Genomic DNA, 71,545 nt, shown 5'->3' with positions numbered 1-71,545 from the left:
GTTTGATTTCGTTTGATTTATGAGATTTAGCATGTTGAAGATTTAGTTTGTTTTTATTGGTATTTGTTCAGTATCTATGCAGTTTGAATGTTCATAATATCGCAATTGTGTATTAGTACCGTGTTTCTGTTATGAATTTTTACAATATGAGATTATGTATTTTCTGTTACGCAATTATGAATTTTGATACTCTGTTCATGCATGTGGTATGAATGTTCATAATGTAACATTACTATGTTCATAACATATTAACTGGTATGTTACACTGTTTGCATATACTCAGTGAATGAAGATTTTGTTGGTGATTCAATAAGCACTGATAAAGCAGAGTTAAACATTGACATTGCTGGCCCGTCTTCAAGTCCATGTTCTTTTATTAGCTTGTGTATCATGAATGTGGTTTCTGGTAGTTGTAAGTACTGATTCATGGTGATTATATGCAATTTGAATATCAGTAATGTTGTGATTGGTATTAATACTTAGTTTCTGTTATGAATTCACAGTTTTGAGGTTATGAATTTTCTGTTATGTTATTATGAATTTTCTATATGATATTATGAATTTTATGTTATGAGATTATGAATTTTATGCTATGAGTATATGAATTATGTGTATCTGCTATTGATGGACAATATGTTCTTCTTATGTAGAGCATGACTGGATTTATTCGGCATTCCCCGTCCCCCCTCTACTTAAATGAAGAATATATTTCCATCAAACTTATTTCTGTTATGATATTATTTACTATCTATGCGGCTTTGAATGTCCATAATGTCACAACTAATATTCATACTCTGTCTCTGTTATGAACTTTCTGATATGATATTATGAATTTTATTCTATGTGATTATGAATTTTCTCATATGAGATTATGAATTTTCTATTGTAGCATATTATATTCATTATAGGTGAACTGCACATTCATATTTTAGTAGTTGGTATAGGTGTGGTTATATTTTTGTTGCAATTGCAGTTGATGAAGACTTGGTTGGTGTTGTAGTAAGCAATGGTGATGAAGCTTTTGAGTTATATAATGGATATGCATACAGAGTTAGTTTTAGTGTGAGGAAAGGCCAACAACGTTATAAGGCATCTACTAAGTCAATTCAGATGAAGAGGTTCTTCTGTGCTAAGGCTGGGTACAAGGAGAAACCAAATAGTGGTGTTAAGCTTTATTTAAAAATTGATATAAGGAATGGTTGTGGTGCACTTGTTCAGTTTGGTGTGGGGGGTGATGAGATGTGGACAGTTATAAAACATGTGAAAGAGCACAATCATGAGTTATGTTCATTTGGCAAGAGTCATCTGCTCCGTTCGCATAGAAGAGTGGGAAATAATCATCTTGAATATTTAAAAGATATGAAGAATAGTGGTGTTGCATTGGCGGATGGTATGAGGTTTTTGAAACGTCAGTCAGGGGGTTCTCCATTGGTTGGCTTTACCAACCGCGATGCTTACAATTTGATGACTTCTGAGAGTTTGAAGTGTTTGGATGGAACTGATTCCAATTCTTTGATTGAAATATTCAAGAGGAGGCAATCTAATGAGGTTGATTTCTTTTTTGATTTTGAAGTTGATTTGGATGGAAGATTGTGTAGTTTTTTTTTGGAGAGATGGTCAAATGAGAAGGGATTATGAGGTGTTTGGTGATTTGTTAGTGCACGATACAACATATCGCACTAACAAATATGATATGATTTGTGGTCCTTTTGTAGGGATGAACCATCATTGCATGAATGTAATGTTTGGATGTGGGTTTTTGATGAATGAGAGGATAGAGTCATTTGCGTGGTTGTTTAGAGCGTTTTTAAGATCCATGGATGGCAAGTGTCCACAAACTATCATGACAGATCAATGTTCAGCTATGGCTGCTGGCATTTCTATGGTGTTTCCTACATCACGTCACCGTCTTTGCATATGGCATATTGGTGAGAATTCGAAGAAGCATATCAAGGCATTAAGGAATCATAAGGATTTTCTGGATATGTTCAATTGTGTGTTGAAATACACCGAGACTGAAGCTGAGTTTGAAGTTTATCGGACAAGGTATGTTATTATTTACTTTGTTCAGTACCATATTTTGGTATTTTTAGTCATTTATTCCGTGTATTCAACAGGGGATAAAAATTTTGAATTTACATTATACAATTCTGAATTTTCTGTTATGTCATTATGTATTTTCTGTTACATGATTATGAACTTTCTAATATGAGATTATGAATTCACAGTTATACAATTCTGAATTTTCTGTTATGTCATTATGTATTTTCTGTTATATGATTATGAACTTTCTAATATGAGATTATGAATTTTCAGAATAATCTTAGTAAACATGTGTTTTAACTTTACAAAATATAAGTGTCATAAGAATACCTGGCTAGAGAAGCTTTATGACTGTAGGGAGAAGTAGTGTCCAGCATTCAACAAGGATTATTTCTCCGGGGGTACTTTATCTTCTCAAAGGAGTGAAACTACAAATCATTCAATTTCTAGAAGGTTGTCCAAGACTGCGGGTTTATGTGATTTTTATTCATCCTTTGTGAGTGTTATTTCTGAATGGAGAAGTAAGGAAAATGGTGAGGATTTCCGGTGTTCTCAAGGAGTACCTGCCATGATGATGGATCATGTGAAACTCCTTTCACATGCTAGAGAGGTTTATACGATTGAGATATATTTTTTGTTCGAGGAACAATTTATGAAAGGTAGCTCTTGTTATCAAGAAATGGTGGTGAATGATGGATGTAAGTGCAAGTATCACGTGTGGCGACCAGACATAGACATCATAAGGCATGAAGTAACTTTTAAGCCAATCAATTTGGATATATGTTGTAGTTGCAAGCTGTTTTCAGAATTGGGAATACTTTGCTGCCATTGCTTACGTATACTTCATGTGCACTGTGTTTCTAGTATTCCCAATAAATACATTCTAAAAAGATGGACTAAAAAGGTTGTTGAGGGTAGAAATGTGGACATTGCATCCGTGTTTTATAATGGTGGTGTCCCTTCTTCAATTTGGGCTGTTGAGATTAGTATGAAATTTCAAAGGCTTATTGTTTGTAGTCAAGATAACAATGTTGCTAGACAATTCTGTGATGAAGCTGTTGAGAATGCAAGGAAAAACATTGAAGCTGAGATTGGGGATGTGAATATTGAGGAGGGTGCTGTGTCTTCGTCAAGTGGTATTGTCCAAGACCCTTCAAGCCGGAGGAGTAAAGGTGTGGGAAATAAAAGGAGTAGTAGTGTTATTGAGAAGAAGTACAATGCAACAAGGGGGAGAAAGAGTGCTGCAAACAAGCTTGCTTCAATTACAAAGGGTCCTGTTCAATCATTGGTCTTGGAAAATATTTCAGAGATTGCTCGTGATGGATATCTCGTACATCCAAGCTCTGGGGGTTCACAATTTGTTCATTTTAATAAGAATGTAGATATAGATTGAGATTGTGTTAATAGAACTTCATATGTTTAGCAGTCATGGCCGTATTTTAAGTTTTTGTGGCCCTGTTCTGGTAAATAAATGTGGCCCTACCAAAATAACAATTTTTAAAACCAATACATGCAAGTTTCGAACCATTGACCTCAAGTTAAAATACAATAAATACACATTCTTACCATCACTTCATGGAACCTTTTTAATTCAATTGAAAAATTTTAATTTTTATTTATAAACTAGCTAGGTAAAAATTAAATATTGGACATTTAAAATTTGGGGCCCCTCTAAAATAGGGGGCCCTGTGCGGTAGCCTAGCTTGCACAGCCTAAAATTCGGCCCTGTTAGCAGTGATGTGATGAATACTATGCAAAATATTTAGATTTGAACTATATAGTTGCAATATGTTTGATGTGTACATCTGCAATTTTGCATTATATGTGTCAGATTATAAATTTTCATTTATGTGATTATGGATTTTCCTTTATGTCATTATGAATTTTTTCCTTTATGTCATTATGAACTTACAGTATGTACTTATGAATTTTATGATATTTAGATTGTGAATTATATGTGTCAGATTATGAATTTTCCTTTATGAGTTTATGAATTTTCCTTTATGTGATTATGAATTTTCCTCTATGTGATTATGAATTTACAGTATGTACTTATGAATTTTATGCTATTTAGATTATGAGAATTATGTGTCAGATTATGAATTTTCCTTTATTTGATTATGAATGTTCCTTTATGTGATTATGAATTTTCCTTTTTGTCATTATGAATGTTCCTTTAATGTTATGTAATAATGAATTTACAGTTATAATTGACAACTATACATTCATAATCTCATAATAGAAAGTTCATAATTGCATAACAGAAAATTCATAATATGGTAGTTGAAAATTCATAAATCAATATGATCCATATGTAACCTGAATTAAGAGTAATAGATTTTATATTCACAGGTGCAAAATATCTGTGCACATTACAAAATGAGAGATTCTTAATCTAGGGTACCAACAGTCAAAATTTCAAAATGAAGTATTGAAAAAATTAATGCTTCATGTTCACAACATTTTCAAACACCAAAAACAGTATAGTTTCATTTCTTCTTTGAGAGCTCCTTTCCTGCCTTCATAACCCGTGATCTTTCAGTGTTCCTACCACATGTGATAATGTTTGACGCATATTTAGCTCTTAGTTCCCAAATGAAGTCAGCCTTAAAAAAAACATTAAAATAATCAGTTTAATGGGATGTTAAAAAACAAAAAAAAAGTAAATCTAAGTTGAAATTAATATATGTTATACTCTTACATTTACACGGGTGTTTCTCCTGAACCCACTATTCCAATCTTGAACATCCCCCTTGTACGATTCCATGTGTCGCATGACATATATGCCACAGTCAATGACATTGTCAAGCTCCTTCCAGTGAAGGGCCAAGTGTGATACAGGAAGCTTTTGTATCTTGGATAGTAGAGGTGATTTCTCTGCAGTCAAGTACTCCTTTAGAGCAGTCATCTGGACAAAAATCAAACTAGTGTCATAATGATTCATAGGAAATGTGTAACAAATGATTAGAAGTTCAAGTTTAATGTTAAGTTACCAGTAGATTGGGGAAATCTTGATATTTGTCAATTTTTGTAACACCAGGAAGCAGGGTCTTGTTGTCTATGATTTCAACACTTTTTGTGATGGTGTTAATGCACATAATAAAGTAGTGTCCGTGTCGAAGCACGGGGAAAAATATCTAATGTCAAAAGAAGAAGAAGTTAGAATAGAGAAGAAAAATGTCATTACTAAATAAAAGTTGAAAGTGGGTAATTATAAATTACCAGATCAGCATCATTGATGTCAAGATTTCCAAATTTGGAAATTTCATATTGTAACCGCTCGTTGAAATTTTCCTTCCGCTTTTGAAGCGGAAGATCCTTCATCCACTGTTCAGTCGGGTCAAATTGTAGCTAAGAGGAAAAAAATACGTATTAATGATAAGTTGTGCAATATGTAATTAGTTACAAATTGTAAAATTTTCTGGTCTAAACTTACATGTACCAACGTGCTAAAATATATGCATTTTGGCTTCCCCAATGCACGTTTTGTGTTGAGGAATGTAAGCCTCAACGCCCATACATCAATGAAGGTGTTAAAAATTTCACCGCTGCTTAGTGTGGAAATCTCTCCGTGTCATAGAGAATTCATCAAAGCTAAATAGAGTTTCACTACAACACCAAAAAAGTTAGATAAATAAGTAAATAAATTAATACATGTTTATAAATGTTAAATATTCATGGAAATAAAAGTTTATTAAATAGTCATATTCAAACATACTCGATTGGATGATTTGCAGAAGCATCCATGAAGGCATAGTTTGATACAACCTTCTCTGTGGCACTAGCATTATGGACAAATGGTGCATTCTTTGTCCAAAAAGGTGATATCAAATTTAGCGGGATGTTTTTGTACTTTCGGATTGGTCTCTTTCGGACAGTGACATCTTCAACATCTGATTCGCTCTCCAGAAAATTCATATCAGAAAATTCATAATTGGATAACTGTAAATTCATAATGGCATAACAGAAAATACATAATTGCATAACAGAAAATTCATAATCTCAAAACTGTAATTTCATAAACTCAGAATAGAAAATTCATAATCTCATAGAAGAAAATTCATAATATAATATCAGAAAGTTAATAAGAGAAACATAGTATCAATAACAGGCATGACATTATGGACATTCAAAGCTGCATAGATAGTGAATAATATCATAACAGAAATAAGTTTGATGGAAATATATTATTTATTTAAGTAGAGGGGGGATGGGGAATGCCGAATAAATCCAGTCATGCTCTACATAATAAGAATATATTGTCCATCAATAACAGTTGCACATAATTCATAAACTCATAGCATAAAATTCATAATCCCATAACATAAAATTCATAATCTCATATAGAAAATTCATAATAACATAACAGAAAATTCATAACCTCAAAACTGTGAATTCATAATATCATATAAGAACATTCATAATTCATAATGACATAACATAAAATTCACAATTTCGTAACTTCATTAGTTTACCTATCAATATCATCAAGGTTAGCAGCAAGTGTAACAGCAGGTGTAGCAGCAGCAGCATCACCAGGGAGATCTTTGGGGAATGGCACCCTAATCAATGGAGTTATTTCTTGGGGTTCAGATGATGAAGCATCAGGGATAGCAGTAGGGGTAGCAGCATGTGTAACAGCAGGTGTAGTAGCAGGGGTAGCAGTAAGGGTAGCAGCATGTGTAACAGCAGGTGTAGCAGCATCAGCAGCACCAGGAGCATCTTTCACAATGTCTTGAACGAGGGTATCCAATTGCTGTTCATCCAACGTGCTTTGCTCTTGTGGTTCTTCAACCAATGGTGCCGGGGTATAAGAAATTCCCAAATCAAATGATGGAGGTTCAAACTCCATTTGCTTGGTGGTCTTTTGAAAAGCTTCAACCAAAGCATCAACGGCATTTGTGAAAGACTCCTGGCCGAAGAAGATGTCATCAAGTTGAGAGGAGGTTGGGGTTGGTGGTCTGTCTATCGTACTTGCCACGGTGATCATGGTAGAAATTCCAGAAAAGGCGGTCTTCATAACATCCACAGGGGCATTTTGTTTGCCAACTTCAGCCATTGCCTCTCCAAACTCCAAGACATCAGCAGTAAGCCGCCGTAGCACTTGTGTGACTCTATCAACACTGGATGGCGGCACAGAGACTCTTGGGACCGTCTGATGAGCATCAGGAACAGCAGGTTGGTTTGAAGTAGAAGCAATAGCATCAGGAGCATCAGGAGCAGTAGGCTTTGCAACACGCGGGATAACTTTCCCTTTACCATATCCACCCGACCTTCTTTCTGCAGAAACTCTTTGTCTTACATGCTTTTTTATCCATGCAGTTATGCTTGGATATGTTCTCTCAACTCTCATCCCTTTGAATTGGACCCGATCAAAGTAGAATAGCTACAATTTTCAAGAAAAAGGGAAAAAAAGTTATAATCATAATTCTATAACTGTAAATTCATAATCTCCTAACACAAAATTTATAATCAAATAACAGAAAATTCATAATACCATAGTAGAAAATTCATAATCCATATGAACAGTATATTTATAATATCATAACTGAAAATTCATAAATCTATAAATGCAAATTCATAATAGCATGATAGAAAATTCATAATCTGATAACAGAAAATTTATAATTGCTTAAATGAAAATTCATAATCTATTAACAGAAAATTCATAATCAAATAACAGAAAACTCATAATACCATAGTAGAAAATTCATAATCCATATGAACAGTATATTTATAATATCATAACTAAAAATTCATAATATCATAACTGAAAATTCATAAATCTATAAATGCAAATTCATAATAGCATGATAGAAAATTCATAATCTGATAACAGAAAATTTATAATTGCTTAACAGAAAATTCATAATCTATTAACAAAAAATGCATAATCTCATAAGCTCAGATAATCACACTAAGACAATGAATGCAATAAAGACATTTGATGTGTAACTAGAATTTACCAGTATGAATGTCAACGGTCCAGTAAAAAAGCCTTTACTTTTTTTCTTGTACTTCTCAATGGATTTGATAAGAGAGTTGTAGGTGTAGCTACACCAGTTGTATTCCTTTATTTCATCAACATTTACCAAAGAGTTGAGTATTCTATGGTTGCAGTCGCGTGTTTGAAATGCTCGCATCATGCACGAAACAGTCAAGACCATGAAGTCCCTTTTAAACTCTTCACCATAATCCCCTCTGATAACAATCACATCCCCCATTTTGGTTGTGATTGGGGAACCAATTTTAATATTCCATCGTGTCCTCCAACTTTGTAACAAAGCTCTGTACTCTGGTCTTCCTTGTTCATCATACTTTGGGCCCTCAACAACCACCTTTTCTCCCCGTGGAATGCCAAGAGTGTACTCTATGTCCTCTTCCTCAACAGTGAGCTTATCATTCTCCAATTTGAAATGTGTTTGGTAAAGCTCAAAGTTGTCAAGCAAATACTAAACTAACTGTGAATCACTTGTGCATATCTGAAGGTTCAACAGGGTTCCAAAACCAATATCACGCACAGATTGTTTTTGTTCTGGCGTTAGTTTCTGTACAAAGTTGAACATGGTCTTTCGCCCCATTCGCGTGCTGAAGTAGGCAGTAGCACTCCCTTCTGCATCATTATCTGCCTGTTCCCCTTCCCCAATGGCTGCTTTGCCCTTATGCCTATCATTTATTTGTTTTGACCTTTTTTCTCTTATTACTTCATGCTCCGCAAGCTGCTGCTGGGATGGTTCATCAGATTGCGAATCGAGTACGGCCCTTGTTGTTCTTTGTCTCTTGGCTTTTGTTTTAGATTTGACCACGGTGTTCTGTTCCTCTGCAGCTTGAGAGGGTTGTGATGCCTCTGCAGCTTGAGAACTCAAAATTGCCCTTGTTTGTGAACATGTTCTTTTACGCGTAGCAGAGTCCATTGCTTTTATTAAAAACATTAGAAAGCAATTAATTCATATACAACATATAATATAACACAAAACTGACATGAGTTTGATGGAAATATATTCTTTATTTCAGTAGAGGGGGATGGGGAATGCCGAATAAATTCAGCCATGCTCTACCGAAAAGAATATATTGTCCATCAATAACAGTCACACATAATTCATAATATCATAACATAAAATTCATAATATCACAAAGAAAATACATAACTGCAGAACAGAAAATTCATAATCTCAAAAATTGTAATTTCATAAACTCACAATAGAAAATTCATAATCTCATATGAGAAAATTCATAATCTCACACAGAAAATACATAATCTCATATCAGAAAATTCATAATATCAAAACCGTAATTTCATAAACTCACAATAGAAAATTCATAATTTCATATGAGAAAATTCATAATCTCACACAGAAAATACATATTTGCATAACATAAAATACATAATTGTTCAACAGAAAATTCATAAGAGAACAGAGTATCAATAACAGTTGTGACATTATGGACATTCAAAGCTTGCATAGATAGTGAATAAACAGCAGTAAAAACAATCTAAGAATCAATTCATAATGGTTAATCTACACATACATAATGTTACAGATATACATTCATAAGTTCATAACATTACATTCAAAACCCCATTTATAAATTTCAAAATCTGTACACAGAATACAAAAACCCTAAATTATAAACTCATCAGGTACAAAATACATGTAAGACAAGTGAAGCAACGTTGAGAATGAGCGATGGAGAGGTTGTCTCTTTTGATAACTACGGGAGGACGCGAAGTTTTGTTCAAGAAATGCGAGAATAGGGAAATGGAGCACGAGAGTAGAGGGAATGGATGTGGAACAGAGAGTTCGAGAATGATCGCAGGAAATAGCGTTTGGCATGTGCATCCCTTGGAAAATAACTTCCCAAAAAAAAAAAAAGAGGAAGTCATTTTCCCCCCAAAACATACCTATTTTCCTTTGACTAATGCATCATTTTCCATTGACCTCATTTTCCACCTTTTTGCCAAACACTGAAAACTCGGAAAACATTTTCCGGAAGTAATTTTCCATATTTTCAAACGCACCCTAAATGATATTATTTGACTATATTTTATGAATCAAAAGATATTGAGGCAAATGTGAAAAACAATGAATTGAAGTAGTAGGTGATTTTTGAAGAATTTATTAAGCTCGCTTTGAATGAGAGAATGCCTATAACCAGAAGACTATATGTTGTACCGCGTGGACATGCAAGATTATTATTTATAGCAACTCAATATTTCCAATTGTATTAGTTACAAATACCAAGGGTCTCCCCTATCTTAAATGAATGAATCTACACACTTTTTGGATCCAATTAGCATATGAGGGATACTTTATTACCTTCTATATCATTATAATATTTAGAACTGGGTCATATTTACTTCTTCTTCTTGTGTCATAGTACATAATGTTCACCGAGTTACCCGTATCTACAAGCACATGGTCGATGGACGATTACATAATTGATCTCTACTTTGATCACCAGGGCATCCCGGTGGGGGAGGGGGCCGTCTAGTAGGTCGTCTTCGGTGAAGGTGATGGGTTCCCTCCTTAGCCTCTTCTCGTGCAGGGGTTGCACAACCTCGTCTACGTAGAGGCTTATCGCCCACTTCTTCCTCTCCGCTGGCACGTCTCCCCCCTTTGGTCCCCCAAAGATGACATGAATGGCCTGCTTATTTTGGGGGTGGGGGTCGTTTAGCCCATTATCTTCCTCATCGGTATGTTGGCCGAGCTCTCTCTTGCGTGGTGCTGAGGTGGATGGCCCGGAGCCACCGCCCTTCTTCCACACATTGCTCAGACCTTGGCCCTGCCCCGACCTCTTCAAGAACTACTCGAGGTAGCCCCGCTGTGGATGCGCTCCTCTATTTGGCGCTTAAGGAGTATACACTAGTCTGTATCATAGGGTATACCTTTGGTCCCCCAAAAATGACATGAATGGCCTGCTTATTTTGGGGGTGGGGGTCGTTTAGCTCATTATCTTCCTCATCGGTATGTTGGCCGAGCTCTCTCTTGCGTGGTGCTGAGGTGGATGGCCCAGAGCCACCGCCCTTCTTCCACACATTGCTCGGACCTTGGCCCTGCCCCGGCCTCTTCAAGAACTACCCGAGGTAGCCCCGCTGTGGATGCGCTCCTCTATTTGGCGCTTAAGGAGTATACACTAGTCTGTATCATAGGGTCTACCTTTGAGGATATCTTCATGCACTCCCCCGGGTATTCCATGATCCCCTTGTCGTGCACATGGTCTAGAATGGTGTTAACGGGCTACGTCAGCAATGTGAGGAAACACAAGGGGGTCAGCCTAGGCCCCTTAGCGTGCTCGCAGTATGGCATTCCTCCTGGGGTGCTTTGTCTTTTCGACCCCTCCCCTCCTCGTCCTCCTCATTCTTCCTCCTCTCTGCCACATCCGCGTATGCAAATCATAATGCCCAGTCCATCAGTTCAATGTAAGTCTTGGGAGGGTACTGGATGAGGTCGCGGTGGAACGTGCCAGACCTTACATTTTTTTGTGAAAATTGTTATGGCTAACTTATCATCAAAATTTTCGACCCCCATCGCCTTTTTTTTCCAATTGCTAAGGATTTCAACCAGGGTCTCCGTGCTCCTCTGCTTAAGGTAACACAGGTCTGCAAACTGGTTCTTCTTTTGCATGTTGCTTGCGAAATATAACAGGAAACGTTTAGTGAGGGCGGAAAATGTGAAAATAGACCCCTCTGGTAGAGACCCGAATAAGTCTTGGGCTTGACCGTCCAAAGTCGTGAAGAAACCCCGGCACATAATGGCAGTGTTGGCCCCGATCATCAGCATGGCAGCCCAATACCTAGTGAGATGAGCCCGCGGGTCTGTCGTCACCGAGTACGCCTTGATTGTTGGAAATTGGATGTCCTTGCCGAAGAGCTATTCCATGATGGCCTTTGTGAATGGGGTGGACAACATATCTTGGGGCTCTGGGGACTTATCCCTCTCGTCAATATTCCTTTGAAGTTCATCCATCCGTCTCTAGAGCAAATCAACCTCGTCACGATGGGACATCGGGGCTCGGCTATTGGTTTCACCCCCAACAGTTCGACCCGAGAGGCATGCTTTTGTCGCGGTTGGGCTCGACGGCCTTCGTGAGAATGACTCCTCCACCGAGGGTCCGTTTGCAGTTAGCTTCGACATTAGTCTATCTTGGGCCGTTATTGCAAGTGGCCAACCGCTCCAGGGCGGACCTGGCTTGGATTGGTTGATCCCTACTTACTTCTCAATGCCTTTGTCGATCTTGGCTAGCACCACCTCCACCTCATCTGTCTGAATGTCGTGGTGAGTTAACCTCCCCCTTGGCTTGAGTCCTTAGGGCTCATGGTGGTCGGGTGGTCGGCCCAACGCACTCCTTACCCTCAAGGTGGGTGGAGTGGAGGCCGACGCCCCTTGGGAGGCCTCAGGGCCGAGTAGGAGGGGGGGGGGGGGCTTGAACACCTCCTTGGAGCCCCTCCACGAGGCAGGTTAGTGAGGTAGCGACTTATCGGATGGCGACCAACCCCTCTTGGAAGCCCAGGGCCGGAGGGGGGAGGGGGGAATCGACCCGTCGTTGCGGTTGTTGTTGAGACGATTGTGAGATCTAAACATGATCTAACTATACAGAGAATAATCTACGAGAAACTTAACTCGTAGTAGCGGAAGCGGAAGCACTCTAGATCTCTAGCCATGGTTGATATCCTGTTTGTATTGCCTCTTGAACAGTAGATCTGCAGAATAGGGTTAGCCGTTTTGTCTCATACTTGACTCAGAACCCTAGATGGTGTATTGGTATTTTCTGAGCAGTATGAGTACCATATAATGAATCATGTATCTTGTATCCCATCAATACAAGCTTTATATAGGTACATTGGTGGAATAAGACTTAAACCTAAATGTCCAGTCCAACCAATTACTTAATGGGCCTAGTCCACTTGCACTACATAAGTAAGATCCATAATATATAATATATATATTATACGGGAAAGTCTTATAGTATCCCACTTGGTGCAAGTACTAGCAAATTCTCATCAAAGAACAAAACACACGAACCATATTAATATGTCCTCTACTGAATAATTGAGTAATATCTCCTATGATCACATGCATTTTTGATTCCCCAACTTGAATCCTTTATGAACAAACCCAATGTTTATTCTTGGTACCTTAAGGGATGCTTCTCAAAATAAAATATATATGCGCAACTTAAGAGAAAATCGTCCAAATTGTACAAAAGAGTACACTATATGATCTCTAATATCCTTAAAAGCATGCCTTAAGTAGAGATCTCTAAATGTTAGCATAATGCTAACTATATTCTATGACTTCTTTATAAGTTAACATAAGCACTACCTCTAACGGCTAAGAGCTTGGAGTTGACACGTCTGTCACTCCCACTCATCAAAATAGTCAAAAGATAGTCAAGTCACAGAAGCATTCCAATAACTTAGACAATAAACCAAAAACTCTAAGTCCATAAATTTGGAATCTTAAACATACACCATAACTTCCCAAATAATCTTAAGGTCCACCTCAAAATGAACTGAACATTATGAGTCTTACTTTTATGTTTCTCAAAATTGTCTTGAGCCTTACAAACCAAAATGGCCCAGGATCAATTTTGAAGAAACTAAAGACTATTAAATGCTGAAGAATTTATTACTTAACAGTGCACCACAAGTTATATGTTTTGTTCTAATAAACTCCTCAATATTGTTACAACATTTTCATAAATATGTTGCTAAACCAATATGAATTTATATGAACGAATACAATATTAATACTTGTGGAATCTTTTGGACTTATTGTTTGGCATACAATCCAATATGGAATGTATAAAGCCAATTAAATCCAAAATATTTAGTGGAGTATCTTAATGATCATTTTTCTAATTGATCACTCCCACTGATTAAGATATTCTTCTGCGAAATTAATGATATACGTACTCATAATTGATTTGACCAACTAATTGATGAAGATATAATTCCCCACCATTAGTTGGGCGTACTAAATAATCAATTTTTTTGTTCCAATTAAAGTCCAACTAAATAATGAAGATATTAATTCCCCACCATTAGTTGGACATACTGAAGTAACAAAATACACTTTCTAAAACCATTTTTTGAATTTGGCTTGAAAGATACATTTTTATTATTATTGGAATTCAAAAGAGGTATGTCGTCAAATCACGTAACTTACTACTGTTAGTCCGAAGAACCGAGCAAGAATCGTGGATCAATTAATAAAAGTGGCTAAATTTTGGGAAGTGACTGAATACATGTTTTGCCAATGCAAATCATGAAACTTAGAATTATAATTGAACTAAATTTATAAATTCTAAGAAATTGTGATAAAATTATTATCTAATGGGTTAAAGGATTTGTTGACATAAAACTTGCATGTGGGCTAAAGTTTTAATTCTATTAAATCCAATTAAAACCCTTACGATAATATTTTATCTCAATTGCTAAATGGACAGAAGAATCTAGTGACATAAAACTTGCCTGTGGGCTAAAGTTTTACTCAATTAGATCCAACTGAAATTTTATGATGAAACATTATCAAATAAGTTGAAGAATCAAGCGACATAAAACTTGCATGTAGGCTAAAGTTTTACTCAATAAGATTCATTACAACTATTATGATAAATGCTTAAGGAATCATGTTCCTTTCCTTAATCCCTGTGGGTAAATTAAGAAATATGATTAAAAATTTACATCTTAAAATTAAACTTTATGATAGAGATGTGAATTATTACAAATAACCATAAAGTAAATAAAATTGATTTATTTCTATCATCACTGATAAAACTACTAAACTACATTCCGATACATAATTGCCTGTGGGCTAAATTATGATTGTAGTCCAGTATTTCATACTGATTAACTATACAAATTTAACGAAATTGCCTGTGGGCTAAATTCCATCATATTGTTACATACAATTAATCACAAATGATATGTCCAAAACTGTATGTGATCAAGATAAACTGCTTAATATATAATTTTAACTGATTAAGGATGTTGTTGCTACTCCCCGACTCATTAAAATTATAAGATCACTAGACAATTATCACTGCCATCTTTATGTAATTTAAACCTTAGACAATTTTAGTAAATTAAAGATGATATGGCTACTCTTTAATTAATCTAAAATTGTAATCACTTGGCAAAAGGGGAATTTAAAGCCTAACAAACAAATTAAACCAACACATGATAGACAATTATTAGGTATACTCCCAGGAAAGTTGGTCGAGACGAAGCTCGGTTAAATACCAACTCCTTAGACAGAGTAGCGTCGCAAGGGGACTAGTAGCAACAAGGCTTTTAAGCCAGGGCCATAGAACTAGTATTCCTCCCCAAGAAACTTCCCTAAGTCATGCGTTTTCATGTTTGAAGTAAAATCGTTAGGAAGATCTAAAGATTGTAGATTCACATATGGATAAGGCTTTAAATTGATGAACTAAATTAACGGATTAAACGTGCTTAAATTCAGGCACTACCGCAACTAAAGTTTATGCATTAGTCTAACTTAAGTATGAACTAATATAATTCCATTCTAAATTTATGCATTTCTAAAGGCATAATAAGACAAAATTGCCTAATTTAAAACATAATATTATGCTTAGGACAAATATGCATAAAAATAAACATTAAACTCATATATTCCAGACAAATTGCATAACCTAAAGCAATTTACAATATGAGATTTCAATAATTTTGAAATTTTAAATTGTAAGCCCATGACAATATGTTTTAATGCATAAAGATCAAATTTATGAGAAATAACTGAATTCACAAATTATAACAATATCAAACAAAAAAGGATATGTTGTCATTTGTAAATCAAAATCTCACAAAACAATTGCATAATTAAACTCAATATTATGCACTTAATGTGATCAAATGCATAAAACAATCTAAATAGTATGAAATCACACCAAATATTAATTTATTCATACTTAATCAAATATGGGCAAAAAAGCATTAATCATAATTCAAAGACTGAATGAATTATGGAATAAATGTACAGTAATGGCAATAGTCAGTTGCCTAAAAAAAATTTCTTATCTGAAGCATTGCCACATAAACATAATTGAAAACAAATTCAGGATTCCTAAATAAACCATAATAATAATGTTATCATTAAAATATTAATGGTAATAAATAACCTTATAATCACCATTAATATTTGGTAATAACAATCATAGTATGGTAATATACCTTCTTTAATATTTCCATTTTCCTTAAGGAAATAAAATGTGGCAATTTCAAAATTATAGCAATCAAACTATAACTATAGCACTAATTACCAATAAATAATGATAAAAACTTAATGACTAACCTTAATGATGCAAACCGCATCGCCCATAGTGCTAAAATTCTCCCATCTTCACCGTCAGTAACCTCAATGCAACGTCCAATTGTACGTAACAATAACCACCAAATAGGTAATCTTTCCAAACATAATAGATTACCAAGCAATAATAATTATTATGAAAGGTAATAAACGAGATTACCCCCTCAACTTAATAACAGTTATTAATAATGCCAATTATTAACTATAATAAAAGGCAAAACTGTAACTAAGGGAATAACGAATGCTGATCTCATATTCCCACATAATAATTAATCAAGACTATAATGTCTTTTAGGGAGACTGAAGTTATGGTAATAATCAAATTACCGGCAATATACCAACTATATTGCTTACTATATTATTTAAAGGAATTAATATTATTGTTAAGGCCTTGAAAACTATTGATAGATTAAAAATATATATATAATAACTTTAACAATAATTGTAATTCTTAATGGCCAAAATAACAATTATAATCCTTAAATTCTTAATGGCTCATAAACAGATCCAAAATAATAATTATAGCACTTAATTACTCAAATTAGACCCATAAACTCAATGGTCCAAGTGAGTTATGACATGGATATAAAATGGTCTAGTACTGAAATATATCCAAACTTAATATTATTACCAACAATAAATACCATTAACAAAATATGGTAGTCCGTAATAATTAGGACTTAGTGAACATGTTATGCATAATAATTAATATTATTACCATAATAAACATGTTATAAGTCAAACTAAAATGGCTATAATTAACATTAAATATCACTCAATAATGGTGGGATCCAAACTTTAATGACCCAATATAGGTCACAAATAGCTTGTTCAAAATAGATATTGGTTTTAAAGTCCCAAGTGAAATATAGGATTAAAATATGCCCAAAATTAAATGGGTAACCAAAACAAGCTATCTTAATAGGCTATAATATCCAAAATTAGCCTAAGGATCCAAAATTGAATAATATTAATATAGAGACTATAAATTAATAATATGCTATATCCAACCTTAATATATGCTTTTCTAAATGTACAATTATAATAGAATAATTTATGAATATACAAAGCATGCTTGGATTTTGCATATTAATATAATATTAACTCATAAATATCCTAAACAAATTGCAATACTTCAAGGCAATTTAATATAACTTCAATATTAAATTAAAATTCACATAGCAATTCAATACTTAATATTTGCTCAAAAATTGAATAATAATTTAATTATAGATTAATGCCAAAATTAAGAGCAACTAAAGGGCATTAATTTTTTTAAAAAATTATGCAATTACTTTATATTTACCATTTGCCAAAATAATATACAATATTAATTAGGTAATATTAATATGGAAATAATAAACTTAATAATTACCACTTACCAAAATTAATATGTAATTACTAAATGATGGCAAATAAAATATATGGTAAAAATAATATAAGTAAATTGCATTTTTAATAAGGAAATTAGCCTTATTAGTTTACGGCTTACCATCCAGTTGTCCGTCTCTTCCAACACATCATCGGGAAACTTGCGCCATCACCGGCGAGGAGCAGGGAAGAAGCAGCGACAACTGGACCGGGATGCAACCATGGAAGCCGGCTAACAGCATCGTGCTTCCGTGCCTGACCATCGCCAACCAAAAGAAAGCCGGTGCGCAGCTTTCTAGATCCGGTTGCCATTCCACAGGGTCTCTCACGGTACTGCTGCTGCGAATGGAGGTGGAGGAGACGCCGCTGGAGTCTGAAGCTGCACAGTGGTGGAGCACCTTCGCCGAAACCCAGCCCGCATCCTTCGTCTCGCCTCACCGCAGCACCAAGCCGCAACGCCCATGAACCAGTCGCGGAGTAAGCTACGCCTGAAGGAGGAGAGGAAGCCAGGCGTCGCTTCACCGCTGGAAACCAAATCGCCGTCGTTCCTCCGGTGCAACGCTAGCTTTGCCGCCGTCGCCCTCTCATTGCAGCGCCAAGCTCCTCGCTGTAACGCCATCCACCGCCGTTGTCCACCGTCCGCGACTCCAAATCGCATCCTCGACAGCGACCGGAGGGGAAAGCCACCGGAAAAAAAAGGAGGCCACGTATCTCTCGTTTGCCGGCAGAAAAACCAAAAAAAATTCGAAATTAGAAAAATAAGAAATTAAATTTCTTAATGCCAAAATAATAATAATATTTTAGCAATCCAAAAATCATATACAAAATCTTAATGTATATGAAAAATAAATATTGTTTTTAGGCAAGACAATCAACCAGGTAGAGATTGATAGAGGCTCTTGATACCAAATGTGAGATCTAAACATGATCTAACTATATAGAGAATAATCTACGAGAAACTTAACTCGTAGTATCGGAAGCGGAAGCACTGTAGATCTCCAGCCATGGTTGATATCCTGTTTGTATTGCCTCTTGAACAGTAGATCTGCAGAATAGGGTTAGCCGTTTTGTCTCATACTTGACTAAGAACCCTAGATGGTATATTGGTATTTTCTGAGCAGTATGAGTACCATATAATGAATCATGTATCTTGTATCTCATCAATACAAGCTTTATATAGGCACATTCGTGGAATAAGACTTAAACCTAAATGTCCAGTCCAACCAATTACTTAATGGGCCTAGTCCACTTTCACCACATAAGTAAGACCCATAATATATAATATATATTATACGGGAAAGTCTTACAACGATCGCTTAGGTTCCCGCTCAACCTCACGGAAACGGCTTGTTGTCTATTAGCGGTCTCGTTGAGGCCGTTTTCGCTCAGGGTGACACGAGTGTTGTGAGAATCGTTTGAATTACGTGAGTTGGATCTCGACCTTGCCATAATTAGGGAATAGCACGTTCGAACTTGTATGTCGAGCTCTCAATGAAAGAACCAATGATGGATTTAATTAATGCGGGTGGTATGAATTATTAAACCCGATCGGCTTGAGCCACATCCGGCTTAGGGTTCGACCGTAGTGCGAAACCCCGTAAAAATTTAATTGAAAAACTATTTTGTATACTTATTTTCTACTATAAATTTATTTTCAACTAAACATATTTTCAAAACAAAGGATATTTAATGACTTTGAACGACGACACATCTGTTGTTCGTTATCATTATTATGAAGAGTTGGATGATTTTCTACTCGATTTGATGATTCAACCTTTTGCCTCTACACACACATATATAATGAAAAAAAATTAGCAAGGCCGAGCTGATTGGGTTAACTCAACCGAAATGGACGAGTTAACTTGACTAAGTTAGACGCTAGGCGGCCAAGTAAGCCGAGTTAGGCGCTAGGCGAACGCTTAGATGGCCGGTAGGGATGACAACGGAGCGGGGCGGGACGGCTCCCCGTCCCCGTCCTCGAAACCCTGACCCCGTCCTCGTCCCCGAAACCCTGACCCCGTCCCCGCCCCGTCCCCATCTCCAGTGGGAAATTAAAAATAGTCCTCATCCTCGTTCCCACGGAGAATTTGTCGGGGACGGGGGATCAACTCTTAGTCAAAATCTAAATTTAGTGTAACTTTTATTTTTAGAAAATAAAAACTTAAGTCTTAATATATATATATATATATATATATATATATATATATATATATAGGGTTGCATTCCAATACAAACCCCCTTAAAATACAAACGTGCGGACATACTCTAGCCACAAGATGTGATTAGATCAATGGACTAGATGAAGGCTGATTACTACCACACGGATTAACAATTACTGAAGATAAGGTTAATATAGGGAATGCACCAACCTCTTAAACGAAAGCATATTAATCATAAAAGGAATAGAATGCACTGGTATGCTATGCTACGAACAAGGAAGTTCAAAGTGCGTAGGATTTGAAGACATCCCATCACTGCCACCGAAAACTTGTGTACGAACGGACAAAATTACGACGCCATACCGGACGAAACTAAAATCAATTACGAACAGTCAAAATTGCAACCGACCGTGGACGACAGAATAGAACCCATTCAATTCGACGCCATACCGGAATCCATGGAGGCTCTGAACCCAGGTACGTACACCGTATATCGTTTGAATAGGGCCATGCTCAAGATTCAATTTTTTGAGCGAACTCTGTTGAATGGAGTGCTAATTAATGGGTGTTATAATAAATGATAATCCACATGATCACGCAATCCTATGGTAGGCATATCATTTTGTGAACTAAATTTTGGGGAAAAACAATACGGGGCAGCATGATGTGGTGAGGTCTGCACGGCCGTATCTGGGCTACACGATGCACACAGAACTAGGTTTTAATGCACACAGGACGCCATAGTTTGGTCACACGTGCTTACACTTATTTTTTTCTTATACTGTACATAGCGTTAACAGTGCTGACATCGGCATACAAGTGTTCTATTATTTGACCAAAAATCCCTTCTCTGACTTATAGGATCACAACACAATAGAGACGAAGCAACGGAGTGCAACATGGTAGTATTACCCGATGGAACGAAGCAATGGTTACCGAACTGCAAAAGCGAAAACACCCCATACATTGGGCAAGAATTTGCATCACTAGAAAACGGAGTAGACTTCTATGGGGCATACGCAGCCATCGCCAGATACGATATCCGACACGGGACGAAGCGATGGAACAGGGCAGGGGCAGTCCATATAAAATATATTTTATGCTCACGGGAAGGATACAAGCCCAAAAAGATGAGTAGTAGCAACAAAGGAACCACCACCTCACCGAAGAAAAGGCGCCGGCTATCAACTCGTGTTGGTTGTAATGCCCGAATCGGGTTCACAAGGCACAAAAGCGGTAGCTACACAATCCATGCACTTGAGCTATGGCACACACACTACCTATGCTCTGACATTGGGAGGCCATTTCTTAAAATAAATAGGAAGCTAGATATTGGACACAAAATATTCGTAGCAAACTGTGCAAGGGCAAACATTGGTTCCACAAAATCATGGAGGCTATACAAGGAAATGGTTGGAAGTTTTTCAGATATAGGAGCAACATCCACCGATTTCTGCAATTTTAGAAGGGACTTGTTGGCATATATTGCTGGAGCAGATGCACAGATGGTAGTAGAAGACATATACAAAAATAAAGAGATGGAACCAGACTTCTACTTTGATTTTGATCTCAACGAAGACATGGAGCTATGCAAGCTTTTTTGGGCAGACACGATATCCCGGAAGAATTATGCATGTTTTGGCGATGTGATGTCATTCGACGCAACTTACAGCACAAACAGGTACACATCCCAACAATTAAAATAATTTAATTTAATAAAAACTGTTTGTGTACATGCCCATTTAAAACTGTATGATCATGTCATTTATTTTTCTTTAACAATGGGGGTGGGAGTGGCCGAACCTGTGGTTATGGAGCCAAATATGTTGAGTGCACGGCTATGCATGTAAGTGTGCATGGGGATCTATACACCTGAATTGCACGCGACTGACTTACAATTATAATGAATATCCACTGGACTAGAGCATGATAGTCGGCTACATACAGTATGCATGGGTAATAAGCATGAGCTACTTTTGATACCACTAACCGTATGGGTGCTTGGAATTAAATGTTAAACTGGGTAAAGGGTGCAGTGTGCACTCGTATGAATCCCTGTGTGCATGGCAGTACTACCATGGTTCCAAAAAACAATTGCTAACTGTGGTAGGAATCATCAATTTTGTAACTGTTTTACGTATTTCTGTCTGCAAAGCTGTTATTATGATTATACGCGTGTGCACTTATTACTTTACAACATAAACCATGCAGATACAAGCTCGTATTTGTACCGTTTACAGGAGTCGACAACCATAAACAGAGCATTACATTTGGGGCAGGCCTCATTGCAAGAGAGGACGTGGAGTCGTACGAGTGGCTATTAAAAAACTTCAAAACCGCGATGGGCTATACACCAAGATGTGTTATTACAGATCAAGACCCTGCATTAAAGGTCGCAATACCTAACATTATGCCGGAAACAAGGCACCGATTCTGTATGTGGCACATCATGGAAAAAGTGGGGGACAAGGTAGGGAATGCACTAGCAAAAAACATGGAGTTTAGGAAGGCACTGAACAATGCAGTATGGGACGAAACTTTAAGTGTAACTGCATTCGAATTGAAATGGGAAGAGGTAATGCAGGGGTACAACCTTGTTCAACACCGGTGGTTTGATCAAATGTACAAAGCCCGTGCATCATGGATACCTGCATATTTCCAAGATATATTCATGGGGGGACTACTCAAAACAACATCACGGTCAGAATCAGAGAACAGTTATTTTGGCAAATTCACCAATCACCACAACAGCTTGGTAGAGTTCATAATGCAATACAACCGCGCCACCGGAGAACAAAGGTACCACCAAAAACAGCTGAACGCCGAGGGCGAAAGTTCATTCCCTGAAACCAAAACCCCATTGGCCATAGAACGCCAAGCTACTGCAATGTACACCAAAAACATATTCTACGACTTCCAGGAAGAAATATGGGAAGGAAGCTTCACATGCAAAATCACATGCAAGATAAATGATGATGGGGGTTACAAGTACACTGTTCATGAAACGGGGGGAAATATATTTGAGGTAACGCACGAAGAATCTACTAAAAGAACAGAATGCAATTGTAACAAATTCAACAGAGTATGACTATTATGTAAGCATGTGTTGGCCGTGTTCAAGAACGAAGGCGTGGAAGAAATACCAGGATGTTATATTGTTCCCCGATGGACTAAGAGTGCGTGTGCACAGCCAATGTACAATGTTGTGTGGAAAGCATGCAGTAATACACAGGGTGGGAATGAATTATGAACAATTGCCAACCAACTTTGGAATGAGTTCTACAACTGCATGGGATTGGCTAATGGATGCCCAAATGAAATGGATATAATTTTATCAACAATGCAAGAACTTAAAGGGAGGTTACAAAGCGCCAGACAACAAACCAGAGCAAGCACCACCCCACAATCAGTGATCGAATCAATACTAAACGCCACTGCACCTGCCGAGATCCAAATCAAACCACCAAGCGTTGCAAAAAACGAAGGTAGTGGGAAAAGATTAAAAAGCAACAAAGAGAAAGCAACTGAAAAAGGGAAGAAAAAGGTGAGGACATGCGCTACCTGTGACCGGCCGGGGCACGACAACAGGAACTGTCCAGAAAGAAAAGCCCTACCAGACGAGTAGCCCGTTTGTATTTTACATCACTATGAATACTAGCTCATTTGGAAATTCAATTAAATAGTTGTCAAAGTTTAGATTTATACCCATTCTTGGTAATTAGTTTTTTCAGCTATGCACATTATCTACCACCCTTGCACAGGGATACATATTTTATTAATTACCATGTATGGCAATAGACAACTACTTTATTTGTTTTGCTAACGCACACCATCTAATAACAATGTGCACACCCAGTTTAGTCAAGTAGGCAAGACTCGCAGCTATGCACACCATCTACCACAATTGCGCACACACCCAGTTTAGTCAAAATAACTAAGACTCGCAGCTACGCACACCGTATACCATCATTGTGCACACAGAGTTTTCAATAAATTGGCCTTAAACGCTAACCGCCAACCAGTATGCCCATCCAGCTATGCACACTATCTACCGTCACTGCGCACACCCCGATGTTATTATTCCGATCCAGCTATGCACACTATCTACCGTCACTGTGCACACCCCGATGTTAGTAGTTGTCATATACGCTAATAACGAACTACTCACCTCTATGAAAATCATTAAGTTCAAGCCATGTTTGAAATGTATTGAGGTGTGAACGCACAGTATTTAACGCGAATGTGCAACCATGGAATTAACCCGCACCCGGTGGACCAAATTAAACTACCCTAATTTAAAGTGTACCCACAGAAACTAACTTATTTCATTTACATATAAAACTACCCATGGAAACTAATATATTTAATTCAGATATTAAACTACCCTGATTTAAACAAACCAGCTGCCCGTGAAGCATGCAATAAACTACAGTGCACACGGATGAGACCCACAGTGCACACCAATGTACACTAACAACCTGCACGAGCGACAAATTAATTACCAACTACCATAAAAAATAATCATAATAATATCCATGAGCACAATGCATGTACCAGTACAGGCATACACAACCCATAGTTAAGATTCGCAAATAAGATCACCATCGAAAATAATAACACTACTAGGCCTAAAAACTGCAAAAAGGAGGCCAAAATCCAAAACCAAAAAAACTACGAACTAAAACTCCACTATAGAGCCCCTGATACAGACTTCACGGAATGATACGCCCTGGAGATATTTCGACACTTATGTAAATTGAATTCGGAGGTAGTAAGTTCCTTCATATATCGCAACCTCAGCTTCTTGAGCTGCGCAGTGTTACCTTTGGTAAGCCCGCATTTCCATTTGGTAACTCCCTGACCTAAATAACTCTCCATATGACGCATAACATACACGCCACAGTCAATCTTGTTCTTGCCATCCCGCCAGCTCATCTGCATACGCTTCGCATCCAAAAGCTCACACATCGTAAACCTTGCCGGGTCGATGGATTTAAAGAACTCCATAAGCATGTGCAACTACAGCAAAATTCCAAGTGTCGAATGAATACTAAACAAAAAGACACATAACAAAAAGTTAAGCAAGTAAAAGCCTGGTCACACAATCAGACAAGTATAAAAAGTTTGACAAAAACCCTACCAAGTCATCCGGACAATCACCATACTTCAACTGCTTGTTGGACTGAAGCGTCGAATTGTCAATAATCTCAAACCGGATATTACGAAAATCGACGCAAAGAAGAAAGTAGTGTCCCTGGCGCAGGATGAGAAACATAAACTGCAACCAACAACCATGAATGGGTGAAGACATACAATGACTACAAGCAAAGCATCCCACACCAAAAAGTAAAAACAAATCTGGGCTGAGTGCACAAAAGGCAGCCACCGGGTGCACAATAGAACTAACAATAAGGACAAGGAACAGTACACTGAAAAAAGCAGAAAGCCAAACATACCATGTCAACTTCATTAATATGCTGGTAAGGCGTCATCTCAAACTCCCCGTGGAGACTCTCCTTAAACATAACAATCCGCTTATCCAGATCAAGAGAGGTATCCACAACCGTACGAAGCTACAAGAACAATCAAATATGCAAAATCAAAACACATAACCACAAAAAAATACCTTATCATAAGGGTACGGACTAGAAACAAACCGTGGAAATAGTGGATGCAAAAAAAGGGAAGGGGCAGAAGGGGCCCTATACCGCTCACGACAATTCAAAAGACATGCCCACGCATCTACCACGGCAACCTCAACCAACGACCCGGGTGCAAGCGACAACAAATCCCCCCATCGAGCAGCCCTACCACTAACATCGAACAATATATCGTCCCTACAACACACAAAGATAAACAAAAAACACATGAACTAACCATACGAAACAGAATCTGCATAGCAAAAAATAGATTCAGAAACTAACATGTTCGCATCTGCAGCACACAACAACCAATTGCAAATCATTCCCTCATCCGGTTTGTCCAAGTCGGGTAAAGCCATAGAACTCGTGGAACCGGATGCGCCAATATCTAGGCGCGACACCCCCGGAGGACCACCACTCGGCACCCGAGTACCACCCCGACAAGGTTTCAAAGGTGCTTGACACAGAGGGCCGGCAGACCGACACCCAATGGCCTCTCCCGCAGGTATTGATGGCTGCACACCGAAATAACATAATTAAACAACACAAAAAAAAAAACACGCAGCGTGGGATATCGCGCTAAAAGGTTATAAACCCTGGACCATGCGATCGTGCACCCGTGGGAATAGCCAGAGAACAGTGACATACACACCACAGTGAATTAATGTGCACACTGCACGCACGAAAAACAAAAAAAAAAAAAAACACACATACCAAACCATGCTGAACTGGCGTAGCCATCGCAGATTCACCGTGCCCAGGGACAGCACACTCTCCAGCTTGTACTGCAGCACCCCCACCCTACGGTAGACAAAAATTGAACAACACCACATTTCAACAAGTAACTAGATCAAACATAGGCCACATGCAATGTGCACCCACATTAACACTAGTATGCTCACCCCGCCGAGAAGAACCCACATGTTTGCAAACACAAATTGAAACATATCGCTAAGTAACTACGCATAACACATTATACGTACCACCCCAGCAGACACAGGTGTAGCGACCGGATGAGAGGCAGATGCAGGTTCAACAGTCACCGCCAGCCGAGCACCCTCAGAACCAGCCCCATGCTTACCACCATTTGAACCACCCTAACAGGCAAAAACAAAAAATAATAATAACAAGACAATAATGAGCTTAAAAAGTCAAAACAAAAGCAAAAAAACAATTCAAAACCCACGTAATGTAACCACTAAGCCGAATGCACACAAGAAACTAGCCAAACAACCTTATAAAACTAATAAAATCAAAATTGGCAAAATACCCACCACATCAGAATCAAGAATGCCAGTATTTGACGGGACCAAGTCCCGCAACACAGCCTCAATATCACCCCAACCACGATCTGCTATATCCTGCGTAATACCCAGACTGAAGGACGGCATATCATCGGATAACGCTTCACGCTGATTTGCAACAACCACCCGAAGAGACTTGATGGCATCAAAAACCCCTCGAAGCACATCACCACCGAAAGCACCATCCGGCCCTTGCTCCACCAACTCTAACACCTCCCTCGCTATCTTCGTTGTTGTTTGAATTACAACATCACCAAATGTCTATCCAAACAAAAACAAGACAACAAAGCGAATAAGTGCGATTAAAAGCCGCAAAGACATCTTGAATGACAGGTGCACCCGCAGCAAAAGACATGTGCACACTTAAAACATAAACATAAGCAAACCAACAAAAAAAAAAAAAAAAAAAAAAAAACCATATCCTAGGCCCATATTCAACCGGCGGGATATCATCACCTTTATCCCCCGCCCCACACCTAAACCGGGGGCTCAATGCCACCAAGGCCAAACCCTCCACTCCGAATCTCAACGAACTCACGCTGACGTAGCAAAGGTGACGACCACCCACGAAGAGCAGGTACAGACCGAGGGACAACGCGGGCACCATGCACAACCCGATCTACATAAAGCAACTAGAAAAACACCAAAAAGAAATACATGAAAAAATATTACAATATTAGTTGGAACAAATAAAACAACACACAGAACACAAGACAAGAATAGCAACAATACCGTAATGAACTCAGTCGGCCCAAGAAAAAACTTATGCCGACCAGAACGCCACGCAGCCTGCGTCTCAACTAAAGTGTCGACCACAAGCTTGCACCAGTCTAGATCACGGACACTCGACACATCTTCGAAATGATGAAAATACATCTGGTTCGAGTAACCGTTACACATACAACAAACCAGGGACGACAAGACTAACACAAGGAAATGCCGCTTAAACCAGAGTCCACCATCAACGGCATCCACCATCCTCTGACTAATCTCCGCCGCAGTCACCCTGTGCTTCCGCTTATGAAATAGACCCCTCCAATGTTTGAGGGTGTTACTCACCTTAAGCTTATCCCGTGGAACCATCTTAACATGACCCCGTGGAAACCCCAAAATCAAGTCGACATCACTCTCATCTACAACCAATGATCTCCCACCCCCAAGATCAAATGACTTTGACTGCGAATCAAAATTAAATAGTAACCATCGCAAAAGACGCGGTGGAACGTCCACAATGTTGAACTCAAGCAACGCCCCAAACCCGAGCTCCCGAATGTCAGCCTTCTGTTGAAAGCTAAGATCCTTCAAGGCATTTACCAATACCGCCGTTTGTCCCCTCATTTTCGCCCTAGGATACAACGCATCCTCCTCAACGGTCAACTCATACTCGGGAACATCCTCCTGCGGTGGCTCTTGCTGAAACCTGGAATATACCACCCTAGGCGGGGGCGACGCAAAATCACTATCGCCATCAGATACTCCAGAAAGACCCGCATCCGATTGTGCGCACCTAGACGTTTTAGCTGCAAAAAGAACAAACACAAACAAGCATATGACCCACCAACCATTCCAAACTAAAAATTAAAATGACAACAAAGGACACATACTACGTGCCATATAAACACTGAACTTCGCCACACCCCTCAAGCAGCAGTGCACACATATGCAGTCAGCAGTGCACCCAGCGGATGAAAAACAAAAACGCATACCCACCATTTATTTAAAATTTGCAGACTGCACAAAACATATTTGCAGTGCACACATATCCAGTAAGCAGTGCACCCACAAGAGGGAAAAAAAAAAAAACTTCACCATATTTTATTTAAAATTTGCAGACTGCACAAATCATATTTCACTTATCTCATTCACCAAATATAACAAATCAAGATAATGGATATGTTCCATGGCTGCATTTTCTTGTTTTCTACCACCCTCATAACTATAACCAATATAGCTATCATGAAAAATATAAGCATCATGTTTAATTTTGTTAACACAATTAACTTCAAACAAAAGATATAAATACAAATCCACACACAAACCCCCAAATACAAAATTTAATAGCACTGAGTGGAGAAATGAGAACTGAGAAATCCTCAATAAACAAGCTTTTCTGTTTTTATTTTACCAGCTTTGCGACTATATTTCAAACTGCATACGCTGAATTCAGCCCTTACTTGTATCAATTAACTCATAATCATTTCACCGTCAAACTTTAAAAAATATAAATTACTTGATGAAAATTTTTGTTAGTAATTTCTCCCCTCAGCCGGTCACAATTCCACACACAAATCCCCAAATACTCAATTAAATACCACTGTTATAAGAGTTCACAATATAAAAAACGGAAAACCTTATTTGATCAACACAATACCACACACAAACCCCCAATTAACCTTATTTGATCAACACAATACCACACACAAACCCCCAATTACTCAATTTAATAGCACTCTAATAAGAGTTCACACTATAAAAATTCTACAAATTAAACAAGGTAACATGCTTCCTTTCCCGAATCAGGATTCTCAATTAAATACCACTGTAATAAGAGTCCACAACATAAAAATGGAAAACCTTATTTGATCAACACAATACCACACACAAACCCTCAATTACTCAATTTAATAGCACTGTAATACGAGTTCACAATATAAAAATTCTACAAACACAAGGATAAGGTAATATGCTTCCTTTCACAAATCAGTACATGCCATAACAGATTAAGAAAGAAAACCATACTTCATCAATGTCCGATTACCGCCCAACTAACACCCATCCCCCTGCGCCAACCACCACCCTCGGGAAAACAGGGGAACCGAAATTAGGGCCTAATTTCCGCTAAGATTAAGCCCCAAACCGTAAAAAGTTTATAAAATTTTTTTAAAAAAAAACAAAAAAAAAAAAAAACCCTACCAGTGTCGGCGCCGCCAATATCCCCACCCCGCCGTGCACCACCCAAACCAGCACCCTAGCAACCACACACCCCCCAAATTGGTCTGGAACCGCACATGCAAAACACCCCACCCCCGACGTTGCGAAAAAAAATAAAAAAGCAAACGGAAAAGTGCGATCAGTGTTACCTCGACCTACGCCATCAGACGGTGTTCCCCGGCGCTTGGCACCACCGCGATCCCTCCCGGCGACCATCTCCGGCTGCTGATGACGAAGGCGTGGAAGTGAGCTCGGGACTACACTGAAACGCGAGAGTGAACGAGAGAGAGAGAACGCTCGAAAAGCTCGTTGGCTAATAAAATTCTAATACAACTGAACCGCCCACCCAAACACAAAATCTCAAAAATACCCCCCTTAAAATATGTCACGCGGCAATTGAAATAACAGCTACCATAATTAATCAAAAACAAATCCTGTACATCCAATATCAAAAACCAACGACCCAGATGAATCCGCACTGTTTTTATTTTAAGCACTGTTTGTATTTGAATATATTCCTATATATATATTATAACTAAAATAAATAAATAAGTAATATATATTATTTATTTATTTATTCGGGGACGGGGCATATTGCCATCCCTAGCGACCGGCGCCTAGGAGGAAAATCGCCACGGTCTAGGGGCACCTAGCGCCTAGGCGGACGCCTAGACCGGTTTTTGCAACAGTGTTATTAAATAATAAAACTTTATAAATGAATTAATCTCATATTTCGTTTTTATATATGAAATTTAATAACATTAATAATTTTTAATAACATAGCATAATTATAATATTTAAATCTTTAATAACATAGCATAATTATGATATTTTTAATAAGTTCAAGGAGAGGTCTAGAATTCCAAGTGTACCGTCGGGGGTAATCCCCAAAAGAAAAAAATATATTAGTAACATATTATCTGTTCTATACTTTCTCAAATTAATGCAACTCAAAAAGTCAATATCTCACCATTGGGGTTCAATTCTGTGACATTCACTCAAAGAGAAGGACATATGTGTCGTTTGAGCACAAGGTGTTTGGCAACATACTACAATGATAATGACGGCAAAAACACAGAAAAAATAGGATAAAATTAAAGGTATAAATAATATAGGGAGTTAATTCCAGCAATGATCCTCCGACTATTGTGATTTTCCAAAATTGGTCCTTGTCTTTTAATTTGGACGAAAAAGACCCTTGACTATCAGATTTGTTCCAATATTGGACCTTCCGTTAAGTTTCAGTTAATTAGGCGTTAGTGTAGGGGCTAATAATGTCATTTCCTTAGCTTGATTTCTTCTTCCTAATGTCTAAGAGTATTTGTACGTATTACACACAGAGTAGCAAAAAGAAAACTCCATTGTTTCTCACCTAGCTTGTTCCAATATGCATTATCACCTCTTTCCTCCATCTATATAAACTCACCTCATATCTCTAATTCCTTTACTACATTGCTCTTCACACTCTTAAGTCAGGTTTCCCCAGACTAATTGAGAAAGCTCTCTTCACCACCCTTCTCCTGACTTCCATTTCTTCTGTCCTTGTTTCTTCCCCTTCCAGTTCGAGGTTGGCGGCAACAAGTTGGGAAAAACTTACTGGAAACGAGTCTAAGACTTTCAACGAATGGGCAATTCAAAACCAATTTCGAATTGGAGATACCCTTTTGTCAGTTTCTATACATCTAAGCTAAGATATTTGACATAAGACAAAATGTTATGTTTAATGTTCCAAATGACATGAGCTATGCTGATTATACAAACTGTGATGTTTCAAATTCAATTGTTAAATTTGATGATGGAGAGACAATTTTCCAGTTCAGGCGCTCTGGTTTGTTTTTCTTCATTAGCGGGCGGCAAGGCCACTGCAAGATGGCCAGAAACTGACTGTCCATGTGTTGCACCCTTTTGAGGTTGTGTCTGCTGCATCACTTGCATGGCCTGCAACCTCCCCTGCAGCATCCCGGGGTGGCGACGAATGGGACCCCCACAACTTAGGACCGCCCCTGGGACACAATTCTACTTCCAAGCTCTCTATTGTTTTTTACTTCATTACTGCCCTGGGAGTTGTTTCTCTATTTGCTCATGTAGTGTAGGTTCAGTTTTGTTTGATTAGTCTTCTTTAGTTTGTTTCAGAAATTTTTATGTGTCACTTTGGCTTCGTAGTTCATTCAATTCTTTCTGGGTAGTTTTTATTTACAGGGCATTTGATATTGAACAATGAATCTATGTGTTGGTGCTTTGTTTTATTGATGATAATAAATTTATGTTTCTTATGCAATTGCGGGATTGATTGCACACAATGACTGTATTTTAGCTACTTACATGGAAGAATTGCATTCACAGCGCTGTAGCTTTTAGAAGCCAAGAATGACAGAACAAAGAACATGATTTAGGTACCAAACCTTGGGTATTCCCATGGTGTTGTTCTCCAACCTTTTACATTGTACAATGTTTCAAATCAAGTATAACATATCTTAGAATGAAAACAAAAAATTCTATTACAAAACAAAGGAGGGATTATATATACAACTCTGGGCAAAAGTAGTGTTTTTTATTTTATTTTTTATTTTATTTTTATTTTTTTTATCTTCTATCATTTCCTCTTATTTATTAGCCTTCGAAACTTCACATACACCTTTGGTTCGGATGTCTTCGGCCTGATCTGCAAATAAGACTTTCGAAAGGGGTGAACTACAAATTTGTCTGTATACTTCATAGTTTGCAGCATGTGTGCAACCACCATCCAGAAGTCTTGAGAGAGGATGCAAAACTGATATTGGATCATAGCTCCTCCCTAAAGTTTCCATCGTGTTAACGAACGTGGTTGCCATTTCTGTTTTGCTGAACTGAACAAAGGCAGCAGTTTTATCTATGAAGTCTGGGGAAACCTGATGCGAGAAAAGCCATTTTTGTCTCTTCTGGGTTGTGAAGAACTTTGGACTCTGAAGAGCAATGTAGTAAAGGAATGAGAGATATGAGGTGAGTTTACATAGATGGATGAAAGATGTGATAATGCATACTGGAACAAGCTAGGTAAGAAACAATGGAGTTTTCTTTTTGCTACTCTGCGTGTAATACATACATATACTCTTAGGCATTAGGAAGAAGAAAGAAAGCTAAGGAAATGACATTATTAGCCCAAATACTAACGCCTAACTAACTGAACCTTAACGGAAGGACTAATGCTGGAACAAATCTGATAGTCAAGGATCTTTTGCGTCCAAATTAAAAGACGAGGACCAATTTTAAAAAATCACAATAATCGAAGAACCTTTGCTGGAATTAACTCTAATATAGGGGTCAAATTGACATTTTTCATAATAAAATACTCCGTACAAAATAAGAACTTTCTTCCCTTGATTATTTGTATTCGTAAAACCCAGCGTCGCCTCCGCTGCAGCCCGCTGGAGCTTCTGTAAAACCCCAAGAGAGAGAGAGAGATAGAACTCCATCTACCCGCGTTGCAGCCTGCAAGAGAGATAGATAGGTAGAATGAAGATAGAAGAAGTGCAATCGACAACAAAGAAGCAGAGAATAGCAACTCATACTCACATTAAAGGTCTTGGCCTTGAGGTAAACTCCCTGCTCTTCATTTTCACCATTCCTTCTTCCTCCATATTCTCAACGTTTTTTCTCTTTTATTCCAACCTTTAGAATACCTGCGGTGAATACACAGTTAGGTTTTTGTTCCTCTCTCTCTCCCTGCGTTTAGGGTTTTGTCTGTTTGTATTATGCAACTTGTTTGTGAAGTTAAGCACTTCAATGCTGTATTCTTCTTCCCCCATTTTGCTTGCTGCAGTATTAAAAAGAAGGAACAGTTTTTCATGTTACGTTTTCAGTTCTCTTCTACCCTGTAAATGGGTTTGCTGCAATTTAACTTTTTATGGCTAATTTGGACGATAATACATTATGTTGCTTTACAGCCCAATGGAAAAGCAATACCTTTGGCAGCTGGCTTTGTGGGTCAGGCTTCGGCCAGAGAAGCTGCAGGCCTTGTTGTTGATATGATTCGCCAGAAGAAGATGGCTGGTCGGGCTCTACTGCTTGCTGGACCTCCTGGTACTGGGAAAACAGCACTTGCCCTGGGTATTTCACAAGAACTTGGCAGCAAGGTACCTTATTGGAGTGTTTACAATTCGATTGTGGCTTTTAGTTGGTTATGCTTGTGATTGTTTGATATTATGTATTTCATATTCATAGCTCATTGATTGGGAAAAGCCTTTTTTGTATCTTCAATCTTTATTGTGAAATTCTGTTGGATTTATTTATTGTATTTGGTTCATAATGTACCTTCTATTTTGATGATTATTGTTTTTTCTTGATCTGTACCCTGCAGGTACCATTTTGCCCAATGGTTGGATCTGAAGTATACTCATCAGAAGTGAAGAAAACTGAGGTTTTGATGGAAAATTTTAGACGAGCGATTGGTCTAAGAATGAAGGAAAACAAGGAAGTTTATGAAGGAGAGGCAAGCTACCCATTTACAACCTATATTCTATCCCTAGATTGTCTTGCTAAGCCCATGAGGTTTGACTGATGTTATCCAATTTGTCATCTTATATGAAGCTGTTTTTTTAATAGGTTACTGAACTGTCTCCAGAGGAGATTGAGAGTGTCACAGGTGGATATGGTAAAAGCATTAGCCATGTTATTATTGGGTTAAAAACTGTCAAAGGGACCAAGCAATTGAAGCTTGACCCAACCATATATGATGCCCTAATTAAAGAAAAGGTTAGTGCTTCCAACAGCTTTGTGATTTGGATTAGTGGTTTTTTTCTTATTTTTTTTATTTTTTCATAATGTTCAATTGAACTTCTATTTAAGTTTTGAAGCATGTTAATATGCAAGTATTTATTCAGATCTATTCATGTCATAGTGTAGAGAGTTGGCACTTATAATGAAAATTCCTGCGCATTTATATATTGCAGGTTGCACTTTTATGCCTAAAACCTTTTGGTATTTTGTAATACCTTTTACTAGTGAGCTTCATGTTTTGAATTGCAGGTAGCTGTTGGTGATGTCATATACATTGAAGCAAATAGTGGAGCTGTTAAAAGAGTTGGGAGAAGTGATGCCTTTAATACAGAATATGACCTTGAGGCAGAAGAGTACGTTCCACTTCCTAAAGGAGAAGTTCACAAGAAGAAGGAGATAGTGCAGGTTAGTCACCATCACATATGCTATTGTAAGACTACGAATTGGAGATTGGTAGATTAATGTCTCACTTCCAGTTCAGATGTTTTAATACTATATTGTATGTACTATTATACTGTGAATCCAATAGGATATTAAATATTATGAGTGGTAGCCCATATTTCCATTTTACAAACACATTTCTTTGGTACATCAGATGGGAGTTGATCCATTGTACTAGTGACCAAGGGGCATTTCCTTAAATTTTCATGCACACATCTGCTAGGAATTCAGTCCTTTGATCTTAATGAATACAAGATGTTATTTTGAGTCTTGACATAGAAAGCAGTCCAGAGATCAAAGAATTTGCCTTGTGATTCAAACTGAAAACTACCTTTACATTGAACTTAATTTGTACTTTTTCTACATACTGATCTTTTCATCTTTCCATTTACCTATTGATGGTGTGTAGGATTAGTGGTTTAACACAACCATTCAATATTTAATGCTTTATTCAAAATGAGGGGAATTAAGGGCTAGATGATTAAATACAAATAGAGATGGAAAATATTTGAGCAGCAAGGTGCTTTTTAATTGTATTTCCTTGAATGTAGGGAGTACCTTGAGTCTTGGCAAAAGGTTAGGAAAATTGCTAGGATATTCTATGAATGTTCTGAAACCATTCCAAGGAGGTAGAGGAGGAACTATTTATTCAGTTAGATGGTTCCAAGTAGACTCCAAATGGATAGGCAAAGTATAAAAAATGTGTCCTGAAGTTGTTTAGTTGATACAGATCTTGGTGCCATGGGCGGAGACAATGGGGTTTCTTCTCTCAAGCACGTACTAGACTATTTTCTCCTAGTGTGATTTTCTGAGTTGAGATCTCAACGGGTTTATAATGGGCCTAACTTAGCAATGGGTCTTTGGGCTGAGAGATGAACATCTAGTTTTTTTTTTTTTGTTAACTACAATCTAACCTATTACCTATCTATAGTATCTGTTCATGATTATGCCAACATCCTTGATGAGACTCTAACCTGTGACCTTCCGTTTGGAATGGTAACAATGATGCCATTAGACCACAAGATACTTGGCATGAACATCTAGTTAATTGTTGAATTATAGGAAACCCTAGTTCTAGTCCTAGTTTGTGTAGGCTTGATTTCTTATTAGTAGGAGTGGGCTTAACATAATGTAAATATTACAGAGTATTATAGAATCTTTGTATAGTACAAGTGTACAACATTCAAAAACATGGAAAGACAACCTATTGTAGATATTATTATAGAATCATATATTTTCTCTATTTTTTCTATTCTCTCGTTGGCTTCTCACATATTTTTCTTTTGCCTAATTGGTGGGTGATTTCTGTTCACCACTCACCATGTCTTTCAATCCTCAAATTCAACATGGTATAAGAGCCTATGTATCCTAAGCTAGTTTTTTCTTCTAATTTTCTGAAGATTAATCTAGTTTTTGGCGAAAGGATCTTAACTACCCTCTCAATTCCAACCTTTCCGGTGATTGCCTTTACAAACTAACACCACTGTATTGTTCAGGACTTCATAGCAATCCGTTGCTGAGTTGCCGAAGACCTCCACATGTGCACATCCACCAGCGATGACTCTTCCCATTGAAAATTTTTAGATCCTTGTTTTGCCATTCTTCAGTCTTTTTTGTGAGATTTGAAAACTTTTTGGGTTCACTGTAGAATTGCTTTCCTAAGGGTGTTCAAGTTTGGTATTATTGTGTTTATTTCCTTATTTTCAGTGTGCCATATTTATTCCCCGAGGGTGTTCAATTTCAGCACTACTATATTTTTATTTTCAAAGGCTTTTTATTATTTCTCAAGTGTCAAGGGAGTGAATGACCATCAACAACCAATAAATATAGGATCTTTGTATAGTTCAACATATAGAATCACATAAAGACAATCTATTGCAACCTATTATTATTATTATTATTATTATTATTATTATTATTATTATTATATTATTATTATTATTATTATTATTATTATAGAATCAAATATTTTCACTATTCTTTCTTTCTTTGGTTTCTCACACTTCTGCCTAGGTCTTTCAATCCCTCAAGTTGAACATTAATCATAACTTTAATCTTATTGGGCCTAGCCTTGGATCACTACCCAAAACCTATCAATTCCCTTTCATCTTTATACGATTGCTAGATTGTGAAGTTTTAATCTGGTTTTGATGTAAACATGGTTTCGTGCTACGATAATACTTCTCTGAAGTGCAATGTACCTTAGCACCTCTCTTTGGTTTTAGATAATGTGTTATGTGTATCGTTTTTATCCCATTCTAATGTAGCTTTTGTATCTTATCAGGATGTTACATTGCATGATCTTGATGCTGCAAATGCACGGCCTCAAGGAGGACAAGATATATTGTCCTTAATGGGTCAGATGATGAAACCCAGGAAAACTGAAATTACTGATAAGTTGAGACAAGAAATAAACAAGGTAGTCATATGAATAATGAGAAGGATTCTTGGCATCAATGTTTTTATATTGTTTTTGTCCTTGGAAAATGAACTTGGTTGAGCTTAAAAATGATATACTGATTGAAATAGCAGTTGAAATTTTTTGTTAAACTTTATTTAAAGTGACTATTCAGTATCTTCAAGTACTGTTTATTAGGTATGCTTCTAATTCATGGATTTCTAATCTCTAATTATTTGTACTCGTATGATCTTTTAATAACAGGTTGTAAATCGTTATATTGATGAGGGTGTGGCAGAGCTTGTTCCTGGTGTCTTATTTATTGATGAGGTTGTCCTTACATCTATTCACTTTCTTGAGATACTATAAAGACTGCCATCATTTGCTTTAATTAGAAAAGTATCACTTGGACAGGTACATATGCTGGATATGGAGTGCTTTTCATATCTAAATCGTGCCTTGGAGAGTTCATTATCACCAATTGTGATTTTTGCCACTAATAGAGGAATTTGTAATGTTAGGTATGGAAATTTATGTTCTTTTTCATTTATGTTTGTCATAATCTGATCATATTGAAATGTGTTCTTTTCAATTTAGTTACTCCGTTTTTTATTGATGCATCTGGAGATAACAAATTATAAGGTGGAATTTGTTCATTTGAGAAGGTTTCTTTACAGTTTAGTATATGCTATCCACATCAGCTGGCGTTTTTAGAGCATAGCGTTTCCCTTTTTGAAGGGCTTGATTATATGGTGGCATCAAATTTGTTGGGAATACTATCAGCACTTTGAACATTTAATTGCTCTGGAAAAATCTTAACTGTTGATAATGGATGATTGTCATATTGAATCTAACAAATCATTTCTCTGTAGAGGAACTGATATGGCGAGTCCACATGGTATACCTGTTGACTTGTTAGACCGGTTGGTGATTATTAGAACAGAAACTTATGGTCCAGCTGAGATGATACAGGTTTAGCCCCTACTTTATTTGAATTTGACCCATTGCTTTATACTTCTGGAATACAAAATAATACTTGTTTCGTGGTATGTTTTGCTTGATGCCATGGCAGATTTTAGCTATCCGTGCTCAGGTTGAGGATCTAGGTATTGACGAAGAGAGTTTAGCTTTCCTAGGGGAGATCGGGCAGCAAGCATCCCTGAGGTTTGTTTTATATTTTCTGGTGACTTTTAGCGGGATCAATACTCAATGAATCAATCTTTTAAAGAATTATTCCTTTTTTTAGGCATGCTGTTCAGCTTTTATCACCCGCCAGTATTGTGGCAAAAATGAATGGCCGTGACAAGATCTGCAAGGTATTTAATACAGTAATTCTTTTAAAAGTTCTCAACATCAACTCTTAAGGTCTTGATTATTCAACCTGTAACTTTGGGCAAGTTGAATTAGCCTTAATGCCAGAACGATGGGATTGATCTCATGTAACTTTGTACGACTTTCAGGCGGACCTTGAAGAAGTGAACTCACTTTATCTCGACGCAAAATCTTCAGCAAGGCTTCTTCAGGAGCAGCAGGATCGATACATTTCATAAGGAATGGTCCGTATTTACACTTGCAGGCCAACCTGAATTCCAAAGCATTATAACCTTGGTGCCTCGAGGAGCAGAATGTACTCTACGCATGTCTGCAGATGCTACCACGGGCCAATCATTTCCGCTGATGTAGCCTCGAGATTGTTGGTTTTCATGTTTTCATGCAACTTGTCTGTATTCATTGAGGTGGGGAATTTTATTTTTTGAATCTGAGAGAATTGGTTCTGATTTTGTCTCTAAACCTGCAGAATTGGTACACCTAAGAATTCGGATTTAGGTTAGTTGACTTGGAATCGTCCCTGTGGGGTTCATTTACTAAATCCATATCTCTGTTTTTCAATTTTTAGTTTTTCCATTTCTCTGGAAAAATTGGTTAGAAATTTAAAATTTTGTTGCAAAAGGATTGAAGTGTGGATTTACCGTTCTCCATTTCTCAAAATTTAGAGAGTAGTTACTGGATTTTCTAAATTCTAGAAAAATGGAGAATAATTCTCCAATTGAATCCGTAGAATTTTTCAATTTGGAATAATATTTTTACGATTTTTTTTTTTTTTTCAGTTTTAGTCTTGATCTTTCACTTTTGGTCTCTGACTATTAATTTTTCGTATTTAGTTTTATGACTTTTAAATTTTTATCTTTGACGAGAAATTTAAAATATTTTTGACATTCCTAGTTGAATGTATACTCTTATTTATAATTTTAATTGCATTTTGAAAAGTACTCCCTCTGTCCCATTTTGCATGTCTTACTTTCCTTTTTAGTTTGTCCCAAAATGTTGTCATCTTTTCAAAATTGAACATCACCATCATTCTACTTTTTCCCAAATTACCCTTATGACTTTTGCTTTTATTCCCAAAAGTGAAAAAGTGAAGGGCATAATTGGAAAATACATAACATTTACTTTAATTCCTTAAAAAGCGTGCAAAAAGCAAATGAGACAATCAATTCGGGACGGAGGGAGTATTTATTATTGTACGGTATCATCCAGAAGGACATGAAGGCTTTAAGAAAACAAGAAGCCGCAGACATATGAATTCATGTGTGTGGACCCCATTCAAGGATCAAACCAAGTAATAGGCGACAATACGATGCTACTTTCGTTACGCTTTTGCTTCCTCCTTTTCTTATCTTATACAGTTTAACTACAATTATTTGTTCATTCCCGTTAAACTAGAGTTCTATGAAATATTATTAAATTAATTAGTTTAGATTATAATTATTCTAAAAAGGGCTGAACCTCAACCCTAAAGGCGAGCATTTGGGAGGATGTAAATCATGGCGACTCAACTGAACATGAACCACAGAGGCTAGACACTTTGAGAGGTTGCTCCCACACTGCCGTTGGTGAGACTTGATCCTTGGTCATTATTCTAAAATTTCACCTCTATGACCAGTTGAGCTACCCATGCGGGCAGTTTAGATTATAATTAAGATGAGATCGTTATGTTGTGAGGACGTGCCCACCTTGCAAAGTGGGCACGGTTCCATATCCATAATTTTTATACTGTAAATTCATAATTTATATACTGTAGATCCATAATTTCTATACTGTAGATTCATAAAATTTATACTTTAGATTCATAATTTCTAAACCGTAGATTCATAATTTAAATACAATAGATTCATAATTTCTATACAGTAGATTCATAATTTCTAAACTGTATAGTTATCAATTATGAACATATAATTATCTGATTTGTAAAAACAGAGTTCAACAATTGGAATTTAAAGTATAAATTTTATGAATCCTCATTATAGAAATTATGGATCTACCATATAAAATTATAAATCTACAATATAGAAATCATGAATATGAAACCGTGCCCACCTTGCTCAGAGCATAATTTGCCATTAAGATGGATGATATGTGTAATTTGACCACAAAGGTAATTGAGCTATTAAACGTGGCATACTAAGACGGTTCAATCACCTTATCTTAATCAAAAATCCATTTTAATTTTTAAATGTTTTGAATTCAAACAATTTAAACTTTAAAAAAAAATTCAAACAATTTAAATTTAAATGTTTAAACTTTAAACACAAATATTTGAAAAAGAGTTAATACCCAAAATCGTCCTCGACTATAGTGGTTTTTCTCAATTTCGTCCTAAACGACTTTGGTGACCTAATATCGTCCCAGACTTTTGTGTTTCGCTCAATTTAGTCCCAGACTTTTGTGTTTTTGCTCAATTTAGTCCCTCATTTGTTATTCTGTCCATTTGGTGTTAAATAAATAGACAATTCAGTAATTTTAATATTGGCATCTCTTTACTCATAGACATGTGAACTGCGAAATCCTTTTTTTTTTTTACGAATTACCCCCAGAATTACTCCTAAAACTGCGAATATAAAATTTGATTTGCAGGTTCGGGAGTAATTCTGGGTGTAATTCGTACAAGAAAGAGGAATTTCGTACTTCACAAGTTGAAAGTAAAGAGAGATCAATATTGACATTATTGAATTGTCCTTTTATTTAACACCAATTTGACGGAATAACAAATGGAGGACTAAATTGAGCAAAACACAAAAGTCTGGGACGATATTAGGTCACCAAAGTCGTTTAGGACGAAATTGAGAAAAACCACTATAATCGAGGACGATTTTGGGTATTAACTCATTTGAAAAATGTATCATTGCAATAAATACTAACTTTTACTTTTTTTTGACGGCTCTATTACAATGTAGTATCTGTTCATATACTTTCTCAACCCACTATAAAACACAAAGAACAAATAACACCTCCACTAAAGCTCGAACTCACAACCTTCCAAATAAAAATTCAACCTAGGTACCATTAAACCACATAGTTTTGGTAATACTAACTTTTATTTGAAATATAGAGAGTTGAAAAACGAATATTTTAACCAACACTTTAGCACAATTGGTAGGCGATAATTGTAAGATCGGAGGTTGTGCCATGTTAAAGAGTTTTTGAGTTTGATTTTTCAAGTAAAAGTAAAAGTTAAACATCACAGTTCTGACTTGGGCCAATTTCGATTAGTCTTATAGTGGTAAGAATACTGGCAAATTATTGTATGGACCATGGTCCACACAACTTGTGTGGACCATGAATATATGGTACATTTTTAATATACTAAAGGTACATTATTTGTGTACTGAAGATACATTATTTGATATAATATATATAAAATAATGTACTTTTAGTACTAAAATAATGTACCCTCAAATAATATACTTTTAGTATACAAATAATGTACCTTTAATATATTAAAAATGTACTTTTTATTTATGGTCCACACAATTGTGTGGACCATGGTCCATGCAATAATGATTGAAGGATACCTGATGACATTTTAAAAAAAATGGTATTTGAAATATGTATAATTTACTCTCATCTTTTAAAAGAGGTCGAAAATTCAAAATTTTCTCTTGTATGAAAAACTCAATATGATAAGCACTCTACCCTTTAATTGGGATGACTCAGTGCGAACGAGATTAATCTGAGTATAATTAGGATTTATTCAGAACATATCGTGGTTTAACAAAAAAAAATGTAGAATTTAACCTTAACCTTTTAGAGGTAATGTAAAAAAAAAAAAAATTCTTTAAATTATGATGCAGTCATGCAGAACGGTTGTTTCTTAAGCTATGAGACGTTTTTGTTTGCAAAATTGTAGTTTATAAAAGAGTTAATTTCGGTAATGGTCCTCCAACTATTATGATTTTTTAAAATTAATTTCTGATTTTTAATTTGAACATTATAGGTCTCTTGACTTTCAATTTCTTTCCAATAATGGTCCTTTCATCAATATACGGTTAATTGGAAGGGTTAAATTCGTCATTCCACTTGAATATGTATTATTGACCGTATTTCTTTGTCTTTATACGTGATAAGTCAATGTAATTGCATAATCCCTAAAATCCAGTCTCCTAAATACTCTCCCAGTTGAAGAACAAAAATCCCAAATCCCCATCCTTCAAACCGAACCCTAATCATTGAATTAAAAGAAGTGAGAAGTGAGATTGTGGTGGAAGAACGAAGCGCGTTCATGGATTCTAGAGGTTTAGGTGGCAATACTCGCCCACCAGGTAACTCCATTGTACTCTGTAACATACGTATTGTGCGTTGGATATTGTGCTTTACGACGAATGCTAGAAGTGGGGACCAAATTAAGGCTTTTGTTTTGTGTTCTATTGTATACGTGTTAGTTGTATATTTTGCTTCGTTTACATACATGTGGGGACCATTTTGTGTTTCAAAATTACGTGGTTTGTCTGGTTATGCATCTGCTGGGACCATTCTTGTGGTTTTTTTTTTAATGCATTTAGTGTAAAGTAGTCCGAAGTGGACCATCTATTGTCTGGTAACTCAAAAGCATATGCATTGCTACTTTTTGTACTCTAAACTGTATTGCATTTTCTCAATGAAGAGGAGTCTGATGCTAGTGAGGAAGAATATGATGGTAGTGATGAGGATTACAATTCAGATGCCTTAGTTAATGTAGATGTGAATGATGATGAAGAATTTGTAAAAAATGTAGATGTGAATGCAGAGTATGGAGGGTTAGTAAATGTAGAAGGCCAACCCCAACAATTTGAACCTACATTTGGTAATGAAGTCAACTATTCTTATGAAGGAAGCTTGATAGGCAGTGAAGGTGATGCAGTAGGGTTCAAATGGCCAAAGTATTTACAAAACCTTGAGGGTAGTTGTCCTAAATTTGCATTAGGATTAAGATAAGAGGGAGTTTAGAGAAGCTATAACAAATTATGCAATCAAAGAGGGGAATGAAATGAAATATGAAAAAAAAAATGATAAAGTGAGATGTGTGGTGAAGTGTAAGCATGAGAGCTATCCATGGAAGGTTACCCTTAGGTATGATAAAGATGATAAGTTTTGGAAGATAACTATGTTAAATGAAAAACATGATGGTTGTGTAAGGACTAAAAAGAATTCAATGGTGAATTCTACCATTGTTGCAAAAAGATGGAAACAACATATTAAAGGACATTTGGATTGGAAAACAAATGCATTTTTAGAAAAAAGTCTGCACTAATGATCATTACACACTAAGTAAGAAGTAAGCATGGAGGACTTTAGTCAAAGCTAAAGGTGAAATAAGACATGAGGCAGAAGACTACTTTAATAAGATCTGGAGCTACTGTATGGAGATACAAAGAACTAATCCCAAGTGTACTTGTGTAGTGAAGCTGCTGTGAGGCCTGCCAATACCCTACAACATTGGGTAGATAGCTTGTATTTTTTTTTTTAATTTCATAACAGCATAATTAGGTCATAACAGCAGAAAATGACCAAAATGCCCTACTGTGGGGCCTGCCAATCAGGTTAGATAGATTGTACTTTTTTAAAAAAAAAAAAAATTTCATTACAGTCATAATCTATTTGCAGTAGTAAGCAACATAATCTTTTTGCAGTTCAGAAGAAGAACATCAAGTTCCAAGTCAAGAAGAGTAGCTGCTGATCAACCTCAACTCCAGGATGCTGCTACTGTTCAGGTTGCTGATGAACCTCAAGTCCATGCTGCTGTCCAGGTTGCTAATGAACCTGATGTTATTACTCAACCTGCTGTCCAGTTGATTTCTTACCATAACCACAACTACTACCAAAAAGTTGATTTCTTATTCACACACTTGGCATAGAAATTTACAAGCAAGTTCCACTTTTTAAGCCTAAGCCCTAAAGTTCAAACATCCAACATAAGGTTCTTGTTTTCTCTAGGTACATTCACTGCTGCCACTACAAATAACACAATGCATACTACAATGACACCAAATATCCTAATAACCTTACCCTGTCCACCATTGCTTATTTTGACATCAACATTAGCACAAGCTTGTAGCCTTGTTTTCAGTCTTGCAATCTCTTCTTCATTTCGATTGATCCTTCTCAATAGCCCAGGAATAATTCTTCTTAACCTTGCACACATCGGCGGATCATACCACCTCACAAAACCACACATTTGCCTTCCCTACAACAAAAACATAAAGTTTAAAACTTAAAAATTTAAATAATGTTGGAATTAAACAAAATTAACTCAAAAAATTTTGGAATTAAGCTGGAACAAAAATTCCTGCTGATACCAAAAATTAAACTGGAACAAAAATTGCTCACAAAAACTGGAACAAAAATTGATCATACCAAAAATTAAACAAAAAACACAATAAAAATAAACCAAAAAAAATAAATTTACATTCAACTAGAACAAAAACAAAATCTGTACAATACTTAAAACACTCACATTTTCGATTGAGCACTCCCAATACCTTCTACCAGGATTATCATTCATCCAATATGTTTGAAGCTTCAAGTGTCGCCCACATTGACAATTTGGAACGAAAACCAACTCACCATATATGTATTCTTGCCTTCTTGAACATGATGAGCTTTCGCTACTGTACCTTGTAAACATCTCAGAGGAACGCTGATAAGATCACTCAGCAAATGGGGATCTATGGTTAACACTCTAGGGCTTCGACGAGATAAACAACTCTACGGCTAAGACTGAGATAAACAAGGGATTGAGAAATATATATCGCGTATAGAGATAAAGAAATACGATCAATAATACATATTCAAGTGGAATGACGAATTTACCCATTCTAATTAATATAGATGAAATGAGCACTATTGAAAAGAAATTGAAAGTCAAGGGACCTATAATGTCCAAATTAAAAGTCGAGAATTAATTTTGAAAAATCATAATAGTCGGAGGACCATTGCAGGAATTAACTTTTTATAAAATGATCAAAATTCAAAAAAAAAATAAAAAATAAATAAAAAATAAAAAGAATGGTCATCATCTGTAGGGCAAATATGTCTTTTCAACTGGAATGGAGTGCCCCACCTATTCGGTGGAGTGCCGATAAAAATAAACACTTCTGGTCAGTTTAGATCGTTGAACCGACCAACGGAATACAAAAAAAAAAAAAAAAAAACAAAAGGCGATCAATCTCCGTCCGGCCGGCGAATTTTCCGGCAATCCTGCGATCACTTCAAGGTACTATCGCATACCGATCTGTTTTTGTTGTTAATTCGTAATCCAGAAAGTTTACTCCGGCAACATCGTCCTAATAAACGTTAATCGCAAAGTGTTGTCCGATTATCACATTTTTTTTTTCTATTTTTTTTTCTTTCGTTTGATATTCATCAATTATATGTTAAATAATTTTTTAAAAAAATTGGTTTGGGAGGTAGATTTTGCGGAAGGGTTTCTAATTTTGTGTATATTCTGATGGTGCGAAGGTAATCAGTGTAAACCTAGCTAACAGAATGAGTCAGGTGTTCGAAGGATACGAACGGCAATATTGTGAGCTTTCCGCTAATTTAACGAAGAAGTGCACCTCAGCTACTCTCCTTGATGGAGGTTGGGAAATTTTCATTTTTTGTTTTAGCTTTTCTTTATTGCAATGGATTTTCCTTTTCATGGATCTTTTTGTGGAATGTGTTATTGGTTCAAGTGATGATGGATTAGATTGGAATTCTTTGATGAATTATAACAATTGAATTGATTTTAGCTGTATTCTATAATGATTTTTTGAAAGGATATTCTATAATGTTTTAGAATCAAGGATGATAGTACCATATTGGATATGGTGTGCATAGAAGTCAATATAAAAGCAATAATTCTTTGTGGAAAGAAGAAGATTGGTACACATAATTACTCCCACTTTGTTAGGACATGAGAATATTCTCATACAAATAATGGATATTGATTGGTTCACTCCAACAAAGAGTTAATTTGTTACTGAGGTTGGTAAAGCAAGTTGAGATGATCAATTGTGAACTTGCTTAGTGCTTTTACAACAGATTGTTGGAATTAGTAAAAGGCGCTAATCTGTGCAGAAAACTTGGGCTGAAGTTGATGTTACTTGGTTTGATTGGCAACTTACATGTGTTTTTTTTTTTTTTTTTTTTTTTAAATTTATTACAGAGTATTATTTTTTAACTTTGCTAGCTCTATGCTGCCTTCAAGATTTGAGAATTTATCAATTGTTTGTGTTATCCCCTCATCAGGATGATTCTTACTAATGTATTAAATGATTGCAGCTGGAATTTCTAACTTTGTCAAGTGAATTAGTTTGTAACAAGATTAAAGGGGGAGACAATGCAAACAGATACATGTGGGACAGTGGGATTTTAACTGTTGTGCATAAATGGGGCATCAATTCCTATCCATATATACCTTCCTGTTTCAGACTCCATTACGATTGTCTTTATGAGATTCTACCTATTAAAAAAATTCTCAATGTGATTCTGTTATTCAATATTTATTTATTGTCAGTTAACAGCAGCTATCTTGTTTCTTAAAAATTGCAGAGCAAAAGAAGCAGAAAATTTCCGAAGTAAAAAATGGAATGGAAGATGCGGAGGCATTGGTAATGTAGAAAATCTTTTTGGTGGGCAGTTTCTTTTTGCTTCCGATATCAATGTTTTGTCAATGGTCTTTGTCTTGATTTGTGCAGATCCGCAAAATGGATCTTGAGGCTAGGAGTTTACCACCAAATGCAAAAGCCATGCTTCTTGCAAAGTTAAGAGAATATAAAAGTGATTTGAACAATTTGAAAACTGAAGTGAAAAGAATTACATCAGATAATGCTAACCAAGCCTCAAGGGATGAGTTGTTGGAATCTGGGATGGCAGATGCTAAGATGGTATCACCTTGTTCTCCATTTATGATATATGCTCTCATATGATTTTGTTCATGAAACAGCTCTTTTTAATTTTTTAAAAAATTTTAAAATACATTTACATGATTTCATTTTTATTCTGTAAGGACTCGTTTCAATTAAAGCTTTATCCCCCATGTGACAGTATTCTGCTTGCCAATTGCCATTCCACATAAGATAATCTTTATGCTCTATTTACCCTGACCTTGTTTCCAACATCAATTGATCAGCTTTGTTGTTATTCTTAGTTTTGATTCTTTTAAACAGCAGTTTAATTGTCAAAGATAACTAGATAAGTCAGTTTCAAACAGCTGTATAACTGTCAAAGATAAGTTAGTTTCTCTATGAAAAGCTCACATTTGTTGTATTCTATCGGGCTGCTTTATTTCCTGGATAAAATGTGGCATGGATTAATGTGGTTATGTAGCACAGCATGCATGCACTGATATACTGATTCTTGACTTCATACATATACTAATTTGAATATTTATGTGCAATGGTATAGGTATCTGCTGATCAAAGGCAAAGGTTGATGATGTCAACTGAGAGATTAAACAAGTCCAGTGATAGAATCAGAGAAGGCCGGAAAGTTATGCTGGAAACCGAAGAACTTGGAGTTTCAATTCTTCAAGATCTGCACCAACAACGTCAGTCTCTCCTGCATGCACATGATACGGTCTGTCTTAACAGTCAACCATCTCTCTTTAATTTGTAATTGTTCTTTTGACCAGCTAACATTAGTGAAGTTTTTAGCTCCTCTAAAATGCAAAGATAAGATTAAAAGACAACTTGTCTCTGATTCACAGCTTCATGGGGTGGATGACAATATCAGCAGGAGCAAGAAGATACTGACCACAATGTCAAGAAGGATGAACAGGAACAAATGGATCATCGGTTCAATCATTGCTGTCCTAGTGGTTGCAATCATATTGATTGTTTATTTCAAGCTTAGCCATTAGTTGAAGTGTCCCAGGCTTTGGATATGGCTGACATATGTTGTTTTCTTTTTTTGATTTCTGGTTCTCTGGTGTCCTTGTGTGGAATTTGAAACTGCATTTCTATGTTTGCAATTCTTATATAATGGTAAAATGCCTCGTCTTGTGTTATACACTTGAACATTGTGGTCAATATCTTTGAAAATTGCTTTATCAAATACTTCTCTTGGATCAGTGCCTTGCCTACAATGTCTGATTACTGCTTGAGTGGTAAAGCTATGCTGAGAATGAAAACAGGCTTGGAAATTTGATAATGTTGAGCTGATTAGTGGCATAAGAAGTCCTTGGCAAATTATACTATGAACTATGGATTAATGTTCAGTTTTTAAGTTTTCATTTTTTGTGTACTGAAAGTTTATTATTTGGTATTATACAAAAAATGAACATTTAATGTATTAAAAATAATTTTTAATATATTAAAAATGAATTTTATGTTAGTGATTTACTTTAGAAGGTGGATCATAGTTCATGGTAATCTTTCAATTTTTTTTTTTTTTGAAAATGATGAATAGTTCATGGTATAATGATTGATGAATCCTTCTATAAGGTCATCGCTTAGACACTTGTGCCTTGTTGCCAAAGAGTATAATAACACAATTTTTAGGAGTTAATATCTGATTTGGTCCCTCGACTATGAAGATTTTACCGAGTTGGTCCTCGACTTTTAATTTTACACAATAAAGTCCTTGAGACTTTATAATCCTTACAGAATTCATCTGTTAGTTGGTTGTCAAAAGTGAGGGTAAAATTGTAATCTGATAAGTTTATTCCTCACTTATCCTCTTCTCTATAGTTGTACAGCTCTGCTATATCTCCATCTCTCGTTGGTGACCTAGTGGAGAAAAGAAATATTGGCGACTTACCAATAGATTTAGGCTGCTTGAATTTTTCATTAATGTAGCCTAAGGTTGTCCCAACACACTCTAATAATCATCATGTCGTTTTCCCCAACTCGATCCATCCCCTCTCACCGTCCCAACTCTTTGTTATCTCCATCTTCTTTTGCTCAATCTCTTTCTTGTTCTATGCAATCGCGTGCCTCCTCTCGGCTCGACTCCATTGATGATATTCCTCCTCCATCTTTGAATCTCTTATCTTCTCCTTCTATCTACTCAGCTTCTTTCTTTCATGATCCACATACACCCAATACCCACCCCATAACTCGTATGTTTTGATCCAAGTCCTATCCCTTGGTCAGATTTAATGGTTCTCATTCTGTGCTCCGCTCTTGCGACGACGACAACGATGATGAACAAGACAATGTCAAACGAAAATATTCTGGATTTTTTTAATGCTACCATTATGACGACACTTTTTCAGTGTAAAATTGAAGCCACAATGAGAAAATGAACTCTAGCCAGACGTCCCCTATCTTGATGATTAAAGAAGATGCGGGGGATTGAACCCCATGTCTCTCACACACAAAGCGGGCACTTTACCATTTAAGCTACTTCCTCACTACTATTTTTGCAGTCAAAATACAATCTATATATAATTTAGGAAGAGGTATTTTAAAAAAATGTCAAAACACTCTTATCAGAGCCAAGTTTCAATCCTGGGACTTGTGGGTTATGGGCCCACCACACTTCCGCTGCGCCACTCTAATTTTGCTTTAGTGTAACATGATTGAACCCCATGTCTCTCACACACAAAGCGGGCGCTTTACCATTTAAGCTACTTCCCCTACTATTGTTTTTGTAGCAAAATACAATCTATATATAATCTAGGAAGAAGTATTTTAAAAAATGTCAAAAAACCCTTATTAGAGCTAGGTTTCAATCCTAGAACCTGTGGGTTATGGGCCCACCACGCTTCCGCTATGCCACTCTAATTTTGCTTTAATGTAACATGAATGCAGATATATCATGTACGTTAATTTTTCCTCAACTAGGGTTTTTCCTGAGTTTTTTTAGTGAGGTTTTTAACAACGCATGAGTATGATGTATAGATGTAGTAATGTTTTTGGGTAGTGTTGTAAATAAACATATGTGGACATTACGTACTAGACAAATTATTGTCTCTCTATTTACTCTATTGCATTCTTGAGATGTAAACGATACAACTATTCACGGGAGAATAGGTCCCATTTTACAACACTTCACATATATAAAAATATAAGAAAAATTCACAATGTGAATTGAAACAGTAAAAATATGAACTACAGATCGAAAAGAATAACAAATATTTTGTAAATATAATAATAGTTCTCCTCCCACAAAGTCCAATGCGTAGAAGACAAAATTATAACAGTAGATGATTAAATTGAGTAAAAATTGTAAAGTCAGGGACTTAGAAGTCGAGGACCGACCAGGTAAAATCGGGTATTAACTCCAATTTCTAGATAAGACCGAATAGTCAATTAACTTCTGTTAGTTGGAGGCGCTTGAGTCATGCACCCTTTAAGAAAAGTGTTACTTGAACGTCTCCATGCATATACCCAAAAAATCACTTTTCTTGTGTATGATGTTTACCACTTTGTTAAATTTGCAACTTTGTGCAATCTTATATGATAGAGTTTAAAGATTACAATAATTGTTATTCTGACAGTATAATTGCAAGTCAATTGCAATCGGTCCTTTTTGTCATTTTTATTCCTTTTGTTGACTTTTCTAACACTTTTGTACATTTTTTTTCCTTTTAATAATAAATGTTATTATTTTTTGAAGCCAATAACTTAATTCATTAAATCATGTGAAAGCACAATCTTGGCATAGCCCCCACTACGGACCTGGGCAAATATTTGGGCGTCCCAGCCATCCATGGACGGGTGACCTGCGCAACACATGCGGACCTACTCTACAGGATTTCTAACAGGCTCGAGGGTTGGAAAGCAAAGACCTTGTCTCTCGCGGGACGAGTTGTGCTCGCAAAGTCGGTTTTAAATGCCATCCTGGCATATACTATGCAGACAACGCTACTACCGAAAAGCCTCTGTCACGAGATTGAAAAACGGACAAGGAAATTCATATGGGTTAGTAATGGAACAGAAAACAAGATGAGCCTCGCGAATTGGGATTTGGTTACGACAGCAAAAGACGACGGCGGGCTGGGACTTAAACGACTAGGGGAGATGAATACGGCCTACATGGCCAAGCTAGGGTGGCGTTTGCTTACGGAAGCTGACACTCTTTGGGCTCGGACAATTAACTCAAAGTATAGGAAAACAGGAGACTTACATGGGGCCCAACAAAGCCGACGAAGGATCTCTAATGCTTGGAGGGGAATATCGCAGGCCTGACCAATAATGGAGAAAGGCTTGACATGCACCGTCCGAAGCGAAAATACCACAAAGTTCTGGATGGATAAGTGGCTTAGTCCGGAACCGCTTTACAGCCAACTCAAAGTACTGCTCCCCCTGCCCGAGCTCTATGCGACGGTAAGGGAATATTGGGATGAGGCTCGAGGCTGGAAGTGGGAAGCGTTGGCGAATGCTCTTCCAGTTGACGCGCAGGAGAAGCTACCTGGATATGTTCTAACTATGGACAGTGTGGAAGATAGAATAAGCTGGGAGCTTGACCTGAGCGGGAAGTTCTCGATCCAATCTATGTACAGCACACTCGTGAAAGGTCCTAATAACAGTGAAGATGAGGATTGGCATACAATTTGGCGGATACGCGTGCCGGCTAGGCTCTGCATGTTCCTCTGGCTAGTCCGACACCGAAAAATTCTCACAAATGCAGAACGAACCAAGCGACACCTAACTAATGACCCTTTCTGTTTTGTTTGTGTAGGTCAGGTAAAGAACTTAGACCACCTCTTCAGAGGTTGCCCAGCAGCGAAGGCGGTTTGGAATTCCACGTTGCCTAGAAGAACTCTCAGTCACCTGTCAACTTTACTTTGGAGGCAATGGCTCTTAGTCAACATCAAGGGAGAAGCAAGGCTAGGGTTCAATGACAACTGGCCGTCGATGTTCTGCGCTCGCCTTTGGTGGATTTGGCGATGGAGAAACGAAGGAGTGTTTAATCAAAAACACTTGCCGTTGGCTAGCAAGTTAGAGTGGCTCACGATGTACGACGTGGAGGTGAAGGCCGCATTCGAGAAACACTTAAATCCTGAGATCGGACGAAACCTAGAAACAATCGCACATATTGGCTGGACGAAGCCACCGAGTGGATGACTGAAGCTTAACGTGGATGGCAGCTGTAACAAGAATGGCATGGCAGGCTGCAGAGGTTTGATCAGAGATGAGCATGGAGACTGGATACGAGGTTTCACGGCAAACATTAGCCGGTGCCAACCGCTGGAGGCAGAGGCATGGGGGATTTATCATGGTTTTCACATGGCAAAAGTCTGTGGGGTTTCCAACCTCGTGGTTGAATGCGACTCCAAAAGCCTGATTGATAAGCTAGGCAGGGCTAACGGAGGAGACGAAGCAGAGTGTAATGTTATCTGGAGATGTTTGAACTTGATCACCTTCTTCCAGAAGGTTGAGTTTGTGCATGTGTTAAGAGAAGGTAACCAAGTGGCAGATCATCTGGCAAAGGCGACGCTTGACCATCAGATTGGCTTCCGAGTCATCGCCGAAGCGCCTCCGAGTGTTGATTCTTTAGTTAGACAAGATAAACTGGGAGCAACGTTTCCCAGGCGCATGTAATCTTTCGGGCTCAACCCTCCTACCTGATGTAAAAAAAAAAAAAATTAAATCATGTGAAAGACAATTTTCAAGGAACATTGGAGGGGCATCTAACAACTCTCCACAACCTGACTCTGAAAAGACCTCCCTGGCAACAGTGTGGGCGGCACAATTCGCAGATCGTCTAACAAAACGGAATTGCACATCGTGTATGAGTGATGCCAATTCTTTAATATCCTCTACTAAAAGACCAAACGAAGAATTAAAAGAGGAAGATGTAAGGGAATAAAAAACAGTTTGGGAGTCCATTTCTACATCAATATTGCCCATTCCAGTATCCTTAATCCAACTCAGAGCTTCACGTAAACTGACTGCCTCAGCCTCATTAACAGTGAAGACACTTGTTAATCGCATATTCTTCGCAGCCATGAATGTGCCATCATGATCCCGCGGCACCCAACCCAAGCCCATAGAACTCGTTGATGTGTTTAGAGCAGCATCTGTATTGAGCTTCAGCCTCCCAACCGCTGGCCGTGACCATCTATCATCCCCAGTGCAAGGATTCCCAGTTTGTTGCGTCACATTCGCGTGCTGCCAATTCTGCCAGAAGTTTATAGCCATGCGTAGCATTACATCCATGTCAAACACCACCCCTTGCCAAACATGTTCGTTCCTACTACACCAGATTCCCCAACAGGCCATGGTAAACTGAGCAAAATATTCACCATGCAAGACTTTAATTAAACCAAAGAACCAATCAGTGATGTTACCATTGACAACTCCAACCGATGGTATGCCTAAAATGCTCCAAATACAACGGCCTCCGGACATTGTGCAAAAATATGGCCTGCTGACTCAGGTTGTCCCCTGCACATATGACATAACAAGCACAATGGATGTTTTAGTCTGTAAGGCATCTCTCGTAGGCAAGTAAGAGGAACCCAACTGCCAGCAAAAATGCTTTACTTTCGGTGGCACATCCAAATTCCAGATACGGGACCATGGACGTTCATCATGTAGCATTTCAGTCAAATGCTTATAACACGATTTGACTGTATATCTTCCCTTCTGGTCGTAGTACCAATACCACGAGTCCTGTGGTTTACGCAGGGAAATGGGGATGTTCATAATCAAATTTGCATCCCTCGGGTAAAAAATATGGAAAATGCGAGCCATATCCCAACCTGTACCTTGCGCATTAAAAAGACTTGAAACCGGGGCTTCAACAAGTGCTTCACTTAGAGGGGTTTGGACATACGCCCCTTCTGCTACGGGTAGCCATGCATGCCTTCCTATCGATGTGTCATTGCCATTCCCAATACTACGCCTGCATCCATCTCGTAGCACAGGTTGTACCTCCAAGAGCCTCCTCCAAATATAGGACGGGTTACTCCCCGGAGCTGCATCAAAATAGGAACAATTATCATAGTATCTGGCCTTATAAACCCTTGCTGTTAGGGAGCTTGGTTTGGTGATTAGTCTCCAAGCCTGCTTACTAAGAAGTGCCAAATTCATCTCTCACAGTTTCCGAAAACCCATCCCACCTACTGATTTCAGAGTTGCCAAACCACCCCACGACCTCCATCTCATGCCCTTGCCATTCCCTACTGACCCCGTCCACCAGTACTCATTCATCAGAGTTTCGATCTCCTTACACAGGCCCAGGGGTAAAAGAAAGACCATCATTGCATAAAATGACATTGCCTGGATTACATTTTTCAACAAGACCTCTCGGCCTGCCCGTGAGAGGAACTTTGCGTTCCAACTCCGTACCTTAGCCAAAATTCGGTCCTTCAAAAAGCCCAGAATCTGTTTCTTCCTCCTTCCAACTAGCGATGGTAGGCCTAGGTACTTCCTAGTAGCGTCTCCTTCTGCAACTCCGAGCGTCCCACACACCTGACTTCGGGTAGTGTGACCCACATTCGCACTAAAACATGCCATGGACTTATCAAAATTTATCTGCTTGCCCAATGCTTTCGAATAGGTATCCAGGACACCCGCATACAGTCACTCTCTTGCGGATTGGCCCAGAAGAACAAGAAGCAGTCGTCGGCGAAAAGAAGGTGTGATATTGGTGGAGCTCCCCGAGCAACCCGGATCCCATGTAAATTACCTGAGCTCATTTGCCTGTCAATTAGCACACTCAGACCCTCTGTAACCAAAAGGAAGAGGTACGGTGACAACAGATCCCCTTGCAGTAGAACACGGCCCGGGACTATAGGCCCTAACTGCTGGTGCTCATGTAAAATATGGTATTGCACTGAACGAACTATCTCCATGAGGATGTCTATCCAATGTCTCACAGACCCCATTTTCTCCATCAAGGCCTCCAAGAAACCCCATTCCACCTGATCATAGGCCTTGCTCATGTCCACCTTCAAGGCAACCACCCCATCCCTTCCCTGAGTTTTCCTTCGCAGATAATGATGGGCTTCATAAGCTATCATTATATTATCTGTTATCAACCGACCCGGGATAAAAGCACTCTGAGCTAGTGAAATCAACTTATCCAGTAGATGCTTCAGCCTATTAGCACAGACTTTGGCAGCAATCTTATAGACCACGTTACACAATGCAATTGACCTTAAATCCTTCATGGTCTCCGGGTTCACCTTCTTGGGTATGAGTACAATGTACGTAGCATTAGCCTTGGTCGGTAGTGTAGTAGTCTGAAAGAACTCACGACAAAAAATAGTAACTGCTTCCCCTACTATGTCCCAATACTGCTGAAAAAACCCCGGTCCAAAGCCATCAGGCCCAGGGGACTTGTCAGTAGAGCTGTCAATACGAGCTGGCGGGGCGGGCTAAAAAGACCGCCAAGAATACGGGCCTAGGTAGGGGCAGCCTACCCCGCCCCACCTTAGGCCCGCGGGCCCTGCCAAAGCCCGCCTGTTTTTTTTTTTTTTTTTTTTTTTTTTAAATCATGTGTGAATTGTCCATAAAATCTAAACTCTAATGTGACTATGTTAATAACTTAATTGCTATCTACTTAAAACACTTATTCATAAGAAAATAACATAAATTCGTTCATCACATTATGACAACAATGACACCAATAGGGGTAAGTATAATCACCGAAAAACTGATAACCGAACCGACCGATAATTTTCGTTATCGATCGATTATCGGTTATAAGGCAAAAAAAAATTCGATTATTCGACTATTCAGTTATTTATCGCGGTTACCGAATAACCGACACTACATATATATATATATATATATATATATATATATATATATATATATATATATATATATAACTAAAAAAAAAAAAAGAAAGAAAGAGGCGGGCTAGCCCGTCCCGCCAAGCCCACGGGCTAAGCGGGGCGGGCAAAAAAGTCCGTTTTTAAAACGGGCTTCAAAAACACGAGCTCCCCCGCCCTTTTGGCAGGCGGGGCGGGAAAGCCCGACGGGCTAAACCCATTTTGACGGCTCTACTTGTCAGGATGCATCTGAAAGACTGCCGCTCGCACCTCCTCCAAACTAACGGGACTTAGCAGGGCATCATTATCCAACTAAGTGATCCTAGCTGCCACATATTCTAGCACGTCTGTCATATCTCCCTGGTCTGTAGCGAACAGATCCTGGAAATAACTCATCATAACCTGACTGACTTGATCCTCCCTTTCCACCCAAATTTCATGATCATCTTTTAACTTTGTGATCCTGTTCCGGCGCTTCGTGGTTTTAACCGAGTTATGGAAAAAACTTACTGTTCACATCACCCCCTCTATACCAGTGCTCCTTCGCCCGTTGCTTCCAATATTGATGATGCTGCTCTAGCAGATACAATAGTTCATGTTCAGTATTACCATACTCCACCATGCTATCCTCATCTCGGCGGATCCTCAAAAGATCCATCCTGCTCTTACAAACTTCAATTTTCCGGGCAAACTCTCTGTTATACACCTTCCCCCAACGCCATATATCTCGGCTGCAGGACTCAATTTGTGCTAACACATCAAACCCCACCGTTCTATCCCATGTATGTGCAACTATCTCCCGGCATTTATCCTCCCGCAACCACATATTGTCAAACAAAAAACGCTTTCTACGACCAGAATGCACAGTAAAAATCGGGGTTACCAACAAGGGTAGATGATCACTGTAAGGACTTACCAAAGAGCATGCAGTAGCCCCCTCGAACATAGATAGCCAATTTTCCGTCACTAGAATCCTGTCTAGCTTCTCCTCAACCATATTACTCATACCACGAGAACGTACCCAAGTAAACTGGTGACCACTGAACGGGAAGTACTCCAGCCCACAGTCGGCAACCGCTTCTCGAAAACCATTAATTTTCCACGGTGGATGGGGAGCTCGCCCTCGCTTCTCCAATTGATGCATGAGATCGTTGAAATCCCCTATTGGTAGGATATATCCCGACTGACCTAGGTTCTTATCCCTTTTTATACGGTTCGTTCCCTTTGCCCGAGCGTTGTAATGAGGAGTCGGTCGGTACCGTTCGTCCGAGCAGCTTTGTGAATGATTTTTTTTGGGGACGCTCGGGTTCGACCGGATAATTCCTTTCCCGACCAATGTTATGCTCGACCGCCATACCTTTGCTCTATATGGGAGTGCTTTTAATAAAGTGGAGGCTGCGTGTAACACATGCCGATAGGCCGGAGGCTATTTCCGGCGAGAGGCTATAAATATCCACGGCGGATGAGGAGAATGGGACTTTTGGAACGATCTATAGGCTACTTACAGAGCTGCCCGACCGCAGTCAGTCGGCCCTCGAAGTGGTCATCTAGATTGAATTAGGTCACCCTTTTAATAAATATACTTCTTCTTATTCATACCTTCATTTTATATACAGTACGTACACCGCTTACACGTGGACATTAGTACTATCACCCATAATCACCCACGGCATAGTATTCTGTCCGCCTAACTGTCGTAACAACTGCCAAGCCTCCCTTCTCCTTGTTGTCTCCGGGTAGCCATAATACCCAGTAAACCGCCATGTTGGACTTCCTACATCCAGGGCCAGTGTTGCATCAATGAAATTGCTTGTAAAAGACTGTATTTGCAAATCAACCATACTAGACCACAACAATGCTAACCCCCCGTATGTCTAACTGCATCAACTGCAAATAAATTATCAAACCCCAACTGCACACGTATCACTTCCATCCTCTGCTTATCCACGAAAGTTTCAATCAAGAAAACCACCTTCGGCCTCTTCGTGCGGACATGATCCGCCAGCACTTGAATTGCCGTTGGGTTGCCAAACCCACGACAATTCCATGTTAGGAGACTCATAATTCTAGGCGGGCTTGCATTGCAAGTCCCGCCTTTTGCCCGTTTTTTGGATCCTGTGTATCACAATCCATGTCACTCCTACTCCCAATATCGGAAGAACTGTCTGCCTCCACCTGCTTCCTCTTTGCTTCGCCCACCACAACTGCCGGCGTAGCCTCAGTGCTTCCATCAACTTCCGGAGATTCATTAACAGCAAAACCCGGAGCCCTCCACTCTTTCCGTTCAGAGTCCATCTCCGGCGCTACCCATCCCTGCCCGACTGTTGGCAGATTCCGACGTGAACCAGCTCGTAACCATGCACCATAAGGCTTCTCTGCCTTCATATCAAACCCGAGTGCCAACTTAGGGCATACTCTATCCCCGTGGCCGATGATCCTGCAAATAAAGCAGAAGGTGGGCAGTCTCTCATAACGGAAGTCAACAAACGCCCATGCCCCATTATCCTTCTTAAGCTTCATCTGCTTCTTTATCGGTCTCGTGATGTCAATGTTCACACGTACCCGGTAATATGCCCTCATCGATCCTCCAAAATTCTTCTCATCTGTTTCGACTAGGGCTCCCAAGAAAGAACCAATGGCCGAGACAACACCAACTGAACATTAGCCAGCAGGGAGTGCGTGAATTTGCACCCAAAAATCAGCATGGTCCAGAGAAACTGTCTCCAGTTCACTACCCGACTCTAGCCTCCGCATGACGACTAGACTCTACTCATATGTCCATGGCCCATCGGCAAGGACTCTGGTAAGATCAGACTCGTGGTAGAATAGAATTAGAAAACGTTGTGGCTGGAGCTGACGCATAGTAACGCCCATCGCTGGCTGCCACACAGCCGCCATAGTATCCTGGAAGAAAAGAAACTTAACCGGCTTGTTCGTTACAACCCTCCCAACAGCGTAGTAACTTGTTTCACTGCTCCGATCATCCACCTGGACATTCGGAACCTCCTGCAAGACTTCTTCATCGTCGACGTCGGCTAACGTCAGATTTGCACACAAACTCGCTACATCATCGTTGTTAACAGCAGCCATGAATAACCAGAAAACGGCGGAAAACCCTAGAACGAAAGGGAGAAGATTCGCGAATAGGCGAGAGAAAAAGAGTATTAAAATCACACAACAAATTGAAGTGGGAAACTATCTCGCAATGTCCTTGTTTTATAATAATAATAATAATAATAATAATAATAATAATAATAATAATTATTATTATTATTATTATTATTATTATTATATTCTGAAGGGATTAAAGAAAACATAGTGAATTGTAAATATGTTGATACCGAGGTATGATTTATTTTTTAAAGTGAGAATTTAAGGGATAAAGATAGTCCAAGAGGGGGTACTCATCCTTGTTAGCATGGATACTCCAAATTAGTGTTATGCAAGTTGTCTTTCACTTGGTAGTTTTAAACTAGTTGAGGATGTCTCTTAAGTAGAGGGTCCAAGCCAACACATTGGCGACCTTGGATGAGTGAAAGACGCAAACCAAGGAGTAAATATGAAAGTATATGACTAACTAGTCTAATTCCAATATACGATCTTACATCACTTCTAAAAAATTTTATCAAAATTATAAAGTGATACTTAAATTTGAGTCAGACCTCAACTCTTGAATTAATTATAGTAATGAGTTAAATTCACTTTTGGTCCTACATTTATTGTGCATTGGACATATTTTGCCCGCTTTTATTAATTTTGCCACATTTTGTCCAGACTTTATAAAAGTTGGACACTTTTAGCCCAACGTAACTTTTGGCGTTAAGCAGCTGTGAAGTAGAAAGGCAATTCCGTCATTTCATGTCAATTTTTTCATCAGCCTTCAAGTTCGGAGCTTCACCATCAACATCTTCACGCCAAGGCTTGTCATCGATTCTGCTGCTGCTGTCGAGGTGAACCCAACCACACTGCCAATCTGCTATTGCTGCTGTTCGCCGGAGCCCATGGAGGTTCGCCAGATCTGCCGCTTCGTCGCCGGTTCCCTTGCTATTTGTCAACGTTGAGAGAAGAGATGATGGAGGGAGGGGTGGTTTGGCTGGTGGTTGCTTGTGCTTTGCCGCCATCGCCGCAGCTGCGCTCAGCCACCCTTCCCTGTTTTCCCGGCGAAGCTTGGCAGTAGAAGCTTATTGATGGTGGTAATGTTGAGTTTGGCTAATGACGATTATAGAAAGTGATGATTATTATGGCTAATAATTCTTGATGGAGGTTAATTGTTGTCTGCAAAGCCTTCAAAGCATCTTTGTCTTCTCCGCCTTTCCTCCACCTAATCGCTGCTCACCAACCGCCTCTCTCCCTCCTCGCACTCCGCCCCTCCCACCGCCACTCTCATGGTGGCGAAGGCGGCTGATCTTCCTCCACGTTTTCGACACATCCCTCAGCCACTAGTTCCGATTCCCTCTCTCTTTCCTCCCCTTCCGCTCTCACTACCCAATTACTTCCTCCCACGACCTCCTCTAGATCTACCTCTGGGCCAAAAACCCTACCTAGAACCTAACCCCGCCACCCCACAACCACAATACCAAGACTCTCGCCGTCTGTAACCCTCTCCTCCGCGATTACAAGGTCCTGCCTCAGCTTGGCTCCGCTTGGTGCCACCATGGTTTCGTCCTCGTCGGCTCGCCCAATCAAGTCCTTGTGCTCACTGAGCTCGGCTCCGCTTGGTGCCGCCACGGCTTCGTCCTTGTCGGCTCGCCCAATCAAGTCCTTGTGCTCACTGAGCTCACCGCCATCTATTTCAGTTCCGCATCCGCTCCCAACAACTGGCAGAAATTTTCCTCCAACTTGTGCCGACGCCGCGGAGCCCAGTCGTGATCTCTAACACCATTCTTGCTCTCTGAGATGTGGGATCGCCGTGGCTTGGGTCTGCAAATGGAAGATGGCTTGAGTCTGCGATGTGTGATCTCCATGAGACATACCACCCCTCTTTTTCAATGGGAAGATGGCTTGGGTCTGCAAATGGTGAAGAACAACCCGGTCAACTTAAAAATAGAGACTCTGAAGAATAGCACTGAAAAAGACAAAAATGACATTCAATCTCATGGAGGCTTAACATCAATTTAGACTGTGGACTAAAACTGTCCAACTTTTATTAAGTCTGGGCAAAAATAATAAAAATGAATAAAATGTGTCCAACGAGCAATAAATATAGGACCAAAAATGGATTTAACTTCTTTTTTTGTAATAGAATTAAGATCTTGACTTGAGTTGAAATTAATTTTTGTAATAGAGTTAAGCTCTTGACTTGGGCACCACGAAATCGGTGCTTATGTTACTTAAACAACAACATATTATTGTATTTGAGGATATTTTAGACTAATAAAATATTTGAGAACAAAAAAATAAAATAAAAATGCTATTATATTCAAAGGACCAAATGGGGAATAAGCTCTAAAGGATGAAGTTTTGACCATTTGAATTTTAGTATGTGATATCAACCTATAGTCAGACTTGCTTGTTTATTACATTGATAATCAAATAAAAAGAAAAAAAAAAATAATCATGGCTATAGTCAATTACAACAACATGAATCAACCCCCTATTTCAGTTCAGAAATTACAATAACCAAGTGAATTGGGCATCTAATATCTCAATTGGCATGCTCTTGGGCACCAAATCTCTCAGTTACAATGCAGGATCAACTTATTTGCCACTAACCGGATACCGGCATTTTGTTGATAGTCATATGCATCCAAGGAGATGTAGGCATCCACACAAGTTCCTGTAGTGATCAAGGCATCCAGCTCTTCAACATCAAATCTGCTAAACACAAGCTTTTGCGTGTTTGAAGCTTCTTTCTGATATATCTCTGTAGCCCAGTGCACGGTATCGCCATTTACTACAGTGGGTATGCTGCATATATTTTACGTAAAATGCAAGAAAGGATTAGAAACATGTGTGTTTTCTTTGTATACTCGAAGCAAGGGGTGCGTGCATTCTAAGAAGCATTAAACTTGATGTGGCACACTGGTTAGTTTACGGTAGGCAACGAAACAAAAACTTGAAAAGAGTGAGACCAGCAAAAATGCAGCATTTAAGTAGCTCAAACATGAGATTAGACTAAACTAATAACATAAGGAAAGGGAGTCAATTAAGTTAACCATATGCCTTTGAATGCACAGATGCAGAGAAAAATGTTGGGTGAAAAATTAAGAAATTTATGCATCTTTACATGTAGGTGAGTAGGTCTAGTTTGCATGAGCCTATTTTCAGCTTATCCACCACCACTTCTAAAGAACTTACTCTAACATTTTACTGTGTTTGGATAGGCTTGTGAAAAGAAGCATATGGCTTTTGAAAGCTTTATTTTACCATATCTTCATATGCTATTTCGAGTTGCTTAAGAGAATAAGCTGAAAAGAGCTTACTCAAAAGTTTTTAACTTATTAAGTAGCACTTATTGACAAGTTCTATCTCAAAAGTTTAACTAGTTATAGAAAGAGGATAGCAAACATTTACTATTAGCATTATTTCGCACATATATAATGAAGGAATGAAAGAAAGGAGTAACTTACTTAAACCGGATAGTAGGGAATTTCATGAAACCAGGCTTTCTGGTTACTAGAGGCCTCCACTCAGAGCTGCTACCGGAATCCACAGACAGATTCTGAGCGTGTTTATCAATCGCATCCAGGATCCGACATAGGCTTTCTGATGCATTCACAACAAAGCTCAACCTTGGGCGACCAGCAGGGCCAAGAAATTTAGTGCTAATTCCAAAGCGCACTTTCATGCGTTTACAACAAATTTGTAACTCGGCATGATTATGCAATATTTTTATCTTTTGCATTCCATAATAGGAGGATGGGGCAAGGGCAACAGATATAGAAGGCATTGAGATCTCATCTGGTTCTAAGAAGGTGCAACTACTGGAACCCACACTTTCAGTTGCTGTAGAAGACACTTGTGAAGGTGAATCAGATTCTTCTTCATCCATGTCATCTGACTCGAGGAATTCTTTTTCCATTTCATCACTGAGTGGGCCCATATTGAAAGGGTCTGGCCTGGCAGCAACAGATTCAACATGATCCGAAAGGTCTTCAATCCTGCCTAAAGTCGTAGATGATAACATTCTACGGTTTTTGGTACTGCGGTTTTCCATTGGTGGGATCCCATTTTCTATCATCAGACTCGAAGAAGATGTGATTGCATTCAAGTCTGCTCCCCCCAGAGAAGCTTTGCCATTGCTATGATTTCTTGTTGTAGTATTAGGTGAAACATTTCCTATCATCAGACTTGAAGAAGGTGTGTTTGGATTCAAGCCTGCTCCTTCAAGAGAAGCTTTGTCATTGCTATGATTCCTTGTTGTACTATTAGGTGAAACATTTCCTATCATCAGACTTGAAGAAGGTGTGTTTGGATTCAAGCCTGCTCCTTCCATAGAAGCTTTGCCATTGCTACGACTTCTTGTTGTACTATTAGGTGAAACCCAAGTATTTTCTGGAGAATTGTCAAGGAGGCTGGATTCCTGCAGGTAAGCAACATTTCAGAGATCTCAGTCTAATAATCTACAAGACCATGTTCCAGAACTAATAATTGAAGTTTGAGGTAAGAAAAAAAAATACCAAAAACAGGACAGTTGCACAGCACTTGAGCACTTCAAAATTCATCCGAACATCATCTAAGCTCCTGAAATATAGCAACAAAAACTTTAGTGAAAGCATAGATCTACCAGTTATATAGAACAGCATGTGATAACAAAGGAGAAGCAACAATCTGTCAATGTTATATGCGCTCAGACAGACCAGTTATTTTAATTTTCTTCATTGTGAAAGGTAAATGGCATTTGCAGATTTTCCATATGCCAACAAAAAATTAACAAGATAGGAGGGTAATCTGTTTAACAGATCCAACTGAGGATATAAAGAGGTAAGTGACGCAATATCAGAACGACTATTCTTCATCTACGTTATACACTAATATGAACTGTGTCCCAAAGAATAAATCTTGGACACCCTAATCACACTCTCATAGGTCAAATGAAAATGTAAATGAAAAAGATAAAAATTCTTATGATACATGTGTACACACTACAAAAATATATAAACCAAACACAGATCATATTCAGGAGCAAGAATGCACTCTCACCTATGGGTTTGTTCTCCAAGACCAAAATAAGTAGCAAGAGTGGCCATCTGCAATTAGGATAAAGGTAAATCAGCATTTGAACAAGATGGAACTCTTGAGTTAGATTTGATTTAAGATCCAAAAATACAAATACTTGAAGTTCATCCAGATGAAAATGAGGGAAAAGTAACTTAATTGAAACCTCTGTAAGGAATATGCATGGCAGTTTTTGGCAAATAATAACTAATCAAATTTGATGTTAAAAATAACTCTCAATTTAGTAGCTACATGAGGTGTTTTCATGTGTATTAAAGCACATAAGTACAAGTGCTAAAATTTTTAAAATTTGTGGTCTTACCATTAACAAAGTATCTCAATATAAGAAATTCCAATTTCTATTAGGCCTTTGGTACCCAGAAGGCCACTTTTCATATCCTAACCCAGATCAAGCAACTAGGGAGGTACAACTTCAATTAGACAAGGAGATGAATGCATTTTTAATAGCAACAACATGTACTTCAGCTTGTCAAAAACAAAGGATTTACAATAAGCTAATTTTGAGCTTTTGATAGACTGAATACATATCTATTCATCCAAATACGGTGTAAGCCAGAAGTTTCCTTTAACCAAATCAAAATAAATTGCTTACAGTTTTGGCGTCAAGATGGAGAAATATTATTATACCTTCATGTTACCCGCTCTCCTGCCAAACCTCTGAGTCAACAACACAAGTGAGTCCATTGTTCCCTTAGGCTCTGGTGCTGGCCTATCTATAGCAGCAAATGCTTCCCGAATTCGTGGACAATCAAACTTCAGTATATTATGCCCAGCCCATATTCTCCCTATGCAAATAACCAATAGATTAAAATATAATACAAAAAGACTTGAATATCACAAACACATAAGCGCCAGAGAGACTTCCAAATCACAAAACAGAACATCAAATGACACGATCAGACACTCATATCAACACGTTAAAGACTACCGTCAAAGACTCAAACCACTACACTTTCATCCAAATTCTAAAATCAGTATCAATTAAAGACTTATACACTCTAAACTATCTATAATATCTATTCAACAAATCATGCAAACCCTGATTTGGAATGGGACTCGAACCTGATACCTTCCTTACGGAAAGAAATCAAACCACAAGGACTAGCTTAACTGATATCAGCAGCTTCACCAAACTCAAACATTTATCAGCTTAAATTTAAGAACCTCATTTAGGCACACGCTAGGAAATTGGGCGGAGAGGGGGAGGGGATTACCGTGGAGGAAATCGTAGACTTTGTCGGCGATATCGGCGAAAGCAGGGGCAGAAGCGACGGCGTCTTTGGTAATGCCATTGCAGCGAACAGAGAGCGTGGTGATGAGGGAGGGATCAGCGGGTCGGATCAGAGTGGAGTAGCTTTCCAGCTCGACGAGCTTCCTGGGGCAAACCAGTATCCCTCCGAACTCCAGGAGCGCGAAGCCCTGCCCGGGTCGGGTCGGGATCGTCGTCTCCACATCGAAGAAGGCTATCTCCGTCGCGTCCTCTACCGCCATCATCATTCGAAGCTCCAAAAACTTAGATTAAGAAGAGAAGAAAACCTGAGACAAAGAATGAGAAATGGCGCGAAAATGAAGAAATAATCCTGCAACAGTAATGGAGTGTATGTATATATGTATGTATAATGTATTTAACGTATGAGTGTGAAATTGGGTTTTGGTTGCTTTAGAGGGGAGGAGAGGTTTTGGAATTAAACCTACGGAAGAGGGAAACATGTGAAAATGTCGCACACGGAACAACTATACCTTACCTGGAACTGGATGGACTAATTTTCAAGCTTATCCTAACAAGTTTTACTTTTGTTTTGAGAAAATTTCACTTTTGATTCTCATACTATTATAAATAAATTAGTATTTGTCTCCGTGCGATGCACGGAATGAATTTGTTAAAATATTTTAAAAATATTTAGATCGATATATAATTATATAAATTATTATATCGAATATTATATAACGCAATTGATGAATTGAGTTGGATGGATTGTATTTTCTAATGTTATCGTTGCTTGAATTTGATCAAATAATTGCCCAAAATTAATAATCAATGTATAGATGTACAGTGCTGAAACTTTAGATATTTTAAATATCAGTGTCCGGTGAATTATATCTGGGGATCATATTTAATTTTGAGTGAATTATTAATATTCATTACCTTTTCCAATTGGTCTAATTTGTTTTCCATCTTTAAGCAAAATCTTCCTTACGCATTCTATACATAATTTTACATCTTTATATATGAGTATTGTAATGAGGTCCTATAATTTTGAATAAAGTCTAGACAAAAGGAGCAGAACAAAAATCTCTATCTCTATCTCTATATATATTAAAGCAAAATAATTGTTCTAAAAATTTTCCCTCTAAATATAAAAATATTTATTGTATTCATATTAATTTATAAATAGATTCGCGTACCAGGACTATGTGGTCTAATGGTATCCGGGTTGGACTTCCATTTGGAAGGTTGTGAGTTTAAGCCTCAGTGGAGGCGTTATTGGTTCTTTGTGTTTCAGTAGGTTGAGAAAGTAAAAAAAATAAATTCACATACTACAATGTAATAGGGCCAGTAACATTCAAAAAAAATAAATTCACATACTACAATGTAATAGGGCCAGTAACATTCAAAAAAAATAAATTCATGTAATTTAACATGTTGTAATAGGGCCAGTAACATTCAAAAAAAATAAATTCATGTAATTTAACATGTTGAGTAAAAGAAGAATATTATATATATATATATATATATATATATATATATATATGTATAAATTATAATTATTATAGTAATAATAATTCACATAAAGAACGCATACATTCAAAAAAAATAAATTCATGTAATTTAACATGTTGAGTAAAAGAAGAATATTATATATATATATATATATATATATATATATATATATATGTATAAATTATAATTATTATAGTAATAATAATTCACATAAAGAACGCATTTTTCACATACAGAAACGCGAAATCATGCATCACATTAGCCTTAACGAATTATTATTACTATTTACTATAATAATAATAAGGCACAAGTGTCAAATAGACCTATCTATTATTGTGAAGTGTTCAAATTTCACCACGAATTAAATTAAGTGTCAGATAGACCTATCTACTAGCTAAATTTGTTCGATTGACATTTTTCCCATGTTGCTAGCAGGTTGCCTATTTAATTATTAAAAATAAATAAATAAATAAAATTAAAAATTTAAAAAAAATATCAGCCACGGCCGGTGGCTGGTATTCTTTTTTTTTTTTTAATTAATTTTTTATTCAATTTATTTATTTATTTTTAATAATTAGATAGGCAACCTGTAAAAAATGTCAATTGAACAAATTTAGCTGATAAATAGGCTTATTTGACACTTAATTTAGTTCGTGGTGGGAATTGAGCACTTCGCAGTAGTAGATGTGTCTATTTGACACTTGTGCCTAATAATAATAATAATAATAATAATAATAATAATAATAATAATAATAATAATAATAATAATAATAATAATAAGAATAAGAATAATAATAATAATAATAAGAATAATAATAATAATAATAACAATAATAACAATAATAACAATAATAATAATAATAATAATAATAATAATAATAATAATAATAATAGTAATAGTAATATCTCTATATATATTATCTCTATCTCTTCTCTATATCTCTCTCTCTCTCTATATATATATATATATATATATATATATATATATATATATATATAAAAGCAAAATAATTGTCCCAAAAATTTCCCTCCTAATGTGAAAACATTTATTGTATTCATATTAATTTATAAATAGATTCATGTAATTCTAAAAAAATTTCCCTCCAAATGTGAAAACATTTATTGTATTCATACTAATTTATAAATAGATTCATGTAATTCTCAAAATTTTTCCCTCCAAATGTGAAAACATTTATTTTATTCATATTAATTTATAAATAGATTCATGTAATTTCTAAAAATTTTCTCTCAAAATGTGAAAACATTTATTGTATTCATATTAATTTATAAATAGATTCATGTAATTCATGTAATTTAACATGTTGAGTAAAAGAAGAATATAATATTAGTTACTATTATTATTACATATATAGATAGATATATAGATTATAGTAATTATTATAGTAATAATAATTCACATATAGAACAAATTTTTCACATACAGAAACACGGAATCATGCATCCTATTAGCCTTAACGAATTATTATTACTATAATTACTATTTACTATAATAATATTAATTATAATAATAGTAATAATAATAATAATAATAATAATAATAATAATAATAATAATAATAATATAATACTATAATAACGAATTAGCCAATTTATAAATAAATTCATGTAATTCATGTAATTTAACATGTTGAGTAAAAAAAATATTGGTTACTATTATTATTATTATTATTATTATTATTATTATTATTATTATTATTGTTATTATTATTATTCGTTATTCTAGTATAGTATTTTAATTAAATTAAATTATTTAAATTAAATCACCCTATATATATTTAGTATTACAAATGATCATCCTTAATTAAATTAAATCATTTAAATTAAATCAGCCTATATATTAGGTATTACAAATAATCATTCTTAATTAAATTAGATCATTCTTAATTAAATTAAATCATCCTTAATTAAATCATTTAAATTAAATCAGCCTATATATTTAATATTACAAATAATCGTCCTTAATTAAATTAAATTATCCTAAATTAAATTCAATCATCCTTAATTAAATTATTTAAATTAAATCAATCCTTAATACAAAACGTAAAATCAACCTTAATAACAACACAGAAACGCGAAATCATCCTATTAGCCAATTAGGGAAAATGGCGTTTTTCCCCCCTAAGTTATATACTTATAGCACTTTTTCCCCCTCAATTATTTATGTAAGCACATTAGCTCCCTCAATTATTTTAAAAGTGGTGGTTTTTCCCCCTAATATATTAAATTGACATTTCTACCCTTAAAGTAAACATTTTATTTATTTTACTTCTCCAACAAATTATTGCGTATATATAGCGATTACCACGGTTCAGTTCGAACTGAACCAGACACTATAGCAATCGAATTAAAAGTTTTCAGTTATGATTCAAATCTAGAACCCAATATTTGGATTTCAATTTATTAAATTTAAGAATAAAAAAAAAAAAACTGGATCATGAACCGTGAACTGGTGATTCCGGATCCAGTTCGCAATTTTGAACCGTCTTTATTTTAAAATTTTATTTTTTCAGTTCGGAACATGAACCGGCCATTCCGGTCCGCGATTTTAATAAACTCTAAATATCGCGTTTTGATTATAAATTGTAATTGAAATATTTTAGTTTGGTTGTTATAGTATCTATTTGGTTTGAACCAAATTATAGTAATAATTTGTTAGAGAATAAAAATAAATGAAATATTTACTTTAAATATTTATTTTAAGGGTAAATATGTCCACTTAAACAATTCAGGGAGAAAAAGTGCCACTTAAATAATTAAGGGGGAAAAAGTGCTATAAGTATATAACTTATGGGGGAAAAGTGCCCCTTTCCCTAGCCAATTATTATTACTATAATTACTATTACTATTTATAATAATAACTAGTATTTTTATGCGCGATTTGCAAGAAATAAGTGCCCAATATTAGTACTTTATATTAAAATTTTAAATTTATTTAGATTTTAGATATTTAAATTATTTTAAATAATAATAATAATAATGTGAAACATTTTTTATAAATTTTATATTTATATTTTAGAAACTAACATATAATTCTAATAATATAATGTGTATATATTATTATTATTATTATTATTATTATTATTATTATTATTATTATTATTATTATTATTATTATTATTATTGAAGAAGATAAGAAAATATATGATGGATGCATGTGCATGATAACAATAGTGGAAAAGATAACGGAAGTTATAACGGTAGGGGTATGTTCATCCAAAATATTGTACAGTACAACTTTTATAGCATAATGTATCAAAATACTTAACAAAAAAAAGAGATATAAATAAAGGGTATAACCTTCATTCACACTTATTATGTTTTTAGATAATAATAATAATAATAATAATAATAATAATAATAATATTATTATTAATAATAACAATAATAATAATAATAATAATAATAATAATAATAATAATAATAATAATAATAATAATAATAACAACAACAACAACAACGAATTAGCCTTACAAAACGAATTATTCATGTAGTTATTGTTATGATGATAAATCTCTATAGATTTGGTTGGTTCTGTATTCTCGATTGAATCTCCACGTACAACCATAATTAATGGACGGGAGACCATGTTCATCCACTTTGTTCTTCAGGATCATGAGTAAGTCATGTTATATTAATCAATTTTACACTTAATCATGGATTATATGTGTTTCCTAATGTATGTACGCCTTAATAACAATCTTTTTTATTTTTTATTTTTTTTTTCTTTTCAGAGAGAAACATTTACCTTGCACATTTTGTGAGCAATATGTTGATCAACTATTACAGCATGTCAACTACGATAACCCTAATCCAGTTGTTTTACTCATTTAGTTTTGTCGTGCAAAAATGTACAACATAAGAGTGAGTTGCATACGGCTGAAAGTAGAACATATGTTAGTTGTGACACAGTGTGCAAAGCCGATGCAGACGTTGGAATACTAGGTGATGTACACACATCGGAATTTTTGAATGACATTAGAACTTCAGGTGTACCAAACCATTCATTAACTTTACAATTTGGCCCACCAGTCATGTTGTTAAGAAATGTTGATCGTTCAGTTGGATTGTGTAATGGTACGCGGTTGGTAATCACCAAGTTAGCAGACAGTGTAATTGAAGCTGAGTTAATGGATGGTGCTAACAAAGGAACAAAAGTGTTGATCCCCAGAATGTCAATGTCACCATTTGATACCAGGTTGCCATTCAAGTTCCAACGAAGACAATTCCCATTGATGTTATCATATGAAATGACTATTAACAAAAGTCAAGGTCAAGCATGGT

At 37.1% G+C, this 71,545-nt stretch overlaps 8 protein-coding genes and 2 long non-coding RNA genes across 12 annotated transcripts in view; 6 read left to right on the top strand and 4 right to left on the bottom strand.

The window, feature by feature from the left end:
* The window catches only part of LOC109162710 (protein FAR1-RELATED SEQUENCE 5-like), a 1,717-nt gene extending 79 nt beyond the window's left edge, over positions 1-1,638 (top strand). Inside the window, exons 2-3 of the mRNA XM_019311395.1 lie at positions 284-412; positions 974-1,638. Coding sequence (XP_019166940.1) covers positions 284-412; positions 974-1,638 — 794 coding nt within the window. The remainder of the gene's footprint in view (positions 1-283; positions 413-973) is intronic.
* Positions 1,639-2,722: 1,084 nt separating this feature from the next.
* LOC109162709 (protein FAR-RED IMPAIRED RESPONSE 1-like) lies at positions 2,723-3,436 on the top strand. Its single transcript, XM_019311394.1, has one exon. It carries the CDS (start codon positions 2,723-2,725, stop codon positions 3,434-3,436), a length of 714 nt encoding a protein of 237 aa, XP_019166939.1.
* Positions 3,437-20,802: 17,366 nt separating this feature from the next.
* LOC109162708 (protein FAR1-RELATED SEQUENCE 5-like) lies at positions 20,803-22,991 on the top strand. Its single transcript, XM_019311392.1, has 2 exons — positions 20,803-21,584; positions 22,115-22,991. The coding sequence occupies exons 1-2, from the start codon at positions 20,803-20,805 to the stop codon at positions 22,989-22,991; spliced, it is 1,659 nt and encodes a 552-aa protein (XP_019166937.1).
* Positions 22,992-33,191: 10,200 nt separating this feature from the next.
* LOC109162870 (ruvB-like protein 1) lies at positions 33,192-39,349 on the top strand. Its single transcript, XM_019311587.1, has 12 exons — positions 33,192-33,353; positions 33,704-33,892; positions 34,117-34,248; positions 34,362-34,511; positions 34,785-34,940; positions 37,261-37,395; positions 37,639-37,704; positions 37,789-37,895; positions 38,247-38,346; positions 38,447-38,538; positions 38,621-38,690; positions 38,835-39,349. Exons 1-12 carry the CDS (start codon positions 33,273-33,275, stop codon positions 38,922-38,924), a joined length of 1,368 nt encoding a protein of 455 aa, XP_019167132.1. The 5' UTR covers positions 33,192-33,272; the 3' UTR covers positions 38,925-39,349.
* A 5,433-nt stretch (positions 39,350-44,782) lies between these two features.
* Positions 44,783-45,214, bottom strand: LOC109162772. Its single transcript, XR_002051152.1, has 2 exons — positions 45,146-45,214; positions 44,783-44,875 (listed from the first exon to the last, which is right to left on the bottom strand). It is a non-coding gene; the product is annotated as an uncharacterized LOC109162772 (long non-coding RNA).
* A 515-nt stretch (positions 45,215-45,729) lies between these two features.
* LOC109162595 (vesicle transport v-SNARE 13-like) lies at positions 45,730-48,701 on the top strand. Of its 2 annotated transcripts, none has more exons than XM_019311270.1 (6): positions 45,730-45,910; positions 46,156-46,270; positions 47,224-47,282; positions 47,370-47,558; positions 48,079-48,249; positions 48,380-48,701. In XM_019311270.1, the coding sequence occupies exons 2-6, from the start codon at positions 46,177-46,179 to the stop codon at positions 48,530-48,532; spliced, it is 666 nt and encodes a 221-aa protein (XP_019166815.1). In that variant the 5' UTR covers positions 45,730-45,910; positions 46,156-46,176; the 3' UTR covers positions 48,533-48,701. The 2 variants fall into 2 exon arrangements, with proteins under 2 accessions (XP_019166815.1, XP_019166814.1); XM_019311269.1 differs by having other exon boundaries at positions 45,733-45,904; positions 46,150-46,270.
* LOC109162596 lies at positions 46,279-47,215 on the top strand. The gene is made up of 2 exons (XR_002051120.1): positions 46,279-46,511; positions 46,766-47,215. It is a non-coding gene; the product is annotated as an uncharacterized LOC109162596 (long non-coding RNA).
* A 4,480-nt stretch (positions 48,702-53,181) lies between the features above and the next one.
* Positions 53,182-53,843, bottom strand: LOC109162706. The gene is made up of 2 exons (XM_019311391.1): positions 53,239-53,843; positions 53,182-53,185 (listed from the first exon to the last, which is right to left on the bottom strand). Exons 1-2 carry the CDS (start codon positions 53,841-53,843, stop codon positions 53,182-53,184), a joined length of 609 nt encoding a protein of 202 aa, XP_019166936.1.
* Positions 53,844-56,656: 2,813 nt separating this feature from the next.
* LOC109162705 lies at positions 56,657-57,488 on the bottom strand. Its single transcript, XM_019311390.1, has 2 exons — positions 56,878-57,488; positions 56,657-56,765 (listed from the first exon to the last, which is right to left on the bottom strand). The coding sequence occupies exons 1-2, from the start codon at positions 57,486-57,488 to the stop codon at positions 56,657-56,659; spliced, it is 720 nt and encodes a 239-aa protein (XP_019166935.1).
* Positions 57,489-61,785: 4,297 nt separating this feature from the next.
* LOC109162776 (protein NEN1-like) lies at positions 61,786-66,256 on the bottom strand. 2 transcript variants are annotated; one of them, XM_019311455.1, is made up of 7 exons: positions 65,737-66,256; positions 65,150-65,307; positions 64,487-64,533; positions 63,964-64,027; positions 62,914-63,866; positions 62,012-62,251; positions 61,786-61,980 (listed from the first exon to the last, which is right to left on the bottom strand). In XM_019311455.1, exons 1-6 carry the CDS (start codon positions 66,017-66,019, stop codon positions 62,020-62,022), a joined length of 1,737 nt encoding a protein of 578 aa, XP_019167000.1. In that variant the 5' UTR covers positions 66,020-66,256; the 3' UTR covers positions 61,786-61,980; positions 62,012-62,019. The 2 variants fall into 2 exon arrangements, with proteins under 2 accessions (XP_019167000.1, XP_019166999.1); XM_019311454.1 differs by having other exon boundaries at positions 61,786-62,251.
* Between the last annotated feature and the right edge of the window lie 5,289 nt (positions 66,257-71,545).

This window comes from Ipomoea nil, unplaced genomic scaffold (assembly GCF_001879475.1).
Source record: "Ipomoea nil cultivar Tokyo-kokei standard unplaced genomic scaffold, Asagao_1.1 scaffold2957, whole genome shotgun sequence".
Classification (NCBI taxonomy): domain Eukaryota; kingdom Viridiplantae; phylum Streptophyta; class Magnoliopsida; order Solanales; family Convolvulaceae; genus Ipomoea; species Ipomoea nil.
This window is presented reverse-complemented; position numbering and strand designations above follow the sequence as displayed.

Bases quoted from the DNA above. Each gene is read 5' to 3' on its own strand.
- LOC109162709 (XM_019311394.1), top strand. From the start codon at position 2,723: ATGGTGGTGAATGATGGATGTAAGTGCAAGTATCACGTGTGGCGACCA.
- LOC109162708 (XM_019311392.1), top strand. From the start codon at position 20,803: ATGGTAGTATTACCCGATGGAACGAAGCAATGGTTACCGAACTGCAAA. The intron at 21,585-22,114 runs GTACACATCCCA...TAAACCATGCAG, and splicing joins GCAACTTACAGCACAAACAG to ATACAAGCTCGTATTTGTAC.
- LOC109162870 (XM_019311587.1), top strand. From the start codon at position 33,273: ATGAAGATAGAAGAAGTGCAATCGACAACAAAGAAGCAGAGAATAGCA. The intron at 37,396-37,638 runs GTAGTCATATGA...TTTTAATAACAG, and splicing joins TGAGACAAGAAATAAACAAG to GTTGTAAATCGTTATATTGA. The intron at 38,691-38,834 runs GTATTTAATACA...TACGACTTTCAG, and splicing joins GCCGTGACAAGATCTGCAAG to GCGGACCTTGAAGAAGTGAA.
- LOC109162595 (XM_019311270.1), top strand. From the start codon at position 46,177: ATGAGTCAGGTGTTCGAAGGATACGAACGGCAATATTGTGAGCTTTCC. The intron at 46,271-47,223 runs GTTGGGAAATTT...TAAAAATTGCAG, and splicing joins AGCTACTCTCCTTGATGGAG to AGCAAAAGAAGCAGAAAATT. The intron at 47,283-47,369 runs GTAATGTAGAAA...TGATTTGTGCAG, and splicing joins TGGAAGATGCGGAGGCATTG to ATCCGCAAAATGGATCTTGA.
- LOC109162706 (XM_019311391.1), bottom strand. From the start codon at position 53,843: ATGGCCTGTTGGGGAATCTGGTGTAGTAGGAACGAACATGTTTGGCAA.
- LOC109162705 (XM_019311390.1), bottom strand. From the start codon at position 57,488: ATGCATCAATTGGAGAAGCGAGGGCGAGCTCCCCATCCACCGTGGAAA. The intron at 56,766-56,877 runs GTATAGAGGGGG...TTGGGTGGAAAG, and splicing joins CAACGGGCGAAGGAGCACTG to GGAGGATCAAGTCAGTCAGG.
- LOC109162776 (XM_019311454.1), bottom strand. From the start codon at position 66,019: ATGATGATGGCGGTAGAGGACGCGACGGAGATAGCCTTCTTCGATGTG. The intron at 65,308-65,736 runs GTAATCCCCTCC...TTATTTGCATAG, and splicing joins AGTCTACGATTTCCTCCACG to GGAGAATATGGGCTGGGCAT. The intron at 64,534-65,149 runs GTATAATAATAT...TCCTAATTGCAG, and splicing joins GGAGAGCGGGTAACATGAAG to ATGGCCACTCTTGCTACTTA.